The 57,169-nt window shown below is 37.4% G+C and overlaps 1 protein-coding gene across 1 annotated transcript; it reads right to left on the bottom strand.

Annotated features, from left to right (window-relative positions):
* Positions 1 to 21,866: 21,866 nt before the first annotated feature.
* On the bottom strand, positions 21,867 to 25,393 carry glula (glutamate-ammonia ligase (glutamine synthase) a). Its single transcript, XM_081373904.1, has 7 exons — positions 25,268 to 25,393; positions 24,066 to 24,250; positions 23,792 to 23,953; positions 23,559 to 23,705; positions 23,340 to 23,467; positions 23,030 to 23,229; positions 21,867 to 22,941 (listed from the first exon to the last, which is right to left on the bottom strand). The coding sequence occupies exons 2-7, from the start codon at positions 24,229 to 24,231 to the stop codon at positions 22,629 to 22,631; spliced, it is 1,116 nt and encodes a 371-aa protein (XP_081230030.1). The 5' UTR covers positions 24,232 to 24,250; positions 25,268 to 25,393; the 3' UTR covers positions 21,867 to 22,628.
* Between the last annotated feature and the right edge of the window lie 31,776 nt (positions 25,394 to 57,169).

Below are 57,169 nucleotides of genomic sequence, written 5' to 3' on the forward strand. Positions count from 1 at the left end.
GGCTCACAATAGGCGTCTGAATGCCATTTCATGGTGTCAAGCTCAGTTTGGAAATTTCACCCATAATGACTTGAGGCATTTCGTGACACCCAAACTTCCCGGTTCACATGCACTATCCCCATAAAGTCCAATGCTCTAGTCTAGTGTGAATCCAGTCCATGTTCTTTATGAGAGCTTAGGTTAGAGAGGCTGGACTCCAGACCGGATATTAGAAGACCCCCGCTTACGGCTATGGATTTCTCATGTTCATGAGAGCATATTGCCTTTACAACAAGGCCATCAAATTCTGAGAAAAGATAATTCTGCTCTATTCTTTTCTTTTAAACCTGGCACTTATATTAGTTTCTCACAGTGTCATATTGTAACTTGGAAGGCATCCAGGTTTAGAAACACAATGGCCTACAAGTTAAGTTCAGATGAGTGTCACATTTTGCATGATTACTGTTCAAATGACTAAATGACATGCACAATTAGGGCTGGTTCACAGATAATTATTTTTTTGCACTGCACTGCACAGCTTTTAAATTGTTTTTATATATGCATCTTTTTGCATATCTTCATGCTGGCATCTTTTTGACTGTGCCGCGTTTCTCAGAAGCTACAGTCCAACCTTGTTCCAACATACATACCAGGAGTTTTCAAATAACCAAGCTCTGCAGGGCTGTGGCTCTCCAGGAACTGAGTTTTGCACCCCTGCTTTAAGCTTTTTTTTGTCAGATACCACAGAAGAACATTATGGACATTTGTATGTTATGTGCCCTTCAAGTGGATTCGGAAATATTGTAATTCCGAGTAATGAGCATACAAATGACAGAGTGAAGTTGTATTTATATGTAGGAATTCATAGTCATGGAATTCTAGATCATTCATGAGTTGCCCAGTTGTGACGTTAGAAGGGGTTGGAAGTCTTCACTATGGAAGTCGTTTTCAAAAACCTGTTTTCTGTGACCTAGAAGGACATTTATGTGTGGATGAGAGGCCAATTTACAGCAAAAACCTTTTTTTTTTTCATAAATATTGTATTTGTATGGATGGAGATTAGAGAAGAATGCTGTGTTCGAAATCGCACCCTATATCCTCATTCACTGTATTCCGTACATTACTACACTCATTTAGTCCATTTGAAGGAGTGAATAAAAACGAGTGAATTCAGACACTAGTGCGCAGGAAGGGCTGTCGGCTGTCGCTTTTGCATAGTTTGTGCTTGCTGTTTAATAATCATTTAAAATGTAGCAAACTGACAGTAATAATGATAAGGTTTATCTTGAACTCTGCCATGGAAACAAGAACCTTAATTAATCGATTTAATCAATTAAAAAGGAATTTATAATATTACTCTGTAGCCACATTGCAACATATCGCCATCTTCTGGCTAGACAGGAATTAATTCGATGCGTGACTCTCACAGTGCATTATGGATATTCTCTAGCTGTTGAGCATACATCGGTTGTACACCCGTTATTGCGGTACATTGTGGGATTGAATGAATGCACTTGATAATGTGCACTATGGTTTCAGATACCTCTACAAATGGCTGCCCCCTCAAATAGTGTCTATTTAAGGGTATAGGGGTGATTTCGGACACAGACGAATAGCCGTTTTTATTTTTCAAGATCAGCTTATCAAATATTAGCCTGTTTTCTGTATGTAGTGGCTACAACTGTAAAAGCTGAAATGTGATGTGAGAGTAATAAGGAATCATGGTGCATTAGCTTTGGCAAAGACTCAAAGATTAAGAAGCTCAATGGTTTTTAAGTTTAAGTATATTGATCCGCATTGGTTCCAATCAGATTGAGGCTGAACGAAAAAAAAGCAGTTGAACACAAAGTCCCAGTTCTAACTGAGCAGTGTTTGTGTTCTCTCAAAACAACCGACCAGCACAGAGCTTATTCATGGACTTAATCCAAATGGCTTTATGACAAACTTTGAGCAATGAAATGGCCATTGTTCACATTGAACCAGAATTATAATTAAGACCGGTCAGCCTGATCAACAAAACCTCTAAGAGAGGAAGAAGGGCTTTTGATGGGTCCTCATGGTCCACTGGGAATAGTGATAGCCTCATCAGCAACAGACTGGACTCGAATAACATGGAAAAGACAGCAGCCTGCCAGCATTTGAATTAGGACCCATCCAGAGTACAATTCCTGATTTATACTTGGTTCAACCATTGACCACATAGTACTGCACTAAACGGCGACAATGTTCCCACAGAACAGACCTGCGGCTGAGGTAAATGTTCCCGCTCATCCAGGGGGACCTGTGTGCTTAAAAAAGACTTGCACATTTTGTGAGAACCAAGTGCAGATAATAGGAATGAAGGTCTAGCCTGGTCATACTACAACAACAGGTAAAAGTCTGTTAGGAAGAGTTGTCATGGTGCCATTGCGCTCTTTACAAATACGTCTCAGTGGGAATAATGTGAAAGGCAATCCGTTAAGCACAAGAGAATTATCACAGGATAAGGTCAAGAAGAAACAAAGACGCTTGTATCGTGGGCTCTCCTGCGGTGAGGGAAAGACCTTCCCCTCACAAAATAATTCTCCCACATCTCATCTCATATTCATGCCCAAGCTCTCACCTCTCTTCAGAGAAGAGCTCAATCATGTATAAAGTACTCAATCAAGCATAGCTTGTTCACAAGAATGATTTTATTGATTATAAAATCACATCTATTTGTTTTTAAAGCCTGCCATAAACTTTCTATTGATACTTGAATGTCATGTATTTTAATATTTGTAATTGTACATTTGTAATGAAGTTGCCATTTAGTACATTTAAAACGAATTAACATTAAATGTAATGTTAACACAGTTAGAATTATGATCTGTTACTCTATGTGCTTTATGTTAGAACTTGTACTTCTTTATAGCATGCTAAAAGATTATTAATGGTTTAAACTGTACTTAAAAATTTGATGATAGTACAAAGTGCAGTTTTTAAAAGGGTAAGTGTTAGCATAGTCTCTTTAAGTTTACTTAAGTGGACTTTTATTTCATTAATATTATATTATCTGCAAGCACTTCACTTTTAAAAATATACTTTTAAGATTTGATGTGCAATTAAGCAATTTTTCACAAGGGCATGCAGTACGAATTAAAAGCCACCAATGCTATCCAACATAATTATTTAGTCTTGCATTAAGGCACAACTAACATGTATGAGAGACCAGAAACATGACAGGAAACTCAGTTATTACATGTATCACACTAGTTATATGTCATACATAAAATCCTCTTCAAGCTATGATTCTATCTTTACAGTGACCATGAATGCTATCATCCTTAGCCGCTTGAGGGAAATCTCTCTCTCTCTCTCTCTCTCTCTCTCTCTGTGTGTGTGTGTGTGTGTGTCTGACTCTCATGCTTTAACTTTTAGCAGTACTACACCCTAGTGACCCACCCAAAAGCCGTCCCAATCATGCTAGCATCTGTTTATATAACTAATTAATGCTAATCTCAAAGCATAGTGCCTCAGCTAATCTCATTCAAGGCAGCCAACCACTTTCAGGTCATGTAACTGTCTTTATGACATGCTTTCTGATAAAACAGGGTCATAAACATGGTGTGCATTATAATCAAGACAGGGTGTAATCCATGTTAACAAGGCATTTATCGCTCATTGCCTTGAACAAGAAGACAGTCTCCATATCATGAACATTTTGTCCTTTCACTTTTATTGAACTCAGAAGATGACGTCTCTTCTCGAGTGGGTTGCCTTCTTTCCCTTAGGCATCCAGCATTTTGTCTTTATTTTAGTGGAGGTGTAAGAAAGAAAAAAAGTTACAAGTATGTTTTCTATTTGTCCCTGAACATTTGTGCTACTTCCTGTTTACTGGTCTGCCTGCCATCTTTGTAGTCCTTTTGTAGATTTTTAGCGCAATTTTCCACCGGACAAAATTGCGATTGTTAACTCATGATTTCTGTTCTGTCTGTGCGCACCAATCTTGCACTTCTATCTACTCCTCAACCAGACCACCTAGAGATTTCAGGTTTTCGGCATTATGTTAAGGAAGGTCTAATCTCGGGAACGCACAAAAAAAAATCCAGGAAAAGATTTACTATCTCTTAGTGTTGTGATCCCATGACGTGAGAAAATTGCGCTAAAACACTCACTGAGTTTTTATTACTTGTTTATTTGTTTTCCTCTTGATTGTCTCCCCCAGGTGTGTCTGATCTTGTTATCTTCTTAAGCTTATTAGCCCCTGTCTATATATAGCCCGTTTCTCTTGTTGCTTTGTCAGTTGTTGCGTGTAATGATTGCCTGTAGTTATCTCTTGCCTCTGCCTGCCTTCTCTTGCTCCCGCACATTACAGGACAATTGACCGGGAAAAATGGATCTAGCAGAAGTACACTTAATCCTAAGCATAAACAATAGATAAGAATAAACATAAACAACAAAACTAAGTTAAAGCGGCAGCCCCTCATGGACGACTGCCGCATGAACTAGAACGAAAACAAAATAATGTAAATGTCCAGGCCTGGTCCTCTCTCGTCTTGCACTGTCGTCACTCCTCTTATCGTTTTGGAGCTCCTTCTTTGGGACTCGAGACCGGTGTGTCGCGCAGGTGACGCTCATTAACATTCGCTCCCACTGCTCTCGGCTCCACCCTTCTTCACACCACACTTACCATACACACTTTCCAGACAGTTCACTCATTACTTTTTATTTCACTGGACTCAGTGAACCTCTTCGCACTCAACATCTCAATGATGGTCCTCGAGGGACTTTACCACCACCACCACTATGTTTCCAAATTCTTCTTGCTTTATTAAAACAAATTTAGCATTGTGTCTTTATTTTAGTTGATGCAGTGTATTATTTATAAAACCTACATGTTACAATTGCATCAACCCTGTTACCATTATATTTTTGCATTTTCCATTTTTCAAGTTCAACAAATCCACATTATCATATAAAATCATAATGATTTGTCAATCCTTTTACTATCATTTTGTAGTAAACAAATGATAAATGAGTTGGGATTTGTAGCTGTTTCAGCATTAAATTCCTTGACCACCAGGTAATATCAAACTCCACTGTAAAACTGTCAACCCTGTTACATTTGTAAAGGCGTAATCATATGTACTGTATTCGTTTGGAATTGCACAGTGAGAAGTATAATTGTGTATTGTAACATATAGAGTAACAGAGTGTTTCCTGTTCATATTAAAATAAACTGTTGTATCTTGAATAAAGACTTAAATTCACCATATTGAACTGAAAAAGCACTTGTTTAATGGAATAAACAGCTAACTTATAAATGTTTTGACAAAAGACTCTATAGCTCTTTTTTCCATTCTGAAAGCTTGAAATGTTTAGCTGATCAGCAGAACTTAATATCCTTCCTCAGTCAGGACAAAAAGACTGAAAAAAGACATTTCTCTCTTTTCCTGTGCTGATGGAAACAGATACAGAGTTCCTGATTTGTACTTTTTGTGGGTCTCACATGGGAGGTATTTTAGTATGTTCTTACATTGCCTTTTGTCCACCCTCCATCAATGAAACATTTTAACAATATATTTTATACCACCAGCTTTGAGAACTTTGAGTTGAAAGAGAAAGCATTTGACAGTTATGAGGTTTTTTTTTTTTTATGAAGCACTCTGCCTGTTTTGAAGCTCAGACTGATAACGGATCACTTTCAGTGGCATCACGTCGAGTGTGCATCAGAATTGGCCTGACATTATTGGCCAGAGACAATAAAATATACAACCGTTTGGATGCATGACAGTGTTGGGAAAAGAGATGAGTCACACCAAACTGGTTAATAATTATTATATATATATATATGTATATAGACCTGTTGATTTAATATTATAGTGAGCAGTAGGAATTTATGGTTTTCTATACAAGTCATCTAAAAGCCACTCAAATGCCTAACATGGCTTATTTTTCTTTTGTTTAAACTGCAAATGCTGAGGTTTTCACATAGCATTAAAGGGATAGTTCACCCAAAAATGAAAATGCTGTCATCATTTACTCGTCCTCAAGTTGTTCCAAACCTGTGTGACTGACTTTCTTCTGCTGAACACAAAAGAAGATATTTTGAAGAAAGTCGGTAACTAAATGACTGATGGACCCCATTGACTTCCATAGTAGGAAAAAAAATACTATGGAAGTCAATGGGACCCAGAAACTGTCTGGTTACTGATATTCTTCTAAATATCTTCCTTTCTGTTCAGCAGAAGAAAGAAATTCATACAGGTTTGAAACAACATGAGGGTGAGTATATGATGACAGAATTTTCATTTAAAAGTGAACTACTCCTTTAAGTATATTGCTGAATGTACTGACAAGCATTTATGTCACACTAAATATACTTTAATGTCACATTCATTGAAACTTGTACGCCATTTATATATTTGCAATTGCACATTCAAAATGAAGTTACAATTTAGTACAGTACATTTAAAATATATTGATAATAAATTGTAATAATGAATAACACACTACAGTTAAAATTATAATCAAGTTTACCTGTGTGTTTTATGTTAATCAACATATCAAAATAACAAAATTATTAAATATGATTTCAAAATATAAATGTAAATCTTATAAATTGACATTTTTGAACAGTTTTAAAAGTGTACTTTAAGTATGTTAAGAAACACAGCAATGAACGTGTTCTCCTTTTAAGTGACATTTTAGTTTTTTGCAAATACAGTTTAAAAAAATAATTTTAAGATTCAAAGTACATTAAAGTGCATGTTCAAAATCAAGAGCACCTCTTTCTCACAAGGCTATACAAAGCGTTCAGGTGGATAGTAAAATGTCTCTATACTATGTTCTAATTTGTACTTGTTTTTCAGTGTATGCGTGCATGAATAGCACAATCATTCAGCCCTCTCTGTTTCTCATATTACCATAATAGATGGGTAAATGAAAACAGATTCCTCAAGAATTTCATGCAAACATTTTCCATGTGTGTGACTGCATGGCTCAAACTGGAAAATGAACTGAATTTAGACAAGGCAGGGCCATCATTTGAATCCAAGGCCTGGAACAAAATATTAAGGGTGGCCGCCATACTTACACCATAGCAGTGTACCCTGTGCTCTCAGACTGACACAAATGTTCACCAGCTGTCCCCCGCCCAAAAGACGCAACACTTGTGGACACTTGCGTCACTCACTGTCTTTCATGCATCACTGTTTTTTGATTATTTGCTGAGGATTATACTGTTGATTCCACACACGACAATCTTCTGAGCGCAACAGTTTGTCTTTACGCTGTCCTCTTAGCCTAGTTCAGTCGTTTGTCATTTAGACGTGTAAATCAGATGTAAACCCATACACACTGTTCTGAGGAAAATAAAGGATTTACAAGGATTAGCACAGAACAGCAGATGCGAGGCACTGTCCGAGTTCGGCTGGCACCCTCCTTCACATCTCTAGTCAACTTTTAATCACAAAAGGGGAGGCAGAGGGCAGGTTGGCTACACAATTATTTCTACGAGCTTTGCATCTCAAACTGTTTCTTTTTATGACTCGACTTGAAGCATGGTTTAATCTTCTTGTGAGGGATATTTTAAGTATCATAAAGCACAGAAATCCCCATGTACTATGAAATGTGCATGGGCTTAAATACACTTGACCCATATGATGTAATGCATTACATGTATACATTTTATATTAGTGCACTATCTTTTTATTTTTAGATATTTTTTACACTACTGTTCAAAAGTTTGGGATTGATAATATTTTTTTTAATATTTTTGGAAAAGGTCTCTCACCAAGGCTGCATGAATTAGTTAAAAAATACAGTAAAAGTATTGTGAAATATTTTTACACTTAAAAATATCTTCTGAATTTTCAGCATCATTACTCCAGTCGCAGTGTCACATGTCCCAGCTTCTTTTAATGAGTCCAGGTAGACAGTTCAGCACATAGTCAACATGAACGAGTCATCTTATCTTGTAAAAGTAGTAAAGCTGGTATAATCTCAGGTCATGAGGGCTGTCATGAGTGAGACATGCTCTCTCATTACCAGACGTCATGTGATCGCTATCCTTATGTCTCACTCCATTACTGCTGACTACCATGGTACTGTAATACAGTATCTTTAGCTGTTTGACAGTTCTACATGATTAGTACCAAATCAGTGTTAGCCTACATTAGTGAAATTGACGTCATTTCCACAGGTGTCATGTCACTGTCCCGCCACCAGAGGGTGCGATTTAAAACGGGCACAACGTTTTTGATTATCAGTGTCCTAGATCTGTTTTTAGTGATTGCAGCCTGCCAATTCAAGTTTAGTTTTGGCATATTTGAGGTAAACAGTAAGCATTGCCTTCACATGCTGGTCTGATGTCGCTAGATTGGGACCATCAGCACCATTCACGTGCTGTTTGACGCAGTGTCTGGTTAAACAAAATAAACCGAGGAGAAAGAGCCCATGGATGGAGAAATTTTCTTAGTGTGTCAATCAAAATGGCAGCTTTTTGCTTTGTCTCATTAGAAATAAATGGATGAAAAACAGAGATAGAAGCACTGCAGCCAAAATGATGCAGCAGCCTAAAGGATTAGATTGTATTTCATGTTTTTGCCATTGCATGCTTTAAGTCACATATTAAATAAGTGAAAACAAACCTGTTGACTTGCACTGAAGAAGGAACTTGAGCTATATCTACAGACTAGAACATCACAGAGACTTGTGATGGTGGTTCTGTCTTTTCTAGCCATATGCCTTTATCAGGAACATCATACATACAGCAATTGCCCCGTTACATTTAGTCTATTTGTATAGCAAGATATATTATCGTATCATGGCAACACAGGTTATGCTTTCTCAAGGGTAAAGACGTGGTATTTTCCTCTGCGTGGAGATTATTGTAACCTGGTGACAGACTAATTCTTCTTACCACAAACAAACTGTACAGCTTACTGGAACTGCACTCAAAGCAGGTTGAGGTTTGTAGGGTTTGAGAGTTGAAGTTTTATACTGTCTGAGATCTAGAATGAAAATGAAATCACGAAATCATTTCACAGTTATATGAGATATTTGGGGTTCAAAGGTATTTTCAACAACAGAGTATAGTGAATCATTGTACAATGATGAGTTTAGTGCTGGTAGTAACTGATTACATGTAATCTGGATTAGGCCTATATGTAATCAGATTCCAAAAATTAAGTAGGTCTACTTGTAATTAGACACACATTACGTTTTATAATACTCATAGACTACAGTTAGCTATTTTTTTTAATTGATTACTTGATCACATATTATTGCACACAATGGCAGTAAATTTGATTGATTGATTCCCCCTATAATTCTTCTTTTTCATCTTTTACATCTTTTCTAAAAAAAAGCCTATCACTTAGATATACGTTCAGAAAGTCTTCTAGTTTTGTGGAATTGCACACACACACACCAGCCACTAGTCTGGTGGCTACATGGAAAATTGAGAGGCCACAAAGCATTTGACTACTGTATTTACAGAAATCATTTAACTTTAAAGTAATGTTTTCTCAACATTGCAACAATAAATATTGAATCAACTCCTGAAGAACACATTAAATATGTGTTCATTTAACCATGTATTACTGTCTTTGGAAGGATTTTGTCTTTCAAACACCTTTCAAAAATATTTAAATTTAAAAATTTTATAATTCATTAAATTATTAGCTTTTCATTAAACTCACAAACCTCCTGCATGTATTTCCTTCACAAACCTCAGTTTGAGAAACCCTGACATAATGAAATGTTTAATGCACTTCATGTTGTTGATTGTCATGTTTTATGTTTTGGTTTCTTGTCATTAGGCTTGTTTGAGATGAGCAAAATCTGCGCAGAATCGATCACCGGTGATCAGCGCGAGATGCATGCCGGTTAGAAATGTGTCCGAGAGCGGTCCGCCTTGCTCTGATGTCATGCTGACGTATGTCAAAAATCTCTCGCGAGCGCAAGGCACACCTGTCGGATTCTGCAGTCGCGCGCAGTTGCTCTCCACCGACTGCGCTGATCAAAAGCATGATGGGAAACGACTTGCTGACGACACAGCTTAATGCTCATTGGTTTAAACAACCGTGATGTATTGTTCTCTTTTAAAATGTTTGATTTTAAAACTCTAATATCATGTTTTATGTGTATATGTTATGTGTGAATATTCCCAAACTATCTGACAGTGCGATCTCTTTGGGTTATGCAGTTTAATTTTTATAAAAATAAAATAAAAAATAAAAACACATATGTCTGTATTAAAGAAAAAATGATTGATAAACATGTATTTAGAATGGAATTAAATAACAAGTACTTTGGGTGTCTTGTTCATTTTATTTATTTCCATATAAAAGCAACAGAACTTGAATTACATCCAGTTTATTAGCAACACTGTGCACGAGCGTGAATCCCGTGAATCCCGCGATATCCGTCTTTGATCTCACATGTGTCAGATCCACTGCGAGAAGAGAGAACTGTCCGGCTTGCCTGCGCTTTTTTCACTCCTCCTCTCACTGCAGCCGCCTACTATCGACTACATTTCAGGCGAGGCAAGGCGCATCTCAAACAAGCCTATTGTCATGTTTCTGTGTCTTGTCATGTGATTTCCTGTTTGTCATGTGATCCTGCCATGTGTCTTGTCATTGGTTAATCATCTGATCATTGTTCACAGGTGTTCCTTGTCTTGTAATTAGTCTGTGTATTTAAACCCTCATGTTTGCACTGTGTCTTGTGTCTAGTATTGATTTTTTCATGTACTACTGTTCTTGTTCTTGTTCTTGTTCTTGTTCTTGTTCTTGTTCTTGTTCTTGTTCTTGTTCTAGTTCTTGTTCTTGTGCTCGTCATGCCTTTGTTTAATGTTGATCATGTTTTGGAATTAAAGTTGCACTTGGGTTCTCACATCAACTTGCCTCCAGCGGATTCATTACAGTTGATAACAAAGAATGTCATTTTCTTACTCTGTATTTTTTCATCAGTATGGTACAATATTATCCTATTCAATGAGGTGCATGGACAAAGTAAGATATTTTCAGAGAATAGATTTTTGATTTGTCTCACCGTATTGACACATTGTGTTTATTGTTTTAACTATAAAAATACAAAGGTTAACTTTTACTCCCTCTAAATAACTGAATGAATGAATGAATGGGTTCAATTTTAAATGTTCATTTTACCAGAAAAACTAAACAAAAACAACAACAACAAAAAAACCCCAAGAGAAATAAACTGATTAAGAAAGTTTTTTATTTTATTTTATCCACCACAGTTCTGTGCAGTTCAACAGGTTCTTCAGTTTTTGTGGAATCATTTTTTTTATTCACATACTTAGACATGCCTGAACATTTACTTAGTTAATCCAATACTGGAAATGAAAGTCAAAGTTGAATAGGGTAAACAAGTTTGCATATTATAAGAGTCAAAGTCATGCTTCTACCCATCCTTTTATTTAGCCTGTGAGATGACGTTATTTTGTTATATACTGGAAGAGTGTAAGAGCTCAGGGCAGGATATACTTGCACACTTGAGAACATGCTGTTCTTCTGCTTTTGATTGTCTTGTTTTTTTGTAACTTAATACCTAGTGGTGTGCAAAATCGTTTGCATGTGAAGTTAGCGCTCTCTATTTTGATTGGTTCTGGAGGCTATACCAGATTTAGAGGATAGAAGAGGGTGAGTGGGGTGCAGAGAGAAAAAGCTAGCACAAAAACATTATTATACATCATTCATGAAATGCTTTTACCTGAAATGTTTAGCTTGAAGTTCGTTTTAAATGTTACAACTTGTTTCATAATGTTCAGAGAAACATTCAAAAGTAACATTCCCATTATGTTTGCAAAATAATCAAATGGAATGTTCCCTTAACGTTTGCATAACCAAAAAATGTTTTTAAAATGTTTCGGACATTTTGAACGATCAGAGAACATTCAGAAATAACGTTTTTATAACTTAAAGCTGGAGCCCTCTAAAATGGTTAAAGAATGTTTGTTTTGTCTTTTTTTTTTTTTTTTTTTCAAAAAGTGGAACTTTTTGCAGTTTTTCTCCTTTTGTATTTAATTATGAGGTTCAAATACTTCATTTTGGTGACCTTTTATGCACTAATTTGTGCTGGATTAGCTTGTCTGCTGGCATCTTAACGAGCACGCTTTTTGATGCACCTAAAATATTTACTGCATTGTTGTCAAATTGCTTCCTCATAACACCTTTGTCAGTCCATACACAGTTCATAAGTTTAAAGACCACACATACAACAGAATAGATTTAATGAACTTTACTGAAATATTAATAATAATTCTTCTCATCATCTCATGACTCTCTGTCAATGTCTATTTGCTTGTTGCTGTATTTGTCTTGACACTTATGGATTTAGTACACTGGTCAGTTCCAATCATATTGCACAGCCAATGTCACTGAATATCCCACTATGTTTTATTATTATAATTACGCTACGTTTATATGGCTACTATATTGTCGACTATTGAGTGGATAAAATATAGAAATCCTTTTAATTAAAAAAAAATATATATATATATATATATATATAACCCCAGGGGCGGAGCCAGATGATGTAAACATTCGGGGCTTAGCCCAAACCTATACTCCCCCGGGGAATTTTTTTTCCCATTTACGTCAGCTAAATGCACTATTTTTCAGCCTGTTTTAGATAATAGAATGCCTAAAAATCTATACACTATCTGGGAAAATAATGATAGTTACTCAGTAAAAAATAAATAAAAAATTTACCCAGTAGAACCTGCTACAACCTATTTTGTATTTAATTGTTCTCCAGCTGTAGTGAATCCAAAACACCAAAAATGTTAAGGATGATGTTAAGGAAGACTCATTTTCACCCCTGGCAACTAAAAAGAGGCAACCATTATCTGACTATTTTTAAGTTAGCCTACAGGCCTAGGTAAAATCGGAATTTGGTGTACATCATTACATCATCCGCGGTTCGTCTGACGCTGCTTCTGAATCTCTCTCCGGCCGGTGATGTTTAGTGTTAGTGTTCCGTATAAAAAACTTTGATATGTCCATATTAAAGGGTAAGTTCGGTATTTTACACTTAAAGCCCTGTTTATAGATCGTTTCTGATGAAATAGAAGTGTTAAGATTAAAATTTGGACACATGCTGCTGTCCCAAGAATTTTAGGTTTCTTTCGCTTTCCCCAAAACCTCTAGAATGGGTGTATAGGTGCACTGGAACAATACTTCATAAAACGCATTAAACTTTCGTTTACAAAGACCTGAAACTCACCGAGTGGTCAGAGGTGTTCACTGATATGCTCACACAAAAATCGCTTGAAGTTGAAGTTATTTTAAAAAACCTAAAAGATTCGGGGCTTTTGACAAAACATTCGGGGCTTAAGCCCAATTAGCCCCATTGCGAGAACTCCCTGAACTGCACGCGCGGCACACATACACACCAGCCTGGCTAACGTCTGGGAACTACATGTTAATTTTCTCGTATTTGAGGCGTGGTTTACGAATGCCCAGAGCCGTTTATTGGGCGCTATGAATGTCTATCAAATGCGTCTGTAAGTAGCTCATAGAGCTGGTAAGTCCCGCCCCTTCCGTAAAACCCCGCTGGACCTCAAAGTTGAAAAACCGTCAATGCAAGTGAATGGGAGAAAACAATTATTTTCTGATCCCGTTTGAATTGTGCCATGAATTGAACATATGTTGTCTGTGAATTTTTTATATAACTTTTCATGTTACGAGTTTGACAGTATATGGTATGATTCTTCGGCTAGCAGATGGGGAAAAGACATAACGAGAAAGACTACATGTCGCCTATGTGACGTCACCCCATAAAGTTGACTTACCCGTGGTTTTCGCCAACATCAACGATTTTGTCCTCTCCCTGAAAGAAGGAGGTGAAGTGCACCGAAGACACAGCAATGTTTAGCGGGATCCATGAGCTAGTGTCCGTGTGTGAGTGGTGTTGACGTTTCAAACGCGTCGAAAGCAGCGAAGAGTTGTAGTCCACAAAGTGCTCTCACACAAAGTCTACCCGTATCAAACTTCTACACGCTAAATTGTAGCATTCTTTGCACGAAAAGTTATATAAAAAATTCACAGACAACATATGTTCACATTCATGGCAAAATTCAAACGGGACCAGAAAATAATTATTTTCTCCCATTCACTTGCATTGACGATTTTTCAACCTAGAGGTCCAGGGGGATTAGCGGAAGGGGCGGGACTTACCAGCTCTATAGCCAATCGTTTCAATTATACCAGATGACGTATGTAGAGCGACAGAAATTCGACGAGGAAAAAGACGATGGGTCAAAGATTTATTTGTACACAATGGCGTTTAGCGAATATTACCGTTTGTGCAAGATAAACATGAGGGTAGAAGGTAACGTCGAGTCTGATGCCATGTTGGATCCATAGATATAAACAAACGGCTTCGGTGTCGGCATCGTCTTGCTGCTCCCTCCCCGTTCTGTGATTGGTTCCCTTTTTCAGGGGAAAATCTGGTCCATGGTGTCCAGGCTGCCTAGCAGCGTGAATAAAATCGCGCTGTGAGGAAGGCAGCATGGGGAAACCCAGGCTACATACACACGTCCAGCTACAATAATCATATTAATTTGAAATAGCAACCCAGAATATTTGTCACAAGCATTGATTAAAACAATGATGACAATAATCACATAAAAAAAAAAAAAAAACGACTTAAATTCTGGACCTTTGGTTCGTTCGAACCACCCAAACCCCCCCTGCCTACGGGCTTGTAATGTTAACATCAGCATTGCGTGACTACATTTAGCTAATGCCTTTACGAAAAAAGAGACTGCAATTGGGCCCATATAGGCTATGAGAAAACAAGGATAATTCTTTGTTTTCGCATGGGCCTGATTGCAGTCTCTATTTTTCTGTAGCCTCTCTGAAGTCTGAAGTCTTACAACGGGTGAATCTCCAGTTGTCACTGGTGATTGCCGTATGAACCTTTTTGGATCCGCCATCAAATTGATAAGTTTAATTATATCAAGTGCTGTGAGAAAAGGCTATAAATCTCCACCTCCAACATCCTCACACCCAAAATAGCCTACTAGCCGAGACACCTTCTTTATATGTGACGTAATGACGCAAAGACATGCTCGAATTTCCCACGGAAATCCAGCAGTACCACTGGAATTAAAAAAATTATTACAAGCTTACCGTTTTGAATCGAGCTAAGGCGAGCAGATAGTTTTGAACGCTGACAGGTTATGTACTTGCTCAAAAATGTGTTTTGGATAAGTTTTAACCCAAAAAAGTTACGGACTGCAGCTTTAAAAGGGGACCAATTATGCAAAATTCACTTTTACATGGTCTTTGAACATAAATGTGTGTCGGCAGTGTGTTAACACAACCACCCTATAATGGTAAAAATCTACCCACTCCTCTTTTTTTAATCCCCATAAATAAGAACAAGCCATTTGCAGATAGTAGCTTTTGTGAAGTCACTTATGCTTAGGCCCCGCCCACGACTGCTGACAGACTCTGCCTTATTAGCATAGACCCTGCCCTCAGTGAGCTGTACACAGTTTATCTCCTCGTCAGAGCATTTAACAGCAGCATTCAAGAAATGTATTCTTATTAAAGTTAAAGTTACTCAATCAAGAGATAGAGATGATAATCAAAACCAAACAGATGTTTTAGTTTTTGGCAGAGCCTTACAGGCTTAGCCCTCTTGAGCAGCTCATTTGCATTTAAAGATACATGCACGAAAACAGCCTGTTTTTCCCTCCACTCAAAAATGGGCATTTATAACATTATATAATAAATGATCTGTGGGGTATGATTGAGCTGGAAGTTCACAGATGCATTCTGGGGACACCCGAGTCTTATATTACGTCTTGTAAAAAGGGGCATAATAGGTCGGCTTTAATATGAACATTAGCAAAATGCTCTTAGAACATTTTATTGTTAGATGGGTTATACTAGAATGTGAATAAACGTTTTCCTTGTGCAGTCATTATTGAATATTCATTATCTATAAAAGCCTTGCATTTAGTCTGCTGTGCTTCTTTCAAAGCCAGAACATTTTGTACAACACAAAGTAAAAAAAAATACACCTCTTTTAATGTAAACTATTGTTGGGAGGGTCTCTGGAGAACCTGACTGTGCTGTTTTAACTTTAAGAGCAGGGTTTACAAAAAAGGGAGGGACGTGAAAGCTCCGAGACCGAGCGTGTGATTAGCAGGAAATGCCTTGTTCCTCACTGCCAGCGCTTTTTCTCCATTCTTGCAACCGAAGCGTCTGACCCTTGATTTAGTGCATATGTTGCTTAACACCAGTCTTAACCAGTACCCGCACAAGGCCTGTTTGAGTGCAAGACACAGACTTGTTTTTATTCTCCCATTCGATTTCATTGATTTACTTTTTGCTTCTCATCATACTGTACTCCATAAAGATTAAATGATATGCCCTGTTTGCCGAAGGTGGCATTGGGGAAATGATGCATAAAATTACCTCACTGTCAAAAAGAAGACTGATTTTCATAGTCAAAGACAAGTAGTCTAATATATCGCTATTATCTTGGTTTAATATGTTAGACTATCAAACCATACCAGAAGGCTCTGGGAGTGCTGCTTGTAAATCAAGTTAATTGATTATGTCTACTCTACACATATGTTCTTTGTGGCCTTTACCTCATCAGCCCTGATTCGCCACAGGTCAAAGGTCACTCAGCTGTCTGCATTCTATGGTATTTAACATAATCCATGAATTTATCCCTTTGTATGACTCCAGGGATAAAACTGACCCACATCATTGCCCCCTTGACCCCTTACATAGACTACCATTCAAAACAGGTGTCGGTAAGATTTAAAAAAAGTTGTTTTTTTTTTTTTCTTTTTTTTTTTGTTTTTGAAAGAAAACAATTGTGCTGCTTAATATTTCGGTGGAGACTGTGACAATTTTTTTTCTTCTGTAACATTATAAATGAACTTACTGTCACTTTTTTTTCATTTAACCAACGCATTCTTGCCGAATAAAATACTTTTATTTATTTTTTATCTCGCTGATGCCAAATGCCAAATAGTGTACATACAACATACATGCTCTAGAAGTGCAAAACAATGGCTCAGTGTGTGTGTGAAGCTGAAAAAAACATGCCTGAAGTGTTCACAACATTTGCCAGAAAACAATGTTATATTCTGACTTGGCTGTTTCAATTGACTTGACTTGTGCTGTTCCCTTTCATCAATACAAAAACCCACCACAGAGAATGTATGAGCGCTCTAATGTTAGAATAACAGCTCACTTTGCTACTGTATGTATGAGGGGGAAAACTGTGTCACTGTATCATAAAGAGAGGCTCGAGCTTAGCACATGACTCAGGTGAAAGTCTGAGGACTAAGAGGATCTGGAACTAACCAATCACAAGGCGACCCAATCACGCACGAGTGCTGAAAGAAAGAGAAAGTGAGCAGCTAAGTTCAGATACAATACTACTGACCGTATACTGTACAATAGCCTACTATTTTTGTAACATGATAAACTATACATCTCTTAAGCAAAATGCTGTGTCTTTGTCACATGACCTCATCTTATTACATGTTTAATTCAGTGAGTGAAAATATAAACCCTTACTTTGCATTTTTAAAATCAAAGTTGTGTAAAAATGTCATTATTTGAAAGTCCATTTAGATAATGAGTCAAGCAAGAGACGTTAAACATTTTGAGTAATATTACTTGGTTCATTTGTCACACTGGAAATAGAAGATCAAGACAATTGCATTGTATTGTCGGATACCATACCCAGAAAAGTAGGCCCTGTTGTATAGAATTCTGTCCTGTTGTTCATGTTGGTTTAATATAATAGGTCGTACAGGAATTCCGTGCATAGATGATAGATCATTTGCATACTAAGCATATACTGCAGAAATAGTAAGTTATATGTTATTTTGAAAACATACAGAGAATTGAACTAAAATATAGGCCGAATAAGAGAGGGATGTGATGGTGTTGATTATTAAAAAAGTCTTTACGAATGTATTCACCCACAGTAAAAAAACACTGCTTTGCTGCTTTCGCCCCATCTTTAGTGCAGCTGTGGTGCCAGCAACCAGTGCTGTAATTAAGGATACTAGCAGATGCTTGGGTGGTTGAGGGCATTTATGTCCCGTGAGGCTTCACAAATGTTGCTCCAGCCTCTGGGGTGTTGTTCTGACTTTTCACACATCATGGAAATCTCCAGGCCTTGTAGTGGCTTCACATTAGAAAATAATGGACACGTTTGATATGTCTGAGCCAGCACAGAAGAACTGGGTTTCAAAGAATCCTCATCGCAAATAATTCACATGATTTTTCACAGATTTTAGTCAGTTGTGGGTTAGTACCAAGTGGTCAGCCCTCTTTAGTTTTCAGATATATCATATAAGCACACATAGACATACACTTTTCAAAAGTTTGAAGTCTGTATGATTTTTAACGGCTGCATTTTTTAAAATAAAAAATACAGTAAAAAAAATTAAAAGAAATGTTTTCTGTGATTTATGTGAATGTGATTTATTCCTGTGATGGTAAAGCTGAAATTTCAGCAGTCATTACACAAGTCTTCAGTGTCACATAATCCTGCGTTCACGCTATTCCATAATTCACGGCATTCCACTCGAAGTTGTTCATGTTCATGAGTCATGACTGGGAATTATGCATTTCTGCAATGTTATCAATGCCAAAAAAAAAAAAAAAAAAAAAATGTGGAAATTTTTTTTGTCTTGGAATTTTTTTCAGGATTCTTTGATGAATATTTATTATGCAGAACAGCATTTATTTAAAAAAATAAATAATATATATATATATATATATATATATATATTGGTTACATTATAAATGTCTTTACTGTCATGTCTTTACTTTTGATCAATTTAATGTGTCTTTGCTCAATAAAAGTATTAATTTCTTTCAAAAATAAATAAATAATAATACATAAATAATAATAAATCTTATTACCCCCAAACTAATTTTGGAGGCAATGTTTGGGTTTAATGTTGGATTAACAATTTCCTTGTAAAGTCCATGTTTTGTCTATTCTCTTGTTTAGGTTGTGAAATTCCAGATATTTATTCTAGAAAGGATTGAATAGCTTATATATTTCAGAGTTGAGATGCTATGATACATATTTGCATTTAAATGAATATACAAACATAAAGTCCCCCCCCCCCAATTGTGATGATAATATAGGTTATACACATGCATTAGAGCATGTGATCATGTGCATTCACCTGCATTATGTGTAATGTGGATGAATGTTCTATGGGCACCAAACAACTCTCACTCTGCACAAGTTCTTCAACATGGAATTTAAAGGCAGCGTTTAGATTACGCCCGGTCATACAGAAGGAACCTTCAGTCGGAGAGGAACTGCAGCAGAACCCCAACCTCTCCCACTCCCGATTTCACGCTGCCTTTTCACAGAATTACAGAAAGCCATAGTCAAAGAGCCAGTCATAACCAGTCTATACAAACCCAGTCTGCAGTCCTCCATTTGCTTCATTACCTCCTCTGTTCATTCAGCCTCTGGGCAATGATCACTTTCATTATTTTTATTCAATTTCTCCGTTTTTTTCAGCCATATGTGGCCTCATATATGTTTACATATACGTCTGTTCACTGAAACTCATGCATGCATAGTTAAAACACACATACTAAAAAAAAACCGCATGCATGGCAGTCTTAGATGAGAATGGTGTGATTGCTGTTATATAACCACAAACCAAAATGTGCATAAAATTGTCTGCTCTGCTTGTCAATCGATCACCAATGATGCAGTTGAGTAACGCCAGCTGCCGTAAAACAAAATGATTGCAGAAAAAGTGCATGTTGCGTATTACAATGCCCACATTGATGCATTGGATAATCCAGTTGTTGATACCTAGGTGTAACAAAGGCCATTATTTAGTCAGAGGTTCGTTTCACCGCTTTGTTCCCTGCACCTGGTGATCGTTTCTCCCTTCTGATTGCATAACCATGTTTTTTTTCCTCTTCCCACTAGAACCAGCCTGAGCATTCCGGTGGTCGCCATGGCAACTGAGCATCATTGTGCCCCCCCCCCCCACACCCCCCCAAGTCATTGTTGAGTGGCAAGAGCATGTTATCTAAGGGTCACAAGTGAGATTTGGGAAGATATGGAGAATCTGAAGTGGATTAAGCAACACTTGCTGCTAACTTGCTTATGGTAGTAATGTTTTTTTATAGCACTTACTGATGCATTGCATGCATGCAGCATCTCATTTGTTCTGTTTGAGGAGTTGTTGTGTTATAAAACAGCAGATAGAGAGATCAATTAGAAATCCCCATCTTCATCTTCTTAAAACATGTTTCTGCCTCCACTGTCTGTTTTTACACGGCAGGAAGGAAACTGGGTCAGCAGCCTGAAGTGTTTCTCATATGATTCATGCAGTGCTATTATTTGGCCTAATGAGAAATCATCTCCATTAAGCTTCATTGTTATCAACACATAAAATCATTGATTATGCTCAGATTTATTCATGAGCATCAAATGGAAATGCCTGTGCATGTAGAAAAAAATGGAATTGAATAATTTTTATTTAAATAAATATCACTGTTCACTTATTATGATTTGTTTATACATTTTACAGAGAAAAATGAAACCGGGATATAACTCTGTCATTAACCAAAAACAAAAATATTTTATTGCTCAATTGAGTCAACGTATGCAAAACAAGTGCTTAGCTTGGAAAAATAGTAATAGGATCACTGTTTTGTTATTTCTTCAGAGTGTAAGTCACTTCCTGAAGATTCATGTCAGAACATTCTTGAAAAGTTGATGATACCGGGAAATGCAACAACAGAATGAAGCAAGTTTGAACATGATATATAATGATTAGAAGCATATTATTATTATAGCTATGTTTCCAATCTCCGAATTGAATCATTGAATGTTAAATTAAATTAGCATACAGAAGTTTACCTGATTCAGAGAAACTTTCTTTTGAAAAGGCTTTTGGAATAAAAATAATGGACAGCAGTTTTTTTGCCCCCACTTTTTTTTTTACTTAAGATTAAAAAAAAAAAAAAAACCTTTTAATTTACGATATTAATATATAACAGCCCAGCAACAACTTCTCCTAAGCACTGGATAGAAACCCCATTCTAATTTGTGATTGGTTGGCAGTCATTTTGGGGAGCCAATCACAAGGCATTATGACTTGTCAGTCTGTCAGGCATGGAAATGTAGGTAAAAGGTTCCACAACAAACTTGTTAACCCTGCCCCCACCACGCAGAGGAAATCTCATAAAGTAAATATTTTTGTCCCAGGAAAAATTGGATGTGCCTGCACTTCACAGAATGAAACCGAGACGCCCCTTTGTTCCCGTTTGAGAGCCAACACATAGCGTGTAATCACAGTTAGTGAATGTGTTTTCGTGTTTGAGTTCCTCGCAAAGAGATCAGTTTATCGATGATGTTGCAAAAGTTTAGCTGCAAACTCTGCGATGCAGATTTGAATAGTTGTTTGCACAATACGAGGTTGCAGAAAGAAAACATTTTAATCTCAACGTTGACCAACATAGTAACACGAAGTCCACTTCAGAAAAAAAAGTGTTTATGAAGAGATTTATATTTTTAAATGTATGTCTCTTACAAGACCATAATGTGTTGCACAGGCAAAAATAGGGTTGTGTTTTTGTAGTTCCAAGAGTCCTACACTTTAAACAAAAACTACACAAAAATGTTCTCTTGCACAGATGTAAAGTTAGTGTTGCATGGACATTTAACAAGTATTAAGCAGTTTAAAATGGATTGTGTTCTTGAGAATGAGGGGAATATCTTAAGTTGGAGTCCATCATGAATCTGTTTTAATTTTTTGTCCAAGTATACTCACCTCGCCCCTTAAAATCAAAACTGTTTCTTGGGAATACAAAAGCAAGATATGACTACTGCACAGTTAAAGAGGAAGCACACAAGACAAGTTTGTGGTAAAAATAAATGTTTAAGTCTCTTTTTTTTTAGCAACTTCAGGTTTACCAAAACAGATGCAGTTACATCATAGTAGTAGACAAAATATCAAATCCTTGATGAATCAGGGATTTAACATGACAAATAACAAATCCACAAGTATAAAAACAGGACAGTTATTGGACCTCGACTGAAGTGTACCCCACAACATGAACAGTGTGTACAGTCAAAATGGATAACAAAATTTGCCATTCAATACACTATCAGTAAGACGCATTGAAACATTACATACTTGAATAACCAAGTCAATGTACGCAACAACTAGCTATTGTTTTAAATGAAATTAGATGTCTAGCCTTGGCAACCCTAGGTTCTTCTGTGCACCTGACAAACGTCTCAGTCCATCTTAACTACCAAAAAGTAGGATCATGGGATCAGAGCTTTTAACGCTATTGTTAAACATCCACTCCCCAAGAAACAATTAAATGAGGGAAAACAAAACAAAAAACAAAACAAAAAAAACAGGGGAAAAGACATGCCCCGCAACACCATGTCCCCAGTCAGATCAGGTTAACTTCAGATTTAATCTTAAAATGTTAAGTTGACCAGTCAACTTCAGCGATATTAAAATGCCAGGTTAAAACCACCCTGAAAGAAAACAAGATACAGTACTAATTTGGCTTGATGGCCATTCAAAAAAAAAAAAAAAAAAAAAAAAAAAAAAGAGGGAGGGATGGCAAGAAGGGGAGGGAAGTTCAGTCCAGGAAAAGAGAGATCTAGTAGTCCACAGGTTCTTCACCCTCTTCATCAAGCAAACATGTGCGAATCAGGGCCTCAGTGACCGCATAGGGGTCGCAGTTGGCAGATGGACGGCGGTCCTCGAAGTAGCCCTTCTTCTCTTGTCCCACTGTCCGCGGGATGCGGATGCTAGCACCACGGTTGGCTACGCCTGCGGAGAACTCATGAATGTTGGAGGTTTCATGGTGGCCAGTCAGTCTACGAGCATTGTCCAGGCCTCCTTTTGGATCATAGGCACGGATGTGGTAGTTGTGCCTCTTTCCGAGCTTCTCAATACACTCCTCAATGCATCTAATTAGGAGACGACATGTAGTCACTTAATAATATGAGTTACAAATATTTTTGAATGGCAAGCAAGCCATCTATGATTGGTACTTACTTCAGCCCACCATCTTCCCGCATTTCCTTGGTGCTAAAGTTAGTGTGGCAACCAGCGCCATTCCAGTTGCCTGGGATCGGCTTAGGATCAAATGAGGCTACTACACCGAAGTCTTCACAAACTCGGTGCAAGATGAAACGAGCTACCCACAAATGATCCCCCATGTTGATGCCTTCACAGGGGCCAACCTGGAATTCCCACTGCAAAATAGGAGAGTCATGTTATAACGAATCAAGAATTAACAGAAGAATTGAGGTCACATTCCAAATAGGTAATCTTGGATGGCAGAAGAGACTGGGACAGAGGTTACCTGGGCTGGCATAACTTCAGCATTGGTTCCACAGATCATGACACCAGCATAGAGGCAGGCTTTGTAATGTGCCTCCACAATGTCTCTGCCATAGGCTTTATCTGCTCCAACTCCACAGTAATAAGGTCCTGCAGATATCAGTGGAGCACATTAAAGACCATACATCTTCAGAACATCATTGATAATGGTCAAATGTGACAGTAAAGGAGCTGTTTTTACCTTGGGGACCAGGAAACCCATTGGAGGGCCAACCAAACGGATGTCCATCTGTACCAAGGATAGTGTACTCCTGCTCCATGCCAAACCAAGGGGTCTGATGGTCTACCATTTCCATGATCTTTTTACATGTATGACGATGGTTGGTTTCTGTTTAAGACCAGAATAGCAATAAGTTTTTAAACAAACCCAGATCAAACATACATTGATGTCGTCTTATCCTCAAATAAACGTACCAGCAGACTTCCGGTTGTACTTTAGCACCTCACACAAGACCAATTTGTTGGGGTCTTTGCGGAAAGGATCCCTAAACATGGCAGAGGGGATGAGATACATGTCGCTGTTGGAGCCTTCAGATTGATACGTGCTGGAACCATCAAAGTTCCACTCAGGAAGATCTGAATAACAGAACATGATTAGAAGCCATTAATTCCAAATCCCTTAGAATTCCAAAACTTGAACATAAATCTTTTAATGCATTGTAAACAGATGTGAAGTCATCCAGCTTACCTTCAATGCTTTTAGGCTCAGAGTCCAGCGTCCTGGTCTTGCATCGCAGTCCTTCTCCAGTTCCGTCTATCCAGATATACATGGCTTGTACTAGGTCTCCCTGAGGCAGTTCCATATACTGCCCTTTTACCACTTTACTCAACTGAGCACTGGCAGATGTGGCCATTTTTATTACAATAAAACACCTAAACAGGAGGAAAACAGATATAGTTTAACATCAAGGAGTCTCACAAGAATACTGAACAAATTGCACTTCCTTAAACTCAGATAAGCATTAAAGCATACATTCAGCACAAGGATCAATAGCTTAAATGAATAGTTCACCCAAAAATGAAAATTCTGTCATTTACTCAGTTGTTCCAAACCAGTATGGGTTTCTCTTCCAGTGAACAGAAAATATATTTTGAAGAATATGGGTGACTGTAGCCATTGACTTCCATAGTACGAAAAACATAAAAATACTATGGAACTCAATGGGGCCCATCAACGGTTTCGTTACAGACATTCTTCAAAAAAAAATCTTCTTTTGTGTTCAGAAGAAAGAAATTTATACAGGGTTGTAACAACAGGTGATTAAAATGACATAATTTTCATTTTTGGGTGAATTATCACTTTAAGTACAATACCAAGCACAAACAAATAGATGATAATTTAATCAAACAGCTAATCTCAGAAGAAGCCTAGATAAACGCTGCATTGATTGGATTGACCATTTGTTACCAATCAGGTCATTTAGAACGATTATGAATTGCTGATTGCAGTATACAACTGTTGGCTTGTGTCGATAGAGGGACCTGAATGTTACAAATAAGGCGTTGGGAAATACTAGACCACGTGCTTTGCAATCTGCATTGGGAATTCTCTTTGCATTCACTTGTGAAAGGGTTGTTCGATCAGAATGGTAAACCGCTATCAATATTGATCGCACAAATCATTAGGTCGGGGCAAAAAGCATCATTGCTGCTCAAAGTCGACGCTTCCCAGCGCATCCCCTGGACCCCGGCTAGCCGGTAACCATGGTTACAACGCGCCAGTAGATTACATCATAGCGTGAAGTATAGATAAACAACGGTCATTTCACAAAACAAAGTCAATTTTGTTTACACCCTTTTAACAAAAGAATGAAGTTGCATAACCATATTAACGTTCACAAAAGCACATTCGGCAAATGGCAGCCTGATGAATAATAGAAAGTTACGTACCTGGACACCAACAGAAATAAAAATGTATGATATCAGACTGGCAGGTCCAGTTGCTTGACTGATAACTGTGCGTTTGGTGCTCTCTCATCCTCTGCCCAAGAGTTTGGACTGTCATCCTGATTTATATGTATGGTCGCAGGATCCCGGCGCGTGTGATTGGTCAGCGAGAAGCGCGATCTGTTTGTTCTCTTGTGATTGAAGGCACGCGCGGCTTCATCATTGGACGCGAGCTCTTCCAGCACTGAAGTGAAGCCACGCCCTCAACTTCGACGAGGGAACATTTGTGTAGGATTAGTCTTTTGTTGTTGTTGTTGTTGTTGTTGTTGGTCATTCTCTGTTCTTGATAGAGCTATAAAGAAGTTTGTCCCACCGAAGTGAAGGCACGACATTGCAAGCTTTTTTAAACAGGAGCTCAAGAAGAACATTGTATTCCATAACTGAATTCATAGAGCAACCCCAGATAAATGAAGCATTTATGGAGGAGAAAGCGAGCCTCGTGTTTCACGAGATGTTAAATGCCCCCATGTGGTGTAAAATAATGTTCATACTGCATTCCTCCTCTTACAAACTGCTGGGACTTCATCATGTTCATAAGTGGAAAAAACAGGCTCGAATTATAAACAAATTTCTGAGCAACAGTTCATTGTATTTCCCCCCAACAATAAGCGAGCAGGTATGTTCATTTTGTTTATGGGACAATGACAAAGCTTCAAAAAAGGTGTTTTTTTTTAGAAATCTTTTGCATTGATGTAATGCATATTTTTGAGTAATGGACAATGTTACAAGTTAAACAAGTTTTCAAAGTGTTTAAATAATTTGTAACTGTTTTTTGTCAGGCGGTAGTTGTACCACCTGACATGGAAAGAGTACCAACCTACCCAATACTTAAAGTGAGCAGTTTTTACCAGTATTTGAGAGAGATTTATAAACCTTTTCACTCGGCCACAAAGATCAGTTGGGCTCTGGATGATGCATTATCATGTTTTCTATTCCCATGTTAATTCATAAATAAAAGAGGCATATTTGCAGATGCCACCCTGACTTCTGAGAATATACAAATTGCTGGACAAAGATTTTTCAATGATCTCAACAGCTTTAAAACTACTGATATTTATACAATTTGTTTATATGAAAGGTTTCAAACCTAAAATGAAACGTTTTTTTAATTTGTATTATTAAGACACCATTTTAAATAGTTTTATTAGTAATTTGTTCGAACAATTGTACCACCATTTTGGGGGTTTAAGATAACAAATCATAACATATTTTTTAAATGAATTCAAACTAAATAGGTTTTATAGAATAAAGTGATATATGTCATGAATTTATCAAATTATTTTAAAAGGAAATAATGCACTTGGACTCAGAAATATGCACGTCATATCTTTGATGCATTTGTCAATTCATTTTCTTGAACAATAACGTCATTCTATCATTCATTCTTGGCTTTTCTAGCAAGATGGATATCAGGATCTTCATATGGCTCAAAAAAGGTATAGTCAGTATACATTACAATATACGTTTAGACTTAAATGCAGCCTTAAAGACAAGTAGTTTTGATAAATACAAGAAGAAACTCCTACTCATAACCGTCTTACCCAGAATCAGTGTGCAAGGAAGCAATAACCCTATCTTTCATTTAGAATTGCTCTTTCACTCATAACTATGTGATGTAATTGCTTTAAAGTCATCAAAAATGATGAGATCAGCACGCCTGGAAGACAGTGAGCCTTAAGAAATGTAAAACAGCTGAGTAATCTTCACACAACAACATACAGACCAGGTGAACTGAAAAGGCAAAAGGGCGTTTGAATTCAATTTGTTTTTAACAACATTATATAGAATAATCCAGTCTAGATATATCAATTTATCTTACTGTAACGCTCTGTTTTTAAGATCTTTTGAAAGGGCTTTATTTGCAATCCTTTCCCAAATACTCAGTCTGTTTCCTCTTATAGGCTACATATTGTATATGATGCACAAAGTTGAAACTTTTTTTAAGTGTATTGATTCAAAGGACAGTGAATGAATAAGGCTAAATTAATTTGCCATTAGTTTTTTTTTTTTTTTTATCCAGTCACTGGTGGTATACTAATTCAAAATATGCAATCAAAAATATAAATCACAACTGTAACCTGAAACTATATTTAGTTGTTTGTTTGTTGGGACTACAATATCCAAATTCCCTTACAGAGGCACTAAAATGAAATGTAAGGCCAGTGTCTTTGTCCGGGGCACAGAAGGATTGTCATTTACAAAACATTATATAACAATCATGCAATGTAAGTCCACTTTCCACGGTCACTATACCACAGGTGTCATGGTGACATTCCCCCTGGTGAGACCATGAACGTACATGTACAAAATGTGATCATATTGCTCATGCTAAATGAAATAGTGCAATCAGTTTGCCATAGGTGACTTTATTTTTTAATAAATATGCCAAAGTTAACCTTATTTTGCTTTTGAAGTGAGAGTAATATGCTGCCTCAGTATCTGCTGTGGCCAAAGTACGCTAGACAGCTGATGCCCAGTATCAGTTCCCTCAAGAGACCAGTGATGACCTGGCACAGAAATTAAACATTGAGAGGCAGTGTGTAAAGACACACCAGGACACTGTTGGTGGTTTTCCTGTGCAGTGGAAATGGAGGTCAAAGCACACGGTTGTTTCAGAGAAAAGAAGCCACCCAAGAAAGTTGAAAGCCAGGACGCTCTTCATCCTTAGAGTTCAGCTTCACCATCTGTGCTTGTGGAAGCAGCTGGAAAAGTTGAACTAGGAATCTTTTTTACTCGAAGAAAACAGATGCCAGTTTAGTTAAACTGTTAAAATGGCCTATTGTCATTTGCTCCATAGTTTACTTCATTAACTGCAAATTCAAAATAACTAACTACCTGCATGAACCAGTGTGCATGTAGGTAGTTTGCCTCTTTGATATTTCCAAAACACAGATGAATTAGCATTTTTGTTGTACAAATGTCTCAAATTCTCTTTAAAAAGGTCGATCCGAGATGCTTTAAAAGTGTAAGCAAATGGCTCCCTCTTGTGGGAAAACATTTCAGTACAGCTGAAGATTATGGTTTTGTGGTTACAGACCTTACCACTGGCAGGACTTAGTGGGGGATTTTTATTGTTTATGAAAAACATACGTACTGTATCTTTTCAGACTGTGAACGTAAAAAAGAGCAGTGAAAATTTTGGATTCTTTGTAAATCTAAGGCTCCTCCATTGATCAAGACAATATCTGCTAAATCTAACATATTTCTATAAGCTGCTTGCTTGTTTAAACAGTTGACATATAATTCAATTTAATAAAAATAATAAGTATAATGATTTAGGAAATTCCAGAAGTTTCAGGAAGTTCATAATTTTTATGACCAATTCATTTACATGATTATTTCAATCATTTGTGATTTCAGTATATGGTTGTTGTTGTTGTCAGCTATATAAAGGCTCTTAATTGGAATCAATGGTTCCACGAAGAACCTTTAACATCTATGGAATCTTTTCATTGCACCAAAGGTTGCAAAAGTTCTTTTAATACCTGGGTGTTATTGGAGAACCTAAAATGGATCTTATGTGGCGTTGCTGTGGAAACCTCCTTTTGGAACCTTTATTTTTAGGAGTGTATAGAAAAACGTAGAAATTTCTATTCCTTTTTTTAAAACAAAATTATTAACTTATTACTCACCCTAATGCCGTTCCAAACCCGTAAGACTTTCATTCATCTTCGGAACACAAATGAAGATCTTTTTGATGAAATCTGAGTGATTTCTGTCCCTCCATTGACCAATAAAATAAATTCAATCTGTTTAGCTTATAAATAGATCGTGTCCCTTCAGAAAATTTGGACTAAACCGCTTGATTCATATGGATTCGTTTTACAACCTATTTATGAACTTTTTGAAGTGTCAAAGTGTCAGTTGTGTAGCTGTCAATGGAGGGACAGAAAGCTCTCAGATTTCCTCAAAAAGATCTTCATTTGTGTTTTAAAGTTGAACGAAAGTCTTACTTTTTTCATTTTTCGGTGAACTATCCCTTTAAGTTTTATAACTTTTTATCCTTGTTTTGTCATTTTAAATCATTTTAGTATATTTAATAATAATAATAATAATAAAAATACATTTAAGCCCTCTTGTGGTCCCATTGGAAGTGTTCTGAGGCCCCCTAGTGGAGACTGTCTCTCTAGTTGGGAACTGTCTTAGTGGATAGATAATTTTAGACAAACTTAAAGGGATACTCCACTTTAAAATGAAAATTCTGTCATCATATACTCACCCTCATGTTGTTTCAATCCTTAATGAATTTCTTTCTTCTGCTGAACAGAAAGGAAGATATTTAGAAGAATGTCAGTAACCAGACAGTTTTTGGGTCCCATTGACTTCCATAGTATATATTTTTTCCTACTATGGAAGTCAATGAGACCAGAAACTGTCTGGTCACTGACATTCTTCTAAATATCTTCCTTTCTGTTCAGCAGAAGAAATGAATTCATACAGGTTTGAAACAACATGAGGGTGAGTATATAATGACAGAATTTTCATTTTAAAGTGGAGTATCCCTTTAACATCATGCATCAAAAGATAGATAATCAATTTAAAGCAAGCTATTACTCCTACTGTCTTTTTACAATAACACCCTTCAGCAAGGGCCTCTTCTCCTCGATTCCTAAAGATGATTTTTAATGGCCTGCTAACTGCAGAGAGTCTGGTCGTCAAATCTGCACAGAACTCTTGGAGCGCAGGTGTGCCATCATTACATCACATTCTTCAAATTATATCCAGGGATTAACATTCATATTGTTAATGGTAATGGCACCTCATTATCATTTTATTCATGTAGTTAAATTAGGCTAACTTTATTCAGAAGAACATTCTGGATGTTCCTGCTGCTTTGTTGTTTTATTTTATGATTTTCACTCTAGTGCTGGGCATCCAGGCCTTGTTATCTCTATTTACAGCATATTTTTGGATCGTAACTTGCCCATAAACCGCACATATCTCCCAGCAGATGTTTGGTGGACGAGTTTGGAGAGTGTAAAAATTTAATGGACACAGATGTGTTTGTGTGAGACATATTGAGCTGTTTGTATCAAGAAAGAACATTTTATGGTATTTACTTGTGTATGCAATATGCAGATGTTGTCTGGGTGCCTTGTTTTTTACCCAATGTTTAAAAGCCAAAAAAAAAAAAAAAAAAAGTTATGAGTTAGTGTATAATATAGATTTGTAGGTTGTTTCGTTTAAACAACCAAGATATGTTTCATCATGACACACACACACACACACACACACACACACACACACACACACACACACACACACACACACACACACACACACACACACACACACACACACACACACACACACACACACACACACACACACACAGTAAAAACAGTAATATTGTGAAATAGTATTAAAATGTAAAATAATTGTTTTGTATTCTAATATATTTTAAATATTTTTATTTACTAATATTTTTATTTAGAGCTGAATTTTCAGCATCATTACTCCAGTCTTCAGTGTCACATGATCAGAAATCATTCTAATATGCTGATTTGCACTCAGGAAACATTTCTTATTATTATCAATGTTGAAAACAGTCGTGCTGCTTCATATTTTTGCGGAAACCACCGTGCATTCTTTTCTGATTTACAAGAACAGCATTTATCTGAAAAAGAAATCTTTTGTATTAATGTCTTTACATTAATGTCACTTTTGATCAATTCAATGCATCCTTGCTGAATAAAAGTATTGTGTAATAATAGTGTAAAAATTTGTACTTGTACCATGTGAAAAGGTGGGCTGTCAACATTATAATGATTATGGTGAACGACTCATTCTCTCTCTTTCCCTCAAAGACGTGACGCACTCCCTCAAGGGACAAATGTTGTCTTATTTAAGGCCTTGGGCTCTGTTCCTAACATTCCTGTCTCATAGATTTTTAGCTCTAAAACTGTAGGCTGTTCAGTATCGGTTCAGGTTTATAGGCTGGAAATGTGTTTTTGTTTACATAAAAATGGAATTATAGCTTTTGTCTGATAGCTTCAGAAACAATTTGGATGTAGTTATTATGATGGCCTCTGCAAGGATGTGTGAATAATACAGCAGACTCTTCTGTATTCAAGCTCCTGAAACTAATTAAATAAGCAGGCCAATGTTTTATTATGCATGGCGTGACTTTTTGATAGGGTTTTCCAAAACTAATGTGCCTTTTATATTGTCATTTTTACTGAAGCATTTCTTGAGGATCTGTTAGCGCCTCAGTGGCAACTAATAATACGCTTTTATTTTTATTAGTCTTTTAATACAGCTTATTATAATGGCTGAATGGGTTTTCATCCACCAAGTAATTCAGTTTATGCAAAGTCATTTTGGGGTGTGTGTGTGTGGTGAACGTCCAGCGTTTTGAGTGGCATGTCTTTCACAGTTCACAAATTTCATGGCCTCACAAAAGTGCTAATTTATTTTATGAATTTGTTTTGCTTTTCTTAGAATTAGTAGACATAATTTAGGTCTGAGGTAATGTTTTCAGCAAATAATTAAAATATTATTTAATATTATGATTATACAATTATGTTTTTTCTTATATATTATTATCATCATCGTCATCATCATCATCATCATCATCATCATCAACAACAGTAATAAATATACACCAGTCAAAACTCGGGTAAAATGCTAATAATTGAGCCCTAAATCAGAATATAATAATGATTTCTAAAGGATCGTGTAACACTGAAAATTCTGCTTTGCCATCACACGAATAAATCACATATAAATATATATTAAAATAGAAAACAGTTATTTTAAATTGCAATAAAATTTTTTAAATAATTTTAGCCTTGCATTTATTTATCAATTTCAAGAATTTTACAATGTAAAATTTGATTATAAAAACACACCTCTCCAATGGGTTGTATTAAACACATGTGATATATTTGTAGCATTGCTTACAATCAAATGAAATTCAAAACCAAGTTTGCTGGGATTGCTCAGTCCACATAACCAGCCTGCTTTGCAGCACTCCAGTAGCCACGTGGACACATTGGAGTACACTTTACAGATGGAGCTGGTAAGCGACCCAATAAAAATCATCAGTGAAAATGCCACATGTGATTTTGAGCATGAGATGGATGACAGGGACAGAGAGTGTGTGTGTCTCAGCCTTGCTCTGGCAGTAATCACTGTTGTCGAGGCACTAATTGGTCTTGTCTGTTTGTGAGGCCACACACTGTGACGTGAGGCTTCTCGCAGATGGGTCGTGCACGCTGACTTTAAGGCAGACTGGTGCCAGACAGGCCTATACTGAGCCATTATGATCAACAACAAATGGGTTCTACAGGCTCTAAATATATGCTTAAATGTCTTTATTTTAAGTTTTAGATGCATGCTTTTTTGAGAAGATATTTGTTTCAGCTTTATTTAAAAAATGTCTACTGTGATTTGCCACCGAAGTAGCCTACCTATTTTATTTTCATCCACCTCTTTCTATCAGTGAAATAAACATTTATAATTAACACTCAACATAATTTAAACTTACATAATAGCATAATAAAAAATACAGTATAAATTTAACTTCAATCAAAGCTAAAGGTAATGCCAATTTGTATAATATTTTTTATTAGCCTGTTATACTGTGAATATAAACATAATTAAAAAGAATTACAAAATTAAATAAAATGACCATATTCTTTTATTTTTTATGGAATGGTATGCAGAAAATAACTATAATGTAAAATAATTTGTCAGATCGGTTTGTCCAATCAGAAGGCTTGTAAGGCGCTTTACAACTGTCAATCATTCTGCCGACAGTCCATATATGGGAAGTCGGAAGTTGAGAGCGCTACGGATGAACTTCAACTAGATGACAGTCTTGAAGTTGAAATTTTGTATTTCCATTTGTCAAAAGTTGACAAAAGTAAATCCCGATAAAGCTTTTTGTCGCTGGAGGAGAGAGCTACAACGCGCTTGAAAACTGAGCTCGTGTTGCTTCTGCGCGACAGGTGAAAAGTTTGCATAGCCAACGTGTTTTTTTTGTTTGTTTTGTTTTGTATCATACTTGAAACGTCATGCTTTTATGGTTCATATGATATAGCCTAATGAGAATATGGAGCTCACACCCTCACCTCAAACTGAGCAAAATTATGCATTTTGTTGCAATTGCTGTTATTTGTATATGGCCAAAATGTAAGCTGACATTCTGATAGCTTGTATTGTAAACCAATTAGATCTTTATAACAATAGCAGGCCACTAACATTAAACGCATATAATTTCAGTTGCCACTCTAATCTCCCAAATAAAATGTAAGATGATATTTAAATGCTTAGTTTTATGATCTGATCTCTGTTGTATTGGGGGAAAACAGATAATGCAACGCAATACAATAAAATGAGAGATAACGCACAAATACATAAACGTTCCCAAAAAGTTTACATTTTAGCATTATAATCAAGTAAACTTAAGTTCCTTCATTTCATTAAATGTTCATCTTGTAAAATGAGTAACAACAGATTTTTCAACTAAATTTGTATCAGATAATGACACAGTAGGCTTTATAGGGCTAATTCAGTGGCAAAGTCTGTGTTCAACAAAAATAACATCACTTACGTAACCTTATAGATACATTAAATGTTTACTGCTTGTAAATGACATCTAATAGTAATCTGTATATGGCACTGTAAATCAATAATGATCAAAATCAGCATTTATGGACGAGCCTATTGACCTGCATGATCGTAGCAGCAGAGGGCAGTGTTTACTACCAAGAGAATCTCAGAGACATCTTGACAATCAGATTGTCCTGTCTTGAGCAGCTGTGTGCCTTTTCTCCATATCTTTGTGCTTTTGGTTTCTTTAAACAAGCGTTGGCTGAGTCATATACACCATCAGGTCTGCAATAGAGGCTTATTGTTGAATGGCGTCAAGGGAGACTGTCCATGCATATCTACCCAGTGTGATTGAGCACTGCTCTGAATGAAAGAACTGACGGTGGACTGGTTTGATTTGTAGCTTTATAGCAGGATTATGATAACATGTCTAGCTCTGCTCTGACTAATGTTGCAGAATACAATGATAACTGCATGGCAGATGCCACATTTATGGAAACAAATGCTTCTTAACTTATCTTTATTTTAAGTTTTAAATGCATGTTTCTTTAAAACGATTTTTAGTTTCAGCTTTAGTCACCTAATTTCCTATTTTATTTTCATCCACGCAGCAGTGAAAATGTTTAACATTTGTTGCGTTATTATTGCACAAATCATTTATACACAGAACTGATGAGTCTAATTCTGCCGTGATTGCAGTGAAATTAATTTGCAGAAAACTTATGTTTACTTTGAATGGAGAAAAAATTCATAATTGACTGCTTATTATTCCCATGATGAGACAGAAGCCTTATTGCCAGACACGTTTGGAATATGAAACGGTTTTTGACACATGGGCAGATGTTTTGCTTTTTATTTTCCCCTTTCTCCATAATCCTCCCTGAAAAGGTTACTCCGATCCCCACTCTTATGTTTATTAATGAAAAGAAAACTCTTCACCTGAGAGTTTGGTAAGGAGCACAACAGGAATACTAATGCCTTGAAGTGAAGCACTGCAGTGATGCAATTTACAATAGACTGTTCCAATTAGGCATAATATTCAAAGACATTTATTTGTAATAACAATAGCTTACGATCATCGTACTCTGGAATATTTATAATACAAAAATGCAAATCGCTGTAACGCAATACGTTTATTCAAGAATTACCATATCACATTTGTTAAACAGGACTAGCTGTGAAATTAGAAATGTTTTGAGACATCGGAGTGCTTTCGTGTGTACAGACATTTTTTAGCTTTATTTAGGGACTGTAAAACTCCCTGTGGGTGGACAACCTGCTGACAACATAAAAAATTGCCCTGGATTTGGAAAATACATTTTAAAGTCTTTGTCAGTGTACTGCTCCCTGCAGTTCATGTACCGTTTATGTTTCAGCAACATTGATCTGACCCTTGGCCTTTTGCAGCACTGTTTTTCCTGATCATCTGTCCATATTCTTCTTTCAAACGTCTAATCCTGTCTGTCGAAGGGAGACTGAGTGTGTGAGGGTACAGCGTACATGTTGCTGTTTATACGAGCCGACGCAGTTATAGACAATCTGCACTGAGACGACATCTGGTAGCGCTGTCACTCAAACGCTCTCTCTACCTCTCTCTTCTTCTTGTTCCACCAGGTGACACACTCTTTTTCTCCCTAATGTCATGTTTTGCATCATGCAAGATAAATATTTATAGAGCCTTGACAGTGAATTGAATAAGCCACACTCTCCCGAGAAGTGAGCAAGAAACATGTCAAAACAGGTCTTAAAAAATCAGTCTCGTCATCTGCATTTTCTGAACTGTCGCCATCGCTACCAGATGTTTATAGTAGTCTGTCGCAGCATAGCGCTTGTTATTTGAGGTACAATCAGTTGTGAAATTTCCAATCAGGCCATAAACATCATAGTCAGATGATGTGTGGATGTCATTTTCATTTCCTACTCTCACTTGTTTCTTTTTGCCTGTAAAAGGGAAGAATGTGACAGGACTGCCATGTTGACAGACACTGCGATTCAACAGAGTGCATGCAGTTCTTACTTAAACCCGAGTATGTGTGGACCCAGGCAAGGCAATATGCTTTGTCCAGCATGAAAAGCTCCCTGTGGGGAAATTGGTCTTCTTTAACACAGGAGATTGGCTCTGAGATTTCTCTCTGATAGCTGGACAGGGACTGCGGTAAAACCACACGCATAAAGTTTTTTCTGCCCCTAGCAGACCCTGAGGACGCAGGCAGGGCTGTAAATATAAAGATATGATTGGGGGAATAGGAAAGAAGGTGAAGCAGCTACTTCTTCATACATGATTTGCTACTGTAAGGGAGAATGTTGTTTTACTGGTATTTTGTCTTTAGAATCGCTTTAGTTAAGGTGTAATGATTTGAAATCAAAATGGACAATTCTTGTTTTTTAAAGGGGGGGGGGGTGAAATGCTATTTCATGCATACTGAGTTTTTTACACTGTTAAAGAGTTGGATTCCCATGCTAAACATGGACAAAGTTTCAAAAATTAAGTTGTACGTTTGATTGAGTATTTCTGTACCAAAAATACTCCTTCCGGTTTGTCACAAGTTTCGGAAAGTTTTTTTCGAGTATGGGCATGTGTGACGTCAGATGGGGCGGAATTTCCTTATACAGTCCTAAGGGCTCTTCTCCCGGAAGGGCGCGCGCGCACCCGTAGACCACCAAAGCGAGAGAGCGAAAGCAGTACCTCAGCGCTGTGCTCGCTGCAGTCACAGGACTTTGTTTGTTCCCTGCATTTCGACGATGATTGTTTTATAAACAAGGCCCAATTCGACGCCAGATTTAGCAGTCCCAACGATAAAGGTTCACGGTTGTGCGTTGGAACCGCAGGCGGTGAGTAAAACTCATAGACAAACTGCTTCAAATGTCTGTGTGTTGTTAGCTATCGGCGCGTTAGCACCGCCCACACGGCACGCCTCCAGCCGCTCGTTTTTTTCCGGAAAGACTCGGTACAGCCTATCTTTCTTTTATAAATATAATAAAACTAAAGACTTTTTGGAGATACGAAGGATGCAATAATACTCAATAGGTACTCAAGATTAACATGAGATTGAGTGAAACTGAGTGTTTCACCCCCCCCTTTAATGAAATATTTCAGTATTTGTTATAAATGATTTATCCTTGTACATCAATATTGTTTTAATTTCATGCGCTCTCATAATCTTTAATCAAAATAACAGCGTCATCTCCTCTCTTCTCTGATGTATTTACTGGCGTGTGGGCGGGACAACCTGTCACTCACGTGAGATCAACCAATAGCAAACCACAACCATCCGATCAATTCCCCGCGGACAAAACCAAGTCCCATCCTACATTTTTTTTTTTCTTGTTCGAGAAGCCGCTTCACTCTGATATACGTCACAATATGGGAAGCAAATCCTGTGGCAACTTCCATTTCATGCTGACTTTAAATATATGATGATTTTGTGTTTTAAAGACTAGTTGGCATTCTTCAGTTAGGCCTTTATTGCCGTGTTTCCAAATCTTTTTTGTCTTATGTACCCTCACAGCCCCATTCATCAACACAAACTAACTCATTCTACAACAGTTACAGCCCTCATTGGCGGAACAGCTTTTCAACAGTGCTTATACAGTCCATCAGCAATGGGACTTTTCCTGGCACGTTCCAGACAGATTGTCAGTCTTTGCTTTAGGCTCACTTGAAGATTTTAAGCCAGATTTTGGGCCCGATTTGCAACCCCCAACAGTCGCAACCAACTTTTCGTCAAAAAAATCCTCAATTGTGTGGTGTTATACGATTTTTTTTTACTGCTCTCGGAGCCCGCACAATCCCAATCTTGATCAGGCTAGCTCTGACGTGAGGCCTGTTATAGCCAATGAGAGCGAGCAAGCATCTCCATCTGGATAGCTGAAACTTGGCAGCCACAAACATGCCATGAAAGTGGTGAATTGAGAAAGATCACCCATATTCTTTTTTTCTCCTTTGTTTTTCTTCCCGTAAAAGAACACTCACGCCATGAGAACCAGCCGACGACATTGATCGTCCTCCATGTGTTTTTCTTCAAGCCACGTTTTATCTCACGTCTCCGTGAGATCTCGTCTCACTGTGAAAATGTTACTACAATCGACAGGTGTGTGGCCTCGCGGTCCGGACGAATCTTCTTCACAGGAGGTGAAGCTAACATTGGATTCGGACGTGCCTTGATGCCTTCCCTACTTGGAATGCGTCCTCCGAAAGGCAGCATTTTTTAGCTTTATGAAGCTGCCTTTATGAGTGAGTCATTGAATCATGAATCATGAATGAGTCACAGGAATCAACTGATTCCTTAATGGTTATTCATACACAAACGAAACTGTTTTGTTTGCAGATGTAACAGTTCTATAGACAAAGTATGGCAATATTGTGTGTTAAATGTTAATCTTAAATGTTAATTACTTCTTGTTTACTGAACTGTTGAATAACTCACAATTGTGAGTCTATTATAAGTAATTTTCAAACAAAAATTTTATTTTCTTTCGTGATCACTTATGTCACTTAATAATAATATAATAATACACTACTGTATAAAAATGTTTGGTCAGTAAGATGTTTTTGTGAAAATTAATTAATAAGATATCAATACTTAATAAAAAAAAAAAAGTTGAGTGCCAAATTAGCATATTAGAATGATTTCTGAAGGATCATGTAACACCAAAGACTGGATATACAAATAGAAAATTTTAATTATACTTATTTTACAATATTACTGTTTTACTGTATTTTTGATCAAATAAATGCAACCTTGGTGAGCATAAGAGTCGTCTTTCCAAAACATAAAACAATCTTACCGAACCCATATTTTTTCAATGTTAATATGTGTGTGTGTGTATAAATAAATATATATATATATATATATATATATATATGTATGTATGTATGTATGTATATGTGTGTGTGTGTTTGTTTGTTTTTACAGGTTTTACAGTGCAAAATCAGTCATTTCAAGTACCTCCTAAAAGCTATCTGTTCCCTGTTTGGGAATCACTGCGCCATTGTACATCAACCCGTAGATTTCACTTCCTGTATTAGCTGTATTATCTGAGCCAAGGCCTCATTTCATATGGAAATTTCAGGAGATGCATTGAAAGAGCGGCTGAAACATTAGCTATCTCATTATGTCTCCGGGAATATTATCTTGATGGGCTGCAGAAAAATGGTCCTGTATTGAAGCAACATTAGTGTGGCAGAGTGTGTGATGGTGACACAGCAGCAGTGAAACTGGAGTTTTATTTAATCCAGCGCCGTCTCCCTTGGCCTGATAACTTCACAGCCCATCCCAGGGCTTGTCTGTCAGCGTTGACACAGTAATATCTCCCAAGCCCTCTGTTTCCTAGTCACTTTCATTTATTTTAAAATACCATTTCACACACTGCTGCCTTTAACTAGGCATTATACAGTGTGTGGGGAGAGAGGCCTAGATTGAATTGTGACAGAGACAGCGGCTCGTGCGGTGAAAAATATCAAAATATTGTAAATGGCAGCAGACTCTATAAAATGGCAATGCTGGAGATGATGATTTTTCTCCTGTTTTTTTTTGTCTTTCATTTCTATTGTGTGCATCTAGGCCTATATATCTGTCTATATACGTGTGCGTGTGTGTCGGGTTGCATGTGTGTTTACTGCTCAAGGCAATTTAGATTCACTCTGGCTATCAAAACAATATTCCCCAAACTCCTCAAATTCAGAGACTCTTTCTTGTATTCTTCTCCAACCTTTGGTAACTCAAAGAATACGTTTTAGCTGGTTCAGCTTCAGGATGGTGTTGTTTGGGTGGAGGTCGGGTTAGACTTTCATCATTTTATTTTCATATTCGAAAGGGTAATAAGACATTTAATAGCTTTTTTCACATTTTCATTTTTAATCATGAACTTACAGGACTAGCATGTAGGCTAGATTATGCATTTATTTATTTATGAAGAGAACAGATGAACTTTTTATGTTCAACACCACACAAAACAGACGAATGTGAAACAATATTGATTCTGAAATCCCAAGAATCAATCCTTTGTCTACGTTGTTTTCAATTGATGAATGAACCGAACATTGTTGCTCGCCTCCCATCCAATAAATCACAATAAGCTTTGTGCTTTATTTTTGATATAAAACAAAGTCTCAGATTTCAAATTCTGTCTATTTTATCATGAAATTCAAACAAAAAATACAGTTTTAACGCTCATAATGTGGGAGATCGCATGACCACTTTACTACCTGTTACAGCACAAAATAAAGATAAATGAACATCAGACGGTATGTTGAAAGATACAGCACAACTTACCGAAATCCATATCATGTAATTGGTCAATCAGTGCTTTTAAACAATATGCCACGTAATGTTACGTTTCATAAAAGCAATTCGGTGACCAAACTCGATAGTCAGCAAGAGAAATAACTGTAGAGAGGAACATTTTGCTTAATATAATGCACCCTATTACATATTCATTATATAGGCCTATTTTTCTTTATTATTTTTTTTTTTACAGTTCTTAAATATGTTTCTGTCCAGTTTTTATGACAGCCACCATTTAAATGTCTATATTAAATAAAAAAACAATTGGAGTAGAAACATTAGGCTTATGTAATCATGAAGTATTACAACTTTATTATTATAACATGACTTAAAATGGGTGCTCGTCTGTGCGTAATCAAACGTGTGAAGGGAGACTGATGCAGACACTGGCAATTGTCATTAGATTTTGCATCTTTGGGTGCATCTCAATCAGCTCCCTATCTCCCGAGCTTGTGAATCACTATATCGTTTACATGAATCCAGTCACTGGTAAGGACCCTGCTTTACTGATTTGGTCAGTGATTACTCAATTTCCGAGGACATGACTAGTACGACGTTAACGTACACCGTTGTAGAATGTTACTGCTGGTAACAGGCAGGATATATCTTTAAACACATTGCTCTGTTACATATTCTTACAACATTCCAGCGCAATATGAACTTTTATATAATATTAATATTAATAAATGTTAACTAAATGTGTTCTCTACCTGTCTAGCGAAGTGTGTTGCTGACATATAAAAAACGGTTTGTCTTTTTCAAATCTTCTATCGTGTGTCATCATATTTATTTGGAGTTGGCTCGTGCATTTTATGTTTTGTGCTTCAGACATGTGACGTAATTCGCCACCAACTGGACAGGAGTGGGAATTACAGTTACAAGTTACAATAGACCCTTTTACAGTTGGTAAACATGGTGACGTATTTGTGTGGGCGGGGCTTAGCTGGAGGCAGAAAGATCCCTCTGACCGCTTGACTAACGTTAGTTTGACAGTTTTGTTAGCTTGTTTTTTAACAATGACTGGAGAAAATCTAATTTTATCTTAATGTGCAAGGTCACTCACTGTCCAGGGCCGCGATTGTTATTTGCAAAAGTTAATTTTAACGGACGGAACCAGATTGGCCGACCCGTACACTCAGTTAATGGATGGACGATCTGACAGGATTAACGTTAACGCAACCTCCGGTTGAGAAGCCTGCTCTACATCTGCCCGATAGAGAAACTGAGCATAAAGAGAAACTGAGGGCATATACATCTTTAGATGCCTATAACTATGTGGCCACGTACAAGACTTGTGTGGTACGATCCGCAGTTCTGCCTAGCCAGCGCCACCGCCAGACACAAAGACGACAATGTAAAGAGTGACATTACGGTGCAATTTTAATTATGTGAATATTTTCTTGACATAAAAATGACAGATACAGCATATTCATTTTTTAACTATGTATTTGATAACCCTTTCTTACCAGGTTCTTCAAAAAGTCTAGTCACAATCAATCAAAACAACAATTATAGATGATTCACAAATAATCACAATAATTTAGAAAACATTATGGGATAAAATGTAAAATTGGAGCATGTACTCCGTCAATTCTAGAACCCAACAACACAACAAGATGACATTTAATAATAATAATAGTAATTTAAGCTCCTTATTATGTAGTCGAATCTGTGCTGGTTTGTATTGGCCGCCTCCAGTTTTCACTCTGTTTTACCTTCAGCTAGCGCCGTGACGTAACTGTGACGTCCGCGCAAAAGGATCACTCTCATCCTACATCCAAAATCTCTTACTGTCTGAGTAGGTTCTACGTTTGAATTTGAACTTACTTATCGACCGTTAAAAAAGTATGTTTTTTATAGTATGAATGTGTGTAGTATAAGTGAAATTCGGACGTACTACATCCGCCATGTTGTTATTATCACATGACCTACAGTATCAGCGTCAGTTTGCGCCACTTCACTGCCATTCATAAATCCTCTCCCCTGGCCTTATGGGATAGTAAAGTGTCCTGTGAATGTGCACTTCCAGCCCGTTCTCATCCCAAGGCGTCATATACTGACGCTTTTGACATTTCGTCTACATCCAACGCACATGGCACCCTTTAGCGTCAATATGAGACGCAGATAGATATGGGCCAGAAGGCACCTCCTAGCGGTCTAACCCTAACCCTACACCAGACCTAAACCTACCCATAACCGAACAAAGCTCTGTGCGTGTCATATTGACGCTAAAGGGTGCCATGTGCGTTGGATGTAGACGAAATGTCAAAAGCGTCAGTATATGACCCCTAGGATGAGAATGCGTTGGCACTTCAGAATATCACCGGAAGTAGTAGGTCATCCGAGGACTTTTCGCCTACTGTTTCTCGAATATGCATTCGGACATACTACTCTGTTGGCATACTGTTTTTTTGCATACGTTGTTAGGGAAGTATTCGATTTTGAGTGCATGCAGCGTCAATATAATCAGTGATGGAAAATATTCGCTTAATGCAACCTCTGTATTTGGGTGAGGATGCACAATTTAATTTTTAATGTAATTAAATAAAAAAAGTTATTTTTTTTATTCATTTAAAACAAACTATAATATAATATAGGGCACTTTAAACAACTGAAGATTTTTTTTTTGGTTGTTGCAGTCTGAATATCTGTATGTCATTAGCCTGTCGTTTCTTTATTAGAGTGAACCCACCGGCAAACAAAAAAATGATATGCTAACTTATTCGTCATTTCCTTGTGTCTCTGCATAATTTAGGCTGCATCCCTGCAGGATTAATCTGATTGGACAGTTATGTAAAGAGACTGAGGCCTGAGCTGTCAGTCTCAAGCCAACGGGCACAACAGCAATTGCTTTTGACATCTGGGCATATGGCATGTACATTTTCCAACCTTCTCCTTAAACTACTAGAAATATATAATCTACATGAGATTCTTATAGTATCATGGGGTCCGTAAAAGGGCTTCATCAGTGGTCTTCATCAAATTCAATACGTAATATGAAAGCTGTGAAAAAATGATTGGAAATAAATAAAAATAAATAATCCCCTATGAACAAACAGTTTCTCTATTGTTTGTACACTAAAAATATATTTTTCGAGGCTGTAAATGATTATTGGAGTATGTTTTGCAAGAAATACTATTTCAAAATTTCATGTTTTATTCAATGTGGTAGCTATTTCTTTGCAATTATTTGTGAAATTTACTAGCAATTTCTGAGTGAAAAATTTTCTACACTAACTTTTTATCCATTGAACAAATATAATTTCTTAAAGTCCCTCGTTGAACTGTTTGCAAAGCTGTGACAGCTTGACAACCAGGAGTTAAAGGGGATAGTTAACCCAGAAACTGAAATCCTGTCATATTTTACTCACCCTCATGTGGTTCCAAACATGTATTAGGTTCTTATTTAATCTTATTAGCAATTGCGTAATGAAAGCATTCAACATGTAAAATGACAATCAGCCATTTTACATGTTGAATAATAATTTAGTCTTTCTACTTCACTTTTAAATCAGTGTGTTACTTGTGATTTCATTTAAGAAATCAATTGATTTCTTTTCAATCAATCTTGATCCTTAAAAAGATCAACTTTGCCAGCGCTGTCTGTGCTCCAGTCTGTGCTCGGCCACTCTGAGCTTATTTTAAGGGTTTGGGGTTGATGGTGCTTCCTCTGTGTATGGGTGGGTCCACCTCAGGCTGCACTGCTGCTACTGCTGACATATCTGTGGCGTTTATTAAGAGAATGACAAGTCTATCAGGCCCCATAAGCCGGCTCTCACGGGCGGTAGATCTTTTGTTACTTTCAGGGAAGGGATCATCAATCTTGTCGGCGCTCTGCTCTCTTGAGTTGTTGATGGCAAACACAGATTCTTCCCGCTCCCTCTCCTCTCCTTCTCGCTTCAGCCGTTCTCTCGCACTGAATTCGACAGATATGACTTTCTCGGCTGCGGTGGAGCTCAATGACGTGACGGCCCACCGGCCACCGAAAGGTGGAAGCCTGGGAAAATGCAATACGTTGACAGCAGGTACTTGGTTTGTGATGAAGAGCTGGAGAGAGATCAAAAAAACACTTTCACTGAGGGGTGTCTCTGTACTCTCCGACTGATTCAGTTCAATTCAAAGCATTATAAAACTTTACACAAAGCAACATAGTGGAACGCTGTTGAACTAAAAAGCGCCATTCAGACGAGGACCACTGAGACTTTTCCAGGATTTGAAAGATTTACTGGAAGCCTATTTCCACCTCAAGAGTAAAAAAAAAGGGCATTGTGAAATAAAGTTTAAAATAAGAGTAAAACTTTACACAATAATGATCACTTTGTGAACATTAGTTAATGCATTAGTTATCACAAAAACAAAACAACGAACAGCCATTTATCAATCTAGGTTAATGTTAACCACAATTTTAACATTTTAGCATTTAGCATAACATTTTAGCAACATTTTTGTTTTCTTTTTAATGTGGAACACAAAAGTATATTTTAGGGTACATTTACATGACAACGATGTACTTAAAAACAGAAACATGTTTCTTTTGTGCATTTGAAAAGTTTGGCATATAGACAAAGTTTTCAAAATGATCTCCTTTCACACGGATCCGCGAAAACGAATTAGTTGGCGATGTTTGGCGTATGTTCATAATGCGTCTCCAGTGGTCATAGAAGGGGTGCAGTAAATCTGCACTTTGCTGGAGAAGCGTTAATAAACTGGTGAAGTATCTTCGGCAGGAAAAAACACAGTTGAGTAGTCCGCCATTGTTGTTTTGGTTGTCAAGTATACATATATAGGTCGCGCATACCTATATGGTTATAAAAATAATAACCTAATAATAACCACTAGGGAATGTTTTGTTATTTTTCTAAAGTTATTTAAAAATAACCTCCCTGCAATGTTCTGGGAACGTTATTTTATGATTACAAATAATAAAACCTAAAATGAACGTTGCTAGAATGTTATTATTGGGTTCACATAAAAATAACCAAAGGGGAACCAAATATAATGTTAGGGGAGCATTCTATTTTTGCTTGGATTGACTGAACGTGTAATACGGATACACAACTTCACCATTTTCAAAAATTTGCGTTTTTGTAGTTTACATCAGAGATGGGCACTTGAGTTAGTGACTCGGACTCGAGTTACATTTAAATAGACTTCAGACTTGACTTGGACTCAACCTGAAATGACTTCAGACTTGACTCGACTCGACATAAAGGACTCGTCAATATTTAAAAAACAACTCAAGTCTTTTATCCCCAACTACTGATCATAAAGAAAGAATTTGTGTTTTATTTGAATGGTTTTATAATATCTGAGTTACATATATTTCCCTACGTGTCTTGGTAGATCGGACCCTGGTCATAGAATTTGATTACGTATGTTTGTGTATTGCGCATAAACTCCGAAATATCATAACAGTCCCATGAAACATGACAGGAGCCAACGTTCCATTTGGGTTTATTAACATGTCAAATCGGCTAGATGCAAAGAATGTGGGAAAACAATTAAAGACATCGGAAGGACAACATCAAATTTTATGAGACGTCACACATTAAAATACATAGTTAGCTATGAGGCTATACTGTTATGTAGCTGCATGGCTCCTTTGGATTGCCAGCCTGTTAAAACATGAACAAAAAAAAATCTAGAATTTAAACCTAGCACTACGTTTTATCAGTCTTTTCGTAGTATATGCAGCTTTTCTCTCTCTTAATGTGTGTCCATTAGAAAGAGATGATAGAAGAGATGATAACTGTATCGTTTGCAAAAACATGCACTTTGAAACCTGTTTTCAAAAGCTTGCGTTTTCAGGTTCCCAAAACGCTGTTGTCGTATTAATGAATGGCCAAAAGTTTTCAGTTTTTAGTTGAAAACAGTGTCGTGTAAATATCCCCTTTGCTGAATGTTTTTTCAGTGCAGTTGAATTAATCGTTGTGTGCCTCAAGACACATTGTGCTAGGTTTGTGCTGATAGAGGTCTTGAACCCTGCTCCTGGAGACCCACTGCCATGCAGAGTTTATTTCCAGCTTGTGATTTTCAGGTGATCCTGAAGAGCTTGATTAGCTGGTTCAGATGTGCTTGTTTAGGGTTGGAGCTAAACTGCAGGACAGTGGGTCCACAGGAGCAGGGTAGAAAAACTCTGCGCTAGGTCAATAACATCAAACATCTTTGGCTGTCATGGCTGATTGTGATTTTATGTGTTAAATTATTCAATGCAATTGCTAATGAGATTAAAAAAAGAACCTAATACCTTTTTGGAACCACATGAGGGTGAGCAAAATATGACAGGATCTACATTTTTGGGTGACCTATCCCTTTAACTCCTGGTTGACAAGCTGTCACAGTGTTGCATACAGTCAAACATGGGACTTAGTCGCTAAGAGAAACTTTTCCTCCAGTCTGACCTCAGTTATTAGCTCTCTCTGAGACTCGTACAGTATGTTCAGCCCAGCTTGCTTTGCAGAGAAATGGGGAGCTTCATTAAGTGAGAGGTAGTAGATTTATGAACTCCAGTCTCTCTGCAGACTCCTCTGGAATGGCTGAGGTCTAGGCGAGCACAGATATGATGAATATACTCCACTCTGGGATTGGCCAGGGTCAGTGAATCCAGAAATGTGAGTCTGTTAGATAACTCTGCTGTGTTCATTATTGCTGGTGCTAGGATGCTTGGGATAGCGCCCAATCAGTGAATACTGTATTAATATGGAATATAATCTGCATTACCTCCGCAGACAACATCTAGACTTATCACCCAAGGGTCATTATGATGACTGCACACTCCCCTTCCAATCATAATTACCTGAGTCTCATTTAATTTGGCTTGTGTTATATGAAATTCCATAATGAATAGCTATTCAAGACATTCAACTGCTACAAGTTGGTGAAATACAAAAGTCTTTTCAAAGGAACAAGTTTGAATCCTCCTGGACTCTGCTGGTGATTAGCACGACAATGGCAGGGTTTGGCCGCGCTATAGAGTCGAGGCATATTGGTCGGGCTTAATGAAAGAGGAAATTAGATTTTTCTTCTTTGATCACGTCCAAGCTCTTTAATTTACCAGTCAACAAAAGGAGTGGGAGCGAGAGGACGGGCCTGACTTTGTGCTCTCAGATTGCCAAAAATATCAAATCAATCTCCTCATTAACATTACTAATTCTTGCGTAGGCAGTTTCCTGCAACTGCAAATTGGCCTGGCAGTATTGTTAGTTCAGGTGTTCGATTTAATTGATTTTTTTTTTCCTTTCAGTAATGAAAAGCCTGACTGAAATGGAAAGCAAATGACTGAAGGAAGAGTGTATTTGAACTGAATATAATAGAATAATTCCATTTTATTGAAACCTATAAGGCTTTTAATGAGTTACATAGGGGAGCACTTGAATATCTTTCCAGCTAATTGTTGAAAAGATGCATTTTGTCTAAATGGTAGTTGCACTGTGCTTCAGGAGCCATTTTCACAACTTTCTTGACTTTCATAACTTCTCACAATCAGTCCTGTTGGGGATGGGTGATGCTCACCTGATTCTATCATCTCATAATTTCCCCATCTAACTACGCTTGTTTGTTTTGTTAAGGCATGTAGGGGGAGGGAAAAGCGCTTTCTTTCTCTGCTTCTAACTTTTTTTATTACACACAGCTGTGGTGGTGTGTTAAAAGATGGCTGTGATAATGGTGGAGGAAATCAGGCTGTCAGGGGGTGATACAGGCTCCACATACTGACCCCTTCACCCAGCTCCTATCAGTCAGCCTGGCCTTGGTTCGACTCCTCGCCTCCTGATCCCTTTACTCAGCTCCAAAGTACCTAGAAATAACAAACCACAGCCAGACCTAAATACTTAGTCTGTACTCTGAGAGGCCAACATCTCTAAAGGCCTTTCTTATGAGTGCTGCTATCTGACCATGTCATACAAAGCCTGTGATATTTAAAGGTGATCAATACTTTTCTGTTTCTTTTTGTAAAAAAAAAAATAATTGTATTAGTTCAAATATCATTATTAATTCACACATTTCTTAAGTTATTGGCACCACATGACATTTTTACAGCTTTGCCGTGTCATGAAAAATATAAATTTATGTGATATTTCAACCCAATCTCATGGAAATTCATACGAATTTTATGAGGTGGCTAATTCGTACGAATTCATATGACCTCTCTCGATCGAATTCCTACGATTTTTGCTAAATCGTACATATTTTACAAGTTGCCCAATTCGTATGAATCCGTACGAATGACCTACCCCTGTCCCCGCCCCTAACCCATCACTGGGGTTTAGACAAATCGTACGAGTAAGGTCACGCAAATTCGTAAGAATTAGCCACCTTTTACTCGCTCATACAAATTCGGACGAATTGCTCGCGTGATAGCGTTGGATATTTCAGGATATTTGTTGACTTGCAGTGTTTTTTCTGCATTTTGATTTGTGCCACATGACTTTTGAATAAGCTGTGATGTAGTTTTGTTAATTTTTGTTTTTCCAACAAATAATAATAAAATATTGTGTCAAACTACTTTTTACATACTGTTTTTCCCTTCAAAATAGATTTTAATTGTGTCGTTGAACCAAAAGACTATCTCTACAGTGTTTACAACTATCAGAGAATCATGGAGGACACAAATGTTGAACTTTTGTGTATAATCAATTGTCAAGTGTCAACTTGCTATTTTTGGGGTTTCTTTTAGCTATTAAAAGGGATCTCAGAGCCCAAGCAGAACATTTTGATAGTATAATGACTCATAAAAGCCCTTTTCCCCCATCATCAATGCAATCACTTCTCTGACTTTCTTTCCTTTTCAAAATGCACAAGATGACAGATCAAGACTTCTCCCTTTATTGACTGTAACTGACATCTTCATCCGATTGCCGGCGTCTTTCCTTCCTCCATTGTTGGTGCTCTCATCTGTGGTGTTTCCACACGGTTGCGTGGCGGTGCGTTGGGATTTCACAGCGTTCTGACTCAAGCTGACACCGTGACAGGCGAGCAGGTGGGAGAAAAGCGCACTAGTCATTCTCAGACAGAAAGCGCAATAAAAGGGAGCTTATCGAAAAGCCCCATCATGGCAGAAACATTCCTTCAAATGAAATGAGTTGAATGCAATTTTGCAGCAAGGGGGGAGAGGAGAAGAAAATAAAAATGCTAAGTGTTCAACATTCACTCCATTAAATCCTGTAGTGTTTGTGCTTTCTCAGCTAGCTTGCATAACTTAATTAAATCCCATCTTGTTTTCGAGCACATTTGAATATGATTTATTTCAATAAGGGAGAGGCAAGAGGCACAACAGACTTTATAAATAATAATTTCTGATATCAAAACATTACCATGCCTAAGATTTGTGATCTTCAGCTCAATGCTGGAAAAGAAAAAAAATGTGATGAATAATAAATAGCTTTTGACTTGTAGGCCTAATCACTAAAACGTGAAATACGTTTATTTTTTTGTGTTTACATTTTCATCTTATCGTTGATGCAGTGTTTTGAATTCCAGACTTCTATCTTTTTAATTGTTAATTGTTAGTTTGTCCATATGATTACACGTTTTAACTGGTTAGTTTCGACTGTAATCACTGCTGTGGATGCCATAATAATTACACCATTCTGCAGCCAAAACCATCTTTCCTCATTGACAGCCATTCAAAAATAGTTGTCTATTTTTCTTGCATTCAACATTTAGGATAACATGGGGGGCCTTGAGGATAACATGCCCCCTTGAGAACACTGTGGATTTACTTTTAAACGGGGCTGGGGGTGGGGATACTTACCCCAAGGGTCTAATTTTATCTTTTTTCTTCAAAATAAAAACTTTTACACCATGTCACAGTTATGCTCCTGTTAAGTTTCATTTTCATGGACTTTTAGTTTGTTTCTGTTCAGTAACCTGTTGCTCTAGTTTCCCGCCACTAATCTGTTGTCATGGACATTCATTAAAGCAACACTAAGGAACATTTTTTACCCTAAAATAATGTTTCCAAAATCGTATCAGTGGTTCATCAAGTCGTAACAGGGCGAAAGGCACTTCTGGATTCGCTTTGCGTCCCTATATCTGATATAACCACACTATGCAAGTTTGCCAAATCGGGTCGCGTTTCTGTAGTTCGAATGAGACCTAAGAAAACTACAAATTTGACTTGCTTTACGTCAAGCGTTACAATAGTCATTATTTTGTTTTTCTTCGTTTCTGATGTCGCAATACATCATACTTTCATGAAATCATGCAACATACTCTAACTTGTCTGTGGACATCGTTCATTCCAAAGCCGGTGCTGGATAAACAGCGAGCGTGCGTGCGATGGTAGGCTGCGAGCGGCGAAATTATTTACGACAGCGGTAATGGACAATTCCACTTCCAACCTGTAGGGCGACTGAAGAGGAAAAGTTCCTTAGTGTTGCTTTAACGAGCACACCTGTCGGTTATTAGGTTATTATCGCTGGGTATAATCTTACTCCATGTTACCCCTATTCAAATATATCATTATTGTACTGTTGATGCTTAAGCGGTACATGATTTATTTATTTATTTATTTTTGCCCTGCATACTGTCTTTCATGTCTCTATAGAAGAACGTTTCCATCTTTTGATTTAAAGAAAAAATAATTATGGTTTTATTTCTTGTAATTTCAACTTTATTTCTCACTGACTTGCCAAAATGTACTTTACACTTTGGCGATTGTGAGTTTTACAGCCATATTTCAAAATATCGCTATGTGTTACAATGAAGTACATCTCGAATTTGCTATTTTTAATTTTTCACAATTGTAACTTTATATCTCAGATTTGCGATGTGATTTCTTGTAACTGTGACTTTATATTCACTTGCGACTTTATCAGACTTTTTACCTGCGACTATATTTCACAATGTGACTTTCTTAGTTTTATCTTTTTCTCACAATTGCCTGTTTTATTTTGTTCTCTGAGGTGGAAATGGATTTGTTAGTGGAAGTAGCTTATGCAGTGGAGGGAATTTGGCCAGGACACAGGGGTTATACCCCTACCCTTTACGAGAAGTACCATTGGATTTTTTTATTGACCACAGAGAGTCAGGACCTCGGTTTAACGTCTCACCCGAAGGACGGTGCTTTTTACAGCATAGTGTCCCCGTCACTATAATGGGGCGTTAGAACCCAACGGGTTAGCCACCCCCTGCGTGCTGGCCTCACTAACACCTCTGCCAGCAGCATCCTAGTTTTCCCATTAGTGGCAATGCTAACAGAAAGCTTTCTCTTTTAGACCTCCTCGGCTGAACATATGAACATTTATAATAGGACAAACTACTTTTTAAAATCCATCAGCACTGGGTGGATAAGTATCAAAGATGCATAAAACCAATACTTCCTCCAGTAATGTGCACAGAACACACAACTATAGGCAATAGGTACATAGACAATGTACGGTATTAAATAAACAGCAGCCGATGTCAACCAAGTGCTTATCATAGCATTTGATATCGAAAATGCTATTAAAACTCTGACTTGATACTGTCTGTTTTTCTCAGGATCTTGACATGCTGTAGTCAGCCGCTCATCCTTCAACCTGTTTCCTCAGGGAGCAAGACAGAGAGAACACAGTTAGAGAGTAAGTCAGAGAGGGAGAAACTCGGCTCAGAGACTCAGAGAATGAGAGAAGGAGAGCTGGAAGATGCCTCTGTGAAGTCGAAGTGTGACTCACGCTCGCTAGTGCAGCTACAGATGAAAGACTGTCATTCCGAGGAGAAACTCAGCGGGGAAAAACTCCACAATACTTTTAAATGAATAATACCAATAGAATAGTCCTGCATTTACATTTTCTCTCAATGTTTTCTGTTTCCACGGAATAGGAATAGCAGACGTACGATTTCTGCAGTGTTTTGTTCACGCGTCAAAGAGGAATCGAATGCGTACCGGGTGCCACTGATGTTCTCTCTCTCCGCCAGGCTCACCAAACTCCCTGCACCCGTCTCACAGACAGTAAAGGGCAAACAATAAAATCATCTGCAGTCTGTTTGTGTGGCGGTGCAGGAGAACAACAAGGGTCTTTCAAGGTCAGTCAGCTCAAGAGACAAACAGGCTTCTGGAATTGCCTACCTGAGGATGCAGCAGTGGCTGCCTTTGATAAAAACTGGCCTCTGCCTTCAGCATTATTCACAACTAATCCTTTAAACAGATGTATGCGTTGCTTGTATTGGAGGAGATCCAGTCATAGATATGCTAAAACGTCTCCAGGGATAGAGGAGTGAAAAATAGATCCACCTGATGAATTTCTAATGCTTAGTAGGTGTACCAATAGGATATCATTCATTTTAAGAAGGGAATCAAATGCTCTTCCATAAAGCAAAACAATAGATTTCAAAATAGATATTTTGTTGGCCATTTTTTTATACAATTTTAATCTAAATATGTTTATATTGGCCAGTATATAATGTATTTCTAGATTGGAAATGTGTTTTCTTGACTCTCTTATTACAAAATTACATTTTGGAATATATTTTAGCATTTGAACATTTAAATCATTTTGAAAACCTGTGCTTTTTACAGTGTATAATTAGCATATGTTTGTAATACATTTTGGCCATAAAGTATTTACACATTTTTTATGTATAGTGAGCTGCCTATTAACTTTAAGGCAAAGGATCTTTTAGACTCCCAATTTTAACCAAATTAGGTTAACCAAATCTCAGGAATTCCAAGAATGATTGAGTGACGTAATGCATTCAATTTGGTATGGATGATGGGAGAGAAATGTTGGTTATAAGAGAATGAATAAATAAAAGTTCAGTGCTAACGGAATTTATTAAGTAACACTATCGGAATCATTTGCAAATGCAGTAGGTTTGTGGTGTGTGTGTAATTAAATCATCCCTTTTATGACACTTATTTTTATGACCTCAAAATAAATATTCTCTCTGAACCTTTCTTCTGCAGAACACAAATGAAGATGTTTGGAAGAGTGTTGGGAACCAAACCGTTTTAGTTAGTAACTTCTATTGTATGTACAAAAACAAAAAACTTCTCAAAACATTTATTTTATTTCCCACACTCTCACAAAAAAGGATACAGAAGCTGCCACTGGGGAGTTAATCTTTCAAAAGGTACAATTTTGTACCTTGTTTAACCCTAAATTGTGCATTTTTTGGAAATGGGTACCACCCCAGTGATTAATCTTGTCACTTTTTGTCTGAGAGTACAGAAGAAAGAAAGTTTTAGAATGACATGAGGGTGAGAAAAGAATGACAAATGTTTTGTTTTTGGGTGAACTATCCCTTTAAGATGCTGCCTCAGAAGGCAGCTCCCTATGTAGGCAGTAAGTTTTGTAATCCTTACCTCACCTCAAACTGTGAGGAGGAAATTAATTGTATTTAAAAGGCTTATCCGTATGTGAATAGTTTAATGAACCAAATGTTTTTGTGAGGTATCTTTGTTGGGTTATTGAAATAGTTCCTGTCTGTCTGCTGTTTTCTAAATGACTTTGATGCCAAGCATGCTGTGGTTTGTTTTTCTGCCTGTTCTCATAATGGAGGAGATGTTTTATACAATTGGAGCAACCACACTGTGGCTTTAGTGGGCTGTTGCTGCCCAACAGATTTTGATGAGTATGTTCAAGCTCCCCAGGAGAAATATTGGACTGGCTCTAAAGTGAGCTACAAAATAAGGGAACCGGAGACAGAACCATTTCAAAAATGTTTTGATCCACTTCTCTCTCTTGGGGTTGTCTGCTGGTAATAAGGGAAACAGAAAATCAATCTGACACAAAATACAGAGCCCTCAACAAGATGTATTTTCTTACTTTTCCTACCTCTTTCACAATTACACAGAGCTAGCCTCACTCACAAAGGTATTTGTTGGGAATATGACTGTTTTCCTGGTCATATCTGTAAGCCTGAAATAATAATTCAACAGAACGGAGAGAGGAAGACAGTTGGCTGCGGCACGAGCCGTTGACACGACCGAAATCTCTTCAAAAACAACAGCTTTCAATGCCCCTTCTCCCCTGATAATTATGAAAGCCAAGGAAAGAGAAAGAGATGGAGAGAGAGAGAATAGCAGCAGTGGTCACTGAGAAAAGAGTTAAAATGAGCATGAGGAAAGGCAGCAGCTGGTTTAAATAGATTGCGTGTAGGATGAATTAAAAAGTTGAACCTTTTCGAGCCGTATTCAGATGTCTGGCGCGCGGTGATTAATCATGCCCGTCAGGATTCGCAATCCCCTTTTCAATGAAAAACAAATGTGGAGACAGTACATTTCCGCACCTACCCTGTCCAAGGGCCTTGTGTCCTGTTTACATGAACACAATACCAAAGCCACAGTGGGCAGGAGGGGACAGAGGGGATGCTTTACAGATACAGCCGTTTCCACCCCAAGCTTTGTGTCCATTCAAACTTGTTTTTCATTTAACCAGTCAAAGAAATTATAATTATTAGATAAGTTTCAGTTTAGCTTCTGCATCTGGGCATTCCTTTATTGAGCTGCGATAGCTTTGTCAGTGGAAGGAGTGTTTTTATGTGAATAGGACGCTGCAGACAAGATTGTCAAGAACAAGGAGTTACAAAACTGAATTAAGAGACTTTATTCATATGTGGTTTTTTTTTTAGAAATAGTTTCTAATTTCTGTGAATCTTATAAGGTATAAGTCACCCAAAAACGAAAAAGGTCATAATTTACTCACTTCGTTGTCGTTCCAAACGTGTTTAACGTAAAAGTCATTCTTTGAAGAATATACATACTTGTTGGCTACAAGTGCATTCTTCAAAAATGTAGTAATTTACTTTGTTTTAGCAATGTCTGGTTTGCGAATGAATCATTCAGATGTTTTGTGATTTAAAAGATTTGACATAAATGTTCATAAGAGAAGTAGTGATGTCCATTTAAACGGTCCTACTTGACCCGCTCTGAGTGGGATTCGAATCGGGGGCTCTGGAGTGGGAGGCGGGCACTAACAAGGACGCTAAAGACCGCAGCTGTTAACGCGCCTCTTGAGGCCAGGGGAGTGAGGTTTACTTACACTGCTCTTACTGGCCTCCGTCCGTTACACTCACCCCCCTAAACCTCACTCCCACCCGAGTCATGGCACCAAATGTAAACCTACTCAACATGCTTTGAGCGGGGTTCGAACCAGGTACTTCTGCGTGGGAGGCAGGCATGCTAACAAGGCACTAGAGACCACAGTCACTAGCGTCAGTCGCTAGCGTGCCTCTTGAGGCCAGGGGAGTGAGGTTTATACGCACAGCTCTTACTGGCCTACGTCTGTTACATCCAATTCCTTCATTCTTTCATGAAGATGTTAGTGAAGTTCACAACTTAATTTCGGGAGGAGTGAACCCATCTAATCTTTCAATTAAATGCCGGGGGATATAAGCAGCCACTCACCTTGCTCTGGTATCAGCTGTTTTGGCATCCCTCCACCTCCCCAACTCCACCAACATAATTTAGGCATCTTGCTACCATACTCATCATCTAAGCATTAGTAGTCCCACTAGGGGGTATATCTAAGCTCGAGTTGAAGTTGCTTTCTTGAGCCCCTCCACTGCGGACAGCAAGCCAAATACCCTCAACCTTATTAGCTTAAAGATTATATGGGCAAAGGAACTCGTGAAAGATCTTCTGTGAATAACAACTGCAATACTTTATTACATTTTTGTCTGTTTTTCACTCACTATTGTCTCTCATGACTTTTACGCTGCATCTGAAATTAAAACTGATTTTGGAAAGACTTCTTAGGGAGCGTAATGGTTTAATGATCTACAACAAAATAGAGCAAGCTTTTGTGATAACTAAGCTTATATTTAATTAGGCTTCTACAATATAATTTTCACACTAGAAATGTTATCAAAATTGGGGAAAGTAGGTGAAAAACATACATTTAGACACAAATTGACCACCAACTGCAACTTTCAGACAGCATCTTTATTTTTTTAACAAAGCAATTCACTGAATAGAAAGCAAAGGATTGTGGGATATCAAATGCAGGATACATGTATGCTGCCTTCAAAAAATGATCAGATGATGGTCTAAACAAGGATGTGACTTGATCATTGGATTTGAACTTACATTTTTACCTTCCAACCTTTGTATTTTTCAGATTTCGGATGCAGCCGTAGAATATAGAAGACCATTTGTACGGACTACTTTTATGATACATGAGTCTTGAATGCTCCATTTATTGTAATGTATCGTTGTGACGTCATGAAGGTGATTAAACAATGAAAGAATTGTTTTTTTTGTTGAACTATTCCTTTAAAAAGTTAACATGAAAATTTAAGTGAAGACCCCCACCATAGATCAATAGACAAATCCATCAAACTCTAGTTCCAGGCATAATCAAGCAACTTTAAATTTAACCATTTTCTACAATGTAAAGTGCAAATCAGATTCATCCATTATGCCACTGCCACCGTCTCCCTGAGGCCATTGTTTTTTTTTTTTTCTTAATGAACAGCGTGTCACATTTCTCGTCGCTGTGGCAAAGAGCTGATCTAGTTTGAGAAGCATTTGAGAAAGTCAAGAGCCAGCAACATTGGGAGAGAGGAGAGAAAAGTGTGTCATCAGCATAAAAATAGAAGCCTGCTAACGAATTCCTAATCATATCCCCCGTTTCCTCAAGGGGACGTGCTAAGGAGGTTAGCACACAGACTCTTAAATGAGAATTTCAGGCACATTAGCCTCAGATATTATTTCTTGCCATTTTAGGGGATATAAGTATTATTGATCACTGAACTCACCTCCATATTCTGAAACCATAATGGTCTATTGTGTTGAAGACCTACTCGAGCATTAGGACTTGGCAGTTTTCAAATCTAAAGACAGAAAAGATTATTAGAAATAGAGGAAATGATGTAGAGAAGTGTTGCGTTTCTACTGCTTTGATGATAACAGATTTTCTTGGACATCGTCCAGCAAACTGTGAGCCAGACTTTCAATGTGTAGCACAAATCTCTATTCTGAGACATTCATTTCAAAGAGGAGCTATATGAGCTTCAATATGTTGTTTAGAGATATGGCATATAGTTTTGTAGCAAAAACAAATCTGTTTATTACAGTTAA

Source organism: Scardinius erythrophthalmus (assembly GCF_964197995.2).
Source record: "Scardinius erythrophthalmus genome assembly, chromosome: 9".
Lineage (NCBI taxonomy): Eukaryota > Metazoa > Chordata > Actinopteri > Cypriniformes > Leuciscidae > Scardinius > Scardinius erythrophthalmus.

Bases quoted from the DNA above. Each gene is read 5' to 3' on its own strand.
- glula (XM_081373904.1), bottom strand. From the start codon at position 24,231: ATGGCCACATCTGCCAGTGCTCAGTTGAGTAAAGTGGTAAAAGGGCAG. The intron at 23,954-24,065 runs GTAAGCTGGATG...TCTGTTATTCAG, and splicing joins TGAGCCTAAAAGCATTGAAG to ATCTTCCTGAGTGGAACTTT. The intron at 22,942-23,029 runs GTAAGTACCAAT...TCTCCTAATTAG, and splicing joins CGGGAAGATGGTGGGCTGAA to ATGCATTGAGGAGTGTATTG.